Raw genomic sequence first — 60948 nt, forward strand, 5'->3', positions numbered from 1 at the left:
GTTACAGCACGCGCAGGGGTACCCTGAGCATGGATGCCTCGATATCCAGTTCTGGGACCATGCAGTCTGTAAATAGTTGGACACCAAGTTTGGCAATCGATTCATCCATACCAAATTGCAATACTTTAAAAAAAAAGTTATTGTAAATCCAATTAATTTAGTTGCAATCAAGAAAAGAATTGTGCGATCCCCAAAAATGTACAACTTATAAATACAAGTACATAAGTTATACAATGTAGGTGCAGTGTTATAGCAGAGAATAAGAATAGAGGAATCCAGTGTAAAAGATTACATACACACGCAAATAACAGTTGGAAAGTATAGTTGCTTTCTGCATCTTTATTTGTAAAATGACTGAACTAAGTAAATTGAGTGAAGCAGTCACTTTGCAAACTGCCTGACTTATAAAATAGTTATATATGTCAGTCTGAAGTAAGACTGCAGCTTTGAAGATACAGAAAACTGACCTTAAACGTGGTTGTATGCTCTATCACATTGCATACAATGTACTTGATGAACAGTGTGGAATAAATACTGGATGTTCGAGCTACTGTCAGACAACATCACAAACTGCAGTAGTTATACAGCATGTGCACGTAAAACCCTATGACATGACATGACATCATTCCTAAAGCAACAAGGGATCTTTTATATGCACTTTTCCACAGACAAGAGAGCACATACCACAGCCTTTGACCAGTTGTGCTGCACTGTTTGGAATGAGACACTATACAAGACTACGGTATATGTAACACAGACATTAAGTACTCTAAATCCAGGCCTCTGAAAAGTAAGAGAACATTTTTATTATTTTTAGAAAGATTATGTTAGGAGAACTGCTGTTTAAAATTTACCAAAGTTCCTGAAGTGCTATGTTGAATTTCAAAAGATTTCACACCCATACCTACCTAGTACGATCTGGGTTTTTTTTTATTATGTACCCTCAAATTAGTTTCTGTCAAAAAGCCTGCATGGTTGCCCATGTGGAGATACAAGATAATTGATCTTTATTAGTGGGATTAACTGTTAATAACTAAGTAACGAGTTTAACCAATTTTAAGTGAAAAAAAAGGTCCTTTTTGCAAGCTAGATTAGGATCTGCCTTATAAACATAATACTAGTAATATATTCAGATGTAATACAATAACGATTAATTTGTCACATGCTAAATAATATTTGTTTTTTTAGATTAAAAAAGTTTGTTTTATTTAATGACGCCACTAGAGCACATTGATTTTTTATCTTATCATCGGCTATTGGACGTCAAACATATGGTCATTCTGACACTGTTTTTAGAGGAAACCCGCTGTCGACACATAGGCCACTCTTTTACAACAGGCAGCAAGGGATCTTTTATTTGCACTTCCCACAGGTAGGATAGCACAAACCATGGCCTTTGTTGAACCAGTTATGGATCACTGGTCGGTGCAAGTGGTTTATACCTCCCCATTGAGCACTCACTCAGGATTTGGAGTCAGTATCTGGATTAAAAATCCAATGCCACGACTGGGATCAGAACCCAAAAAGATTCTGTCAGTTTGGGTACTGACTTTTTTTAGTTTTATAACTTATACATGTACGCATAGTTATTGCCACTTTAACCCCTATTTTTCATTAAAAAACTTAAATTAAGCACTTAGTTAAAATTTTGATGGATAATGGATTAAGATGGAGAATGCACTCAAATATGTGGATTCATGAAAAAATAATTAGCTTGCCCCTTGGTTATTAATGATACAGATTATGTGTTGTTACATTGTAGTTATCTAAACATGTTACATTGTAGTTATCTAAACATGTTACATTGGAGTTACCTAAACATGTTGTTACATTGTAGTTGTCTAAACATGTTGTTACATTGGAGTTATCTAAATATGTTGTTACATTGTAGTTATCTAAACATGTTGTTACATTGTAGTTATCTAAACATGTTGTTACATTGGAGTTATCTAAACATGTTGTTACATTGTAGTTATCCATTTTATTATCATGGTTTCTATGGGTACTTTACAGGAGATCTTTGTTTGACAGTGCAGTCGACCATGTCTGTGTTACATATACCATAGTCTTGCTATAGTGTCTCGTTCCAACCAGTGCACCACAACTGGTCAAAGGCCATGGTATGTGCTCTCCTGTCAGTAGAAAAGTGCATATGAAAGATCCTTTACTGCTTTAGGAAAAATATAGCAGGTTTCCTCATATGACTATGAGTCAGAATTACAAATGTTTCACATCCAATAGCCGATGATTAATTAATCAATGTGCTTTAGTGATGTCATCAAACAAAACAAACTTTAACTTTTTTTTTTTTTGCTGTAGTATGTTTCTCATTATTCTTCACCACAAACTCAAGCATGGTTACTGTGTTCACTCTGCTAACACAAAATACATGTACGGATCGATCTGATAACAATAGAACAAGGTTGTGTTTCTCATAATTCTGTACATGCAGGTACATGCATGTCATTTGATATTTAGTCCATTCATTCACTGTAGTATTTTGCTGCCAAGTTACAGGTATCTCAGTGTGTAGCCTATATCATTAATATATTATCGGCAAACTACAGAATGTTCAATCTTTATATTCTACTTGTACGTTATTTATAATACAAAGTGAAAGTCATATCTGGGTTTTGTTTTCTGTTTTAAGATTGTTGGACAATAGGAATTACCTGAGTTTATATCATTCTGTTTCATAAATCTCTAACTGTATATACATATATATTATATATATATATATATATATATATATATATATATATATATATATATATATATATATATATATATATATATATATATATATGCATGTGTTAATGTAAGATGTGGCAACTTTCCTAGATATGAAAAGTTGGACTATAATCATCGGTATAAGAACAAGCTTCCAAAAGGTTGAGACCGGCTAAGACACTCTACGGTTAAGACAGATTTGGAATGGGTTCGTTACAATTGTGAGTGATGTCTTATTCAAAGATACAAATATAAACTGACTACAGAACTGTTCACGAGTGACCATGTTAAACATTTGACAGTAGCTTTCAAATCGTTTTTGTCTGAAAGTATTGGAGAGTATGATTACATATACATGCAGACGTCGGCCAATCCGTGACTTGGAAAGTGATGTTTATTTATAACAACACTTCCAGAAGAAGGAAAGGGAAATGTTTTTGCGTGTATTTACCCTGACACATTGTTTATTCACTGGACTCCAAACAAAACTAAACAAAACGGCAAAGGAATATTTAATAACACCCCAGTTCTGATTCGGTGTAAATTAAGATACATTCTTGAAGAAAGGAAATCTTTTTAACATCCACTCTCCATCACATTGTTTTATTCTGTGGCAATTAAGAAATGAAGGAATGTGTGTTGTGTGACAACCCAGCACAGTAGTGGAATAGTGAAAATTGGGACAGAAACAATCAATATTTCTTTAAACATACTGTAGCACATTGTCTAGTTAATGGAAATTAAGGAAATAACTGAATATGCGTTGACATTATAATAAACTATATGTGTTGTGTTTGTAAATTTATTGGGCAGTTTGTGTAATACACTTAAATTTTGCCATTCCATCACATATTATAATACTTTTTAGTAAATCTGATGTCGCTTGTTTTTGAGGTACTGGCATGTTTTTGTTGTTTTTTTCACATAAAATTAATTTTGTATAAACACCACAATAACAAAAAACAGTATTTGCCAAAGTTGATAAGTTAAATAGTTATTTGTAAGTAATATGTAAAATAATGGCACAAAGTTGTAATAGCCAAAAATATTTTCTGTTGCCTGGTAACTAGTGTCTATGGCTGTAAATAAATACTCAATCATGTTATTGTTTAATTAATATTTGATGGTATTTAAATGTTAATGCAGGTACAGGGAATTCTTTGTTGAAGATGTTGAAAATGTTATTACTTAGAAGAAAATATTTACGTAGGTTTGCAGCAATGTCAATTATTTGTATTATGTATTTGTTAGTTTTCCATTGGTTGATACAAAAGACAAGAAATTCCACTGGGCTAAATGAAAAAGACACAGATGTATTTTATCCTACAGTTATAGATTTAAAACATGATACTGTTAGATTTCAATCCCTGGTCTCATCTATAAAACACCATAATTCTGTTCAATCTAACTCTGTGGTTTCATCTTTGGAAAATTATTATTTTGTTAAATTTAATTCTGTGATTTCCTCATCAAGAGACCACAGTTTGGTGAGGGGCTGTAGAGAGCAGACTAATTTTGTTTTTATTAAATGTATGAAATGTGCTACAGAGACTCTCGGAACAGTGCTTCGTCGGTTTGGATACATACGCAAATTGTCATTTGTCACTCCCGTTGGTCGCAACTTTTATCTGGGTTGGCCGTATCAAATGACGAAATATGATTACCAACCGTCAGAAAGACCTTTCAACATTATCATGGAACATTCCATTTATAACAAGACCACGATGGAAGCATTGATGCCAGCCAATACGTTTTACATCACCATTATCCGAGAACCATACAGTCATTTCAAGTCGGTGTTTAACTATTTCAGCCTGAAAAAAATTGCCAATGTAAGCAGCGAAGATCCAGTTACAGAATATTTGCATAATCTGGACAAATATGAACGTGTGTATAAAAGTCACGCTGTTTCTCGTATAAGACCCTGCATTCCTGACAATTTCTCCATCACTAAAAACCTTTTGTCTCACTGCTTAGGAATGCCGTTAGGTTTTCCCCCGGGCTCCAAGAACATTACAACTGACACTGATGCTGTGGATAGATACATTCAGCAAATTGACAATGATTTCTCCCTCGTCATGATCATGGAATACTTCCACGAATCTCTTGTTCTCCTCAAACGGATTATGTGCTGGTCGTTTAAAGACATCGTTTACTGGAAAGTCAACGTTGCAAATTATTTCAGGAAGCTGGACCCGCCCACGGAGGATAATGTTAACATTTATCGGAAATGGAGTGTATTAGATTACAAGCTGTATGATCATTTTAACAAAACGTTCTGGCGGAAGGTTCAGCAGCAGGGTTCTGATTTTTTCCGGGAAGTTAAGTACTTCTCGGTGATTCAGCAGAAAGTACGGAACTTCTGTAGAACTCGCATCTCGAAGAACGTTACGTTCAGTAAAACTCTGTGGAATGAGCAGCTTGAATTCACATCCGATGACTGCAAGCCATTGAGACAGATGCTGATGTTCGCTATTAAAAGACAACGTCAGAAAGATGAAAATAATCCCCAACCTCCCACCAGGACACCAGGCGATCCAAACACTCCTTTGTGTTAATAGAAAATGTGTAACAAAGTCTTTGTGTTGATAATTATAAGATATTAAACAAGCTTCCATTTCGTATCATGTTTATGTCCCGAGTGAAATAATTTTCAGTTGTCATGAGCTTTAGCGAGTGACAATGAAAATTATTTCACGAGGGACATACACATGATATGAAATGGTAGTGAGTTTAATATCCTATTTATTACCCTTAATCGATCTTAATTTATATCACTCATCTCGTTTCGTTGACGTTACTGTAATGACGTCATCGTGTGATGTCAAAAGCGTTACGTCCCACTTGGCATTCTAGTGGGATGTATCACTTTGATATGTACCAAGATATTTGTAACCATATGGGTAATAAAAGTCTGTAAGTTTAAAAACGTGTAATTAATACTATATCTAAATAGTAAATACATGTGGGTAGTTAAAAATAAACAAGTTAAATCTGTGTTGCATCTACATAAAAATACAGGTTAGTGACGGACTTTGACATTGATAAAAATGTGTATTAGGTCTCTTTGTTCATAAAAAATTGTTTTAAAAATCTTGTTTTGATTTTAAAAAATAAAAAAAAGCAATAAAATCTCTGTTGATAGAAATGTGTAATAAAGTTGTGTTGATAGAATCAAAGATATGTCCTATTTTTACTACAAATTGGAAATTCATATCAGCTCTTCACAGGAATAATGCTTGTAACTAGTTAAATGTTTAACTTTTTTTTATTTAACATTGCATTCAACCATGTTACATGTTGAAAGTTTGTTTTGTTTAATGACACCACTAGAGCACATTGATTTATTAGTAATCAGCTATTAGATGTCAAACATTTAGTAATTCTGACATGTAGTTTTAGAGAGGAAACTTACATTTTTTCATTAGGTGCAAGGGATCTTTTATATGTACTTTTCCCACCCACAGACAGGATAGCACGTACCATGGCTTTTGATATACCAGTCGTGGTGGTGGTTGGGGGACGAGAAAAGCAATCAGATGTTGGGTCCATTGAGGTGATCCGATCCTATGCCGCAAACCCTCTACTGATAGACCTCTATTCCTGTCAAGTCTTCTAAATGTAAATGTACGTCTGTATAGCAGTCGTACTAAGGCCAAAAAAAAAAGAGTTGGTCTCTGGTCAGACCAAAGTTCCAGAATTGATGCAGCTGTTTTTTGTGTGTTTTTTTAAATCTTGGATTGCACAGAAAATGAGGATATATTTAGGTTTTTTTTTACGTTTTCTCATCTGCCTTGGTACATCCTCAGTGGCCATGGTGCCCCCTCCTTTGCCGTAGTACCCTAAATAGTTTTCCCAAACACTAGCATGGGGGGTTCTGTACAACTCACAGGTTACTCCTAAAAAAATCGACATTATATATCACAGGAAATAATAATTTAAAAAACCCATGTTGATGCACGAGGTCAAAATCGATGCACGTGCTGACCAGAGACCAGAAATTTATTTGGTTTGGCCTAACATACCATACATCACAATCAGAATTTGATCCATAATTACATGTACCTGACTATTATAATAAAAACATCTCTTTTTTTTTATTCCTTTTTTTTTTTTAAGATTAAAGAAAATGTTTTTATCTTGTCCGTACGTGTCATGTAATGTAAGTCTTTAAACCTATACACTGGTGGCACCTAAGTCTGCGCACCTAAGCATTTGTGTTATATTTTAAAGTTAAAATATTTCTTTAAAAATATTTATTTCACTGCCACAGTACAATGGAACAATAAATGTGTTACAACTAAAGTTATTTTAATTCTAATGTTTTTAAACTCAAGTAATGAGCGCATTTTTAGTGGGATCCCCCTGCATTTACTGGCCTGCATGACGGCACATAAGTCTGCGCAGCAAACATCAAAACAACCACTTCTGTCGCTAATGTTTACATAAAACAACAACAAACAATGGATCCGACTTTTTATAAGTTCTAAATAACAAACACTTCCTGTTATAGTCTGTTTCAGAAACATTTAGATTGTGCAAATGAGATAAATATAAATGGTGTTCCATGCTCCTTAGTTTGGACAACACAAAATGACAATATTAAAAAAAGCCAATGTAAAAATAATGTACCCAGGACAAGGCAGATCTGGGGCAGTGCAGACGGTACAGCCATGGGCTGTACCACTTTTCATAGAGGTATGGCATGGCCATACCACTTTTTTTTGTGCCTTATATTTGTTGTATCTGTCAAAATGTCCATCACAGGTGAATTTGAAACTTCGAGCCGTACCACTATTTTTTACACTGCAGATGTTCTAGGTGTGATAAGATGTGCTTAATACAAGACATGTGACACAGTTAAGACAGCAAGGAATGGGTTGATTACAATTGAGATAAACATTTTGTGTTCATATTCAATGACAAACAAACATAAATCATACTGACAACTGAACTCCTCGACTGCTATCTGAAAACATTAGAGAATAAGACTACAGTTCTACCTGAAACAAACAATGAGCCCAGTGTGCACATTGTTTTGTTTCAGTTAAGAATTGGTAAAGAAAGGACTGTCTGTTTAATGATGCATCGACATGTTGTTGTTGTTTTTTGTTTTTTTTTCAGTGGACATTAAGAAACAAAGGAATGGTTATTTAATGACGTTTCAGCACATACATGTAGTTTATGCAATGGAAATTAAGATCAATATTAATAGAACACCCTGGAAGTTTTTTCTTTTTTATTGGATTCAGTCTAAAGTTCTGAAAAATTACCTTTATTATATTTGAGTATGGTAAAGAGTTCTAAGCCTTTAAATGTTAGGTACCCAGTAATCTTTTATTTGTTAAATAGGTGTAACATGCCTGAATTATATATACCGGTATTAATTTTTGCATTGTACCTATAATTTTGTATTCTTTAGTTTAAATATCATTGTGTATTGTTATAGTACTTACAATATTTATTTGGTATTTAATATTTTGCAACTTACCAGTAGGTGTATTTTTCATATTCCCCATAGGCCGTTAAAAAAGGTCCAAGTGTAAGCATGTTATGTTTTGGATAATTAGTCACTGGCTGGAGACATATATTTGATGTCAGACATTTGGTAATTCTGACATCCATTCTTCACAGACCGAGAGGAAACCAGTGCTACATTTTTCCATTAGTGCCAAGGGATCTTTTTATATTACACTCTTTCCCACAGGCAGGACAGTACATACCATTTCCTTTGATATACCAGTCATGTGGCACTGGTTGAGATGGGGGAAAACCCCAAAGGATTCTCTGACCATGCACCTCAGTGGAGCACTCTACCAACATTCATGTCATACAGGGCATAATATTTCACGAGAACCGTTCTTTTGTTCGCAGGTCGGTTACGCAACTTTAAGATCACAAGAATCGCCAATCGGTTACGTGGTGAACAATTACATTCTAACATTAAAAGTACCATATATCAGTAATAAAAGTGTAAATCAGTTTATATTTTTGAACCACCAATGTAGCACAGAACCACCAATGTAGCACAGAACCACCAATGTAGCACAGAACCACCAATGTAGCATAGAACCATAGTTAAAGTGTTTTAGGACTAGGTAGGCCTAACTCATCTGTTACGAGAACTATATTCACATAACCGAACAATCGTTTACCAAAGTAAAACTCACATGAACTGACTTCCAGTTACTTAAGATTTTGAAATATTGTCCCCTGTCCATACTTCCTATTCAAAACAGATATTAAGTGAGATTTTTCTGTTAGTTTAATTTAATATTTGATTTTTTCATTTTATTTCAGACTGAAACAGTTTCTAACTACGTGTAAAGAGTACTGATTTTTTGGTTTTCTGCAAAGATCCCTGCTGTACATGTAGGCAACAGCCAGTAAGATGACGAGAGGGGAGTTCACTCCGTCGGACCTGGATTCAGTTTTGAATGTGATCGGCTTGTCGCCACCAGATCCACTCGATACATTTGGAGGTGATTACTGTACTTCACGATGAATGAATGGAAGAATTGATTTCATTGATTCTCATTTTATCACAGTGGTTAGGTCAGGTCAGGTCATAGGGCTTTATAACGTTTTATGTGCACATTCAGAGCAAGCTGTTGTAACGCACGCCTGTCCTGGGCACAGTGGTTACATTTTCATCCCTTTAAATCAACACAGTATGGTTAGAGTCCCGCAGCAGAGATACATTGTGTACTGGCCATGTGTACAGGGTTTCCTTTTCAGGGTGCATACCACCAAATCATATCCCATAAACGTGCTTAGTAACATATGTGGCTACAACTTCTACATGCAGCATATCAATTGACATATACATCATCATGGCATGGATATAAATACTACCACCCCTCACCCTTAAAGTAAATTAGAAAAAATAGGTTCAAACATATTCCTGACTACCCGAGTTACGGACAAAAATTGTCATGCTGTGTTTAGTAGGACCTTGCACATGTTTCAAGTACAATGGTAGATCGTACATTGGCACTGGTTCAACTTAAATTACAGGAATTCACTAGTTCAACTTAAATTACAGGAATTCACTAGTTCAACTTAAATTACAGGAATTCACTAGTTCAACTTAAATTACAGGAATTCACTAGTTCAACTTAAATTACAGGAATTCACTAGTTCAACTTAAATTACAGGAATTCACTAGTTCAACTTAAATTACAGGAATTCACTAGTTCAACTTAAATTACAGGAATTCACTAGTTCAACTTAAATTACAGGAATTCACTAGCCAGATGAACCAACAAACACTCTTAACATTTCCCACCAGTGGCAGGAGACTGGTTGCCTCAACTGTGATATGAAAAGTTGGGTGCATCTCAACCTTTGACCCACTCGGATATTTGGTGTATGGCTACCTTCAGGGTTATGGTTAGGGTTTAGGTTAATAACTCTAGCCTGGCTGAGTTGATTTACAACACAGTGAGGTAATCACCAAATTGAATTAAAAATGGTACGTGAATCAATGTATACCAAGCCGTCAGGGTGGATGTAGACAGTGCCTTAATTTATTTATTTATTTATTTTGTTGAATAATATATTTATGTTCTATTTTAAATGTATACATGCAAAATATTTTTTATTTGCCACTTTATACATATACATGTCAGTCAGTTGTCCGTTGTATGTTAAACAGCTAATAACCACTGATTTACCAGTGTGTTGAGGTATTAACCTTCCTTTCTTTTGTTCTTTGTTTGCCTAGAGATGTGGTACCAGGTGTTTCTGTGGGCGTTGTTCTCGTCCATGCTGTTCCATATCATCGCAGCACTCATCGCCTTCTGTCGACTCCGCAAACACACCATCGGACGCTGGATGCCCGTCGCTATATTGGTCATGGGTGTGTTGTCTCCCTTGACAGGGGGAGTGGTCACAAGTAAGTAGAACTGTGTTAGCGAAGTTCAGGCCTCCAGATTTCACAGAAACTATCATTTCTGGAAGTGCGTTTACAAAATCATGTAACCAAAAATCTGTTACCCATTATCATATAACATGGATCATTACCATGGTTACATAATAATAGTTCCTGATTATGGCTTCCCATGATCATAGGGCACGCAATCAAAAAACTGTTTTCCATAAAATTTAAAATCCTGAGGTTGTAAAGATTGCTTTGTAGAAACTAGAATGTGTTTTACATCATAATTTTCTACACTCACTGCTCTAGTGGTGTCATTAAAGAAAACAAACTTTTTTTTTCTTCACTCACTGTATGTCACAAGTTTCTCCATTTTCAGGGTGTATACTACCAAATCAAATCCCATAGATGACAATAGTAACATATTTGGCTAAAACTCCTACCTGCAGCATATCAGTCGACATAAACACCACAGATATAAATACTACCAGAGGGCACGAAGGGTAAAATTATGTACCCTAAAATATTGGAAAATAATTAATACATTTTTATATTTTTTAGAAAGATTATAGTAAGAGAACTGATTTTTAAAATGTGTAAAGGCACATAAAATACAATAAAGTACTTATGATGTTTTGTTTTTATTACATACCGTCAAATTATTTTCTGACAGAAATCCTGATAGAGGGTCTTCTCCATGCAGACAAAAAAAGTACTTCATTTGTATTTTACATACATGTAAGAATAGAACAAGTGTATATTAAGTTTGTAGTTTTTGTACTACTAAAAAGCAGAAATGGATATTTTATATACACTGTCCCTTAGAGTCAAGACAGAGTCAAAAAATCCCTGAGTCCCTCAAGGGTGATTAATACTTGGGTACATCCTTCTACATTCTTCCCCGAATATACTGAAGTAGCTGGGTTAAGGATTTTAATAGAATGTTATGCTTAGCTACTACAATGAAACCCTTCAAACACAGACCCTCTATAAACTGGATTTCCCCCAAAACCAGATGTTTTTCTTGGTCCCTTTTTAAATATTGGGACAGAACAGAACCCCTCTGAACCAGATACCCCTTAAGACATTACTTTTTACTTGATTCTATGGGTGTCCAGTTTAAATGGTTTTACTGTATTAATATTATAGTACAGTCACTCAAGTTTATTTTGTTTTACAGGTGCAGTTATTGCGGGTGTGTTCCGAGCATCAGATTTCGTCATGATGCCGTTTTACGCTCTGGTGTGGGGACTGGGACAAACCATTGTCGTAATGTTTATCTCATTTACAAGAATACTGGCCACCTTGTGACACAACAGTTCCTGTAATGCACTCGAGTGGGGGCAAACCATCGTCGTCACGTTTTTTCTCACTTGTAATAAGAATATTGGCCACCTTATGACACAACAGTCCAAGAAGACAGAGATTGTGTCCATTGAAGTTTCTTTAATGACACCGCCAGCTCATTGTTTACTCAGTGGCTGTTGGATGTTGGACACACGGTCATTGTGACACTTATTCTAAATTTTAAAAAATGTCCGACACCCCAGCACATTGAATAATCAACAGTTATTGGATGCTAGACACAAGGCCATTGTGACACTTGTTCTAAATAAAAAAGAATGTACGACACCCCAGCACATTGAATAATCAACCGTTATTTGACATCCCAGCACATTGGTCTGCAAATGGGTCCACAATGGGAAACACTGAATACATGTCCTGTTACATCTCAGATGGACTCTCGGATTGTATGTGAATGACACTGTGTGACATTGTGTCATTTACAATAGGATAGTGGTGCCATTGTCATTGTGTGCAGTTCGACAAAAGCAGAACATGTACACAGTCTCACAATACCATTGCTAACTGTGTACCTGCTATTCTCCAGTCTTGGAGAGAAAAAAAAGGAATGTCTGACAACACCCCAGCACATTGTTACATCAGTAGCTATTAGACAAAATTATGACACGATCTGGAGAATTAGCCTGTTTGCTGCTGCCACACCCAAGACTGCACTATTCAACGCTTCTCACCTGGACGCAAGATTACTTACGTGCAGGCAGGGCAGTACACATCTGTATCATGATCTGATACACTAGTACTAAGCGTGACTTGTTGTCATTTACCAGCACAGTACATAATTATGTCCTGATACACTAGAACTGAGCATGACTTGTTGTCATTTACCAGCACAGTACATAATTATGTTCTGATACACTAGTACTCAGCATGACTTGTTGTCATTTACCAGCACAGTACATAATTATGTTCTGATACACTAGAACTGAGCATGACTTGTTGTCATTTACCAGCACAGTACATAATTATGTTCTGATACACTAGAACTGAGCATGACTTGTCATTTACCAGCACAGTACATAATTATGTTCTGATACACTAGTACTGAGCATGACTTGTTGTCATTTACCAGCACAGTACATAATTATGTTCTGATACACTAGTACTGAGCATGACTTGTTGTCATTTACCAGCACAGTACATAATTATGTTCTGATACACTAGTACTCAGCATGACTTGTTGTCATTTACCAGCACAGTACATAATTATGTTCTGATACACTAGAACTGAGCATGACTTGTCATTTACCAGCACAGTACATAATTATGTTCTGATACACTAGAACTGAGCATGACTTGTTGTCATTTACCAGCACAGTACATAATTATGTTCTGATACACTAGTACTCAGCATGACTTGTTGTCATTTACCAGCACAGTACATAATTATGTTCTGATACACTAGAACTGAGCATGACTTGTCATTTACCAGCACAGTACATAATTATGTTCTGATACACTAGAACTGAGCATGACTTGTCATTTACCAGCACAGTACATAATTATGTTCTGATACACTAGTACTGAGCATGACTTGTTGTCATTTACCAGCACAGTACATAATTATGTTCTGATACACTAGTACTGAGCATGACTTGTTGTCATTTACCAGCACAGTACATAATTATGTTCTGATACACTAGTACTCAGCATGACTTGTTGTCATTTACCAGCACAGTACATAATTATGTTCTGATACACTAGAACTGAGCATGACTTGTCATTTACCAGCACAGTACATAATTATGTTCTGATACACTAGAACTGAGCATGACTTGTTGTCATTTACCAGCACAGTACATAATTATGTTCTGATACACTAGTACTCAGCATGACTTGTTGTCATTTACCAGCACAGTACATAATTATGTTCTGATACACTAGAACTGAGCATGACTTGTCATTTACCAGCACAGTACATAATTATGTTCTGATACACTAGAACTGAGCATGACTTGTCATTTACCAGCACAGTACATAATTATGTTCTGATACACTAGAACTGAGCATGACTTGTCATTTACCAGCACAGTACATAATTATGTTCTGATACACTAGAACTGAGCATGACTTGTCATTTACCAGCACAGTACATAATTATGTTCTGATACACTAGAACTGAGCATGACTTGTCATTTACCAGCACAGTACATACTTATGTTCTGATACACTAGTACTCAGCATGACTTGTTGTCATTTACCAGCACAGTACATAATTATGTTCTGATACACTAGTACTCAGCATGACTTGTTGTCATTTACCAGCACAGTACATAATTATGTTCTGATACACTAGAACTGAGCATGACTTGTCATTTACCAGCACAGTACATAATTATGTTCTGATACACTAGTACTCAGCATGACTTGTTGTCATTTACCAGCACAGTACATAATTATGTTCTGATACACTAGTACTCAGCATGACTTGTCATTTACCAGCACAGTACATAATTATGTTCTGATACACTAGTACTATGTAGGATCCAGGGCTAGCTCTGCCACTCGCCAAATTTGCCAATTTAAGCTTTTTTTGGCATATAATAATTTTCACAAAATAGACTGGATTTGATCGGAAATGCCATTGTATAAATATTTTAAGTTTTAAAAGATATTTTCAGCTTTTATTTTGAAATAGGTATCAGTTCACTGATTTTAGGAATAATTGGCGAATTTTATTTTAATTTGGCAAAAACATTTAAACTAATAATTGATGTTTGGTTGGAAAATAACTGGGTTTTGCATTTTTTTTTTTTTTAGATAATTTGGTAAAATGTTTTGCTCACCCAGAGCTAGCCGTGGGATCTGTTGTCACATTAGCATGAAAGTGTACACGACAACATTAGGTAAACAAGTACCACCTTTGACGTGTTGTTCTGCATGAAAGTGTACACGACAACATTAGGTAAACAAGTACCACGTTTGACGTGTTGTCACATTAGCATGAAAGTGTACATGACAACATTAGGTAAACAAGTACCACCTTTGACGTGTTGTCACATTAGCATGAAAGTGTACATAACAACATTAGGTAAACAAGTATCACCTTTGACGTGTTGTTCTGTATGAAAGTGTACACGACAACATTAGGTGGTAAACAAGTACCACCTTTGACGTGTTGTTCTGCATGAAAGTGTACACGACAACATTAGGTAAACAAGTACCACCTTTGACGTGTTGTTCTGCATGAAAGTGTACACGACAACATTAGGTAAACAAGTACCACCTTTGACGTGTTGTTCTGCATGAAAGTGTACACGACAACATTAGGTAAACAAGTACCACCTTTGACGTGTTGTTCTGCATGAACGTGTACACGACAACATTAGGTAAACAAGTACCACCTTTGACGTGACGTGTTGTTCTGCATGAACGTGTACACGACAACATTAGGTAAACAAGTACCACCTTTGACGTGTTGTTCTGCATGAACGTGTACACGACAACATTAGGTAAACAAGTACCACCTTTGACGTGTGTTCTGCATGAAAGTGTACACGACAACATTAGGTAAACAAGTACCACCTTTGACGTGTTGTTCTGCATGAAGTGTACACGACAACATTAGGTAAACAAGTACCACCTTTGACGTGTTGTTCTGCATGAACGTGTACACGACAACATTAGGTAAACAAGTACCACCTTTGACGTGTTGTTCTGCATGAACGTGTACACGACAACATTAGGTAAACAAGTACCACCTTTGACGTGTTGTTCTGCATGAAAGTGTACACGACAACATTAGGTAAACAAGTACCACCTTTGACGTGTTGTTCTGCATGAAGGTGTACACGACAACATTAGGTAAACAAGTACCACCTTTGACGTGTTGTTCTGCATGAAGGTGTACACGACAACATTAGGTAAACAAGTACCACCTTTGACGTGTTGTTCTGCATGAACGTGTACACGACAACATTAGGTGGTAAACAAGTACCACCTTTGACGTGTTGTTCTGCATGAAAGTGTACACGACAACATTAGGTGGTAAACAAGTACCACCTTTGACGTGTTGTTCTGCATGAAAGTGTACACGACAACATTAGGTAAACAAGTACCACCTTTGACGTGTTGTTCTGCATGAACGTGTACACGACAACATTAGGTAAACAAGTACCACCTTTGACGTGTTGTTCTGCATGCAGATGGTCTCCGAATAGTCTAAAACCTTCCCCTGTTTGGACATTCATTGAGCTAACCTGGAGTCCATGAGGCAGTAGGCTGAGATTGTGCTTCATGTGTCTGTGATGTAGATTTATATGATTGCTCAAAATGAAACTGCATTGAAATTTTTTACTTGTTCACTGGACAACCACAGAGGTAAATTTTGTTTGTCGGAGCTGATTTTTACTTGTGAGGACAAACGGACAAGTGCTTATTTCGAACGCTGGCCCCACCATCAACACCACCAATATTTCCAACCATGGAAATCAGTCTCGGACCGGAGGTAAAAAAGGGCTTTTCACCACCCCTGCTTCTAATACATGTGTGTTACTTGGCTGATATCAATCTATGAAGCATTGGTTTGCCAGTATGCTCCATATACATGATGTACCAGTATACAGAATGATAAAACTGAATAATTTCATATAGGATAGAAGCGGATTTCATGACTGAATATTGTAATACATAGTGCCCTGCAAAAACATTCCGTGTTGTACAAACATGATTATTTGTACTGTTTTATCAACTTATAGTTTCGGAGAAAGTGATGATGTTGAACAGTTAATTTTGATCAAAGTGCTGTGACATAAAGTGCAATAATATTATTTTAAAAATGCTTTTGTGGAAAGTTGATTGGTAAATGCAGCATTGTATATAGTCTTCTTAAAGTTTTTATTTAACTGTACAGAAATGTCATTTGCCTGTATAATACAAATATCAATGATAATGGCCATTGGACAATTTACAAATCATCTGCACAATGCAGCTGCAATAAATAAATTAAAAATAAAAACATAGATTTTTTATTTTGGGGTACTATAATCAAATTCAAATTCGAAAGTTTGACACCTGGAAAAATCCAATATTTAAACAAAAAGGGAAGTGCAAAAGTGTTCCAACTATCCCTTTGTGTCGGTGTTGATGTTTAAAACATTTCTTTAATAGTTGCACACATTGGCACCAGTTCCTCACAGCATCTCTCATGGTGGATTTGACATGAAATTAAAAAAAACCCGAAAATATTTGAAGAGTTTCTTCGCAAAACGCCATATTAAAAAACATTGTGTGAACACCACTCAGACACTGTTCATACGTAGACCAACACAAGTTCAAATTCAGTTTTTAGCAAAACATGATACATCGCAGATTGTAGAGAAACTGGTGTAGTGTTTATGGTGGTTTGGAATAAATGTTTTTAGGATTGGGTGTTTATCCTGTTTTGCGATGAAACTCTTCATTTCTTTTGACAGTTAATCATAATGGTTTCTGTTGATTAAAGAAAAAGAAAGGAAAGTAATGTTTAACAACACCTCGACACATTTTAAGCTACAGCTATTTTGTGTCCTACATATGGTTATTGTCACATTTGGTTGATAGAAAGAAGAAACCCACTGCCAACACACGGGCTACTCCTAATGTTTTTTTTTTGTTCAACGACACCACTGGAGCACATTGATTGGCTTTTGGATGTCAAATATTTGGTGATTCTGGCACGTAGTCATTAGAGAAAATTCGCTAGTTTTCCTAATGCAGCAAGGGATCTTTTACATGCACCATCCCACAGACAGGATAGCACATACCACAGCCTTTGATATACCAGTCGTGGTGCACTGGCTGGAACAAAAAATAGCCCAATGGGCCCACCAATGACGATCAACCCCAAACTGACTGCACATCAAGCGAGTGCTTTACCACTGGTTTACGTCCCACCCCCGACCGTGCATCAAGCGAGTGCTCTACCACTGGTTTACGTCCCACCCCCGACCGTGCATCAAGCGAGTGCTCTACCACTGGTTTACGTCCCACCCCCGACCGTGCATCAAGCGAGTGCTCTATCACTGGTTTACGTCCCACCCCCAACCGTGCATCAAGTGAGTGCTTTACCACTGGTTTACGTCCCACCCCCGACCGTGCATCAAGCGAGTGCTTTACCACTGGGCTACGTCCCGCCACCTACTAATGACAAAGCAGAAAAGGATCTTTTTATATATACTTTCCCATAGAAAGGACAGTACAAACCATCACCTTTTATTGTTCCAGATGTGTGGCCCTAGATGGAATAAGAGAATCTCCACCCCACCCCCCCACCCCCCACCCCCACTCAAGTCCTTTGATGGTAATTGATCCTGTGACCCATCAAACCGTAGTTGAGTGAGGAAGTGATAGAATTTACATGCTTCTCTGTATTTTAACCACAGTCAATGACCGAGAATATCACCAAACTGTGAACAAATGAGTACATTTTTGCATAAATTCCTGTCCTCGGGATGGGCGTGTTCGAAACCCTAGTGGTATATAAGCACGTTAAACTAGTTACCTACCTTTGGCATAAGACTATAGTAATTTCAGATGTAAAGATACATGTACCAGTATTTGGTTTTTTGACCTCAATAAAATCAATGTTATCATGGCTTTAGATCTTTAAAATTTGGGCATAACTATATACCAGGTGTTTTGTCTTTTGAGCACATCAAGGTCTTTTTTTTTTTAGTGCAGTAATGTTAATAATAGCTGGTAAAGAGTTGTACATATTCAGAAATGCATTTTAAGTTATTTTAATCTAATTAGTTTAATTTAACATTCTGTCGATTTTGAGGGGAAATGTTTTGTACTTAATTGGGGCGTCCTTATTTTTAACACTTTATTTTGGGCACACCCTTTGTCGCCACAGCTCTGGTGCAATCTAAAGCCCTGCGTCTTGTTACTTGTCTTATGAACAATCCTAATGTAGCTGTAGCCATTCAACTGTTTCAGCAGAAATAGTTATAATGCTTTAACCTCTTGTTCTCACTCCAGCCAGTGCACCACAACTGGTATATCAAAGGCTGTGCTATCCTGTCTATGGGATGGTGCATATAAAAGATCCCTTGCTGCTAATCGAAAAAGAGTAGTCCATGAAGTGGTGACAGCAGGTTTTCTCTGTCAATATCTGTGTGGTCTTTAACCACGTCCGATGCCATATAACCGAAAATAAAACGTGTCGAGTGCGTTGATAAGTAAAACATTTCCTTCTTTCACCTCTTGCCATTATGGGGAGTTTTACAGATCTTGACCCCGATACAAGCAAATTTTAATGCAAGACATTTTAACAAATTTAAGGCCAACACCTTGGTCAGCTGTAAAATTCTCTATATCAAGACGTTATGGTGAAAACTTCATATACGTATTCAGCCTGAATGGAAGTTTTTTTTTTTTTAATGACACCACTAGAGCATATTGATTTATTAATCGGTGGTTATTGAATGTCAAACATTTGTTTGTTTTAATATATAATCTTGAAGAGGAAACCCACTACATTTTTCCATTAGTAGCAAGGCATCTTTTTATATGCACCATCCCATAGACAGGATAACACATACCACAGCCTTTGATATACCAGTCGTGGTGCACTGGCTGGAGTGAGAACAAGAGGTTAAAGCATTATAACTATTTCTGCTGAAACAGTTGAATGGCTACAGCTACATTAGGATTGTTCATAAGACAAGTAACAAAGACTGGAATGAGAAATAGCCCAATGGGTCCACCGACGGGGATCGATCCCAGACAGACTGCGCATCATGCAAGCACTTTTTTCCCACTGGGCTACGTCCTACTTTCTGCACGAACGGTTGCAAAACAAAGAGGTGTATATTTTGGAATGATTTATTTAAACATGTGTATACCTGATCACAACATGATAAACAATATTACCATGGCAACAAGATGGCTTGTTCCTCGGCACAATATTACCTTGGCAACAAGATGGCTTGTTCGTCGGCTCCACAATCTGCACTATATCAAACGGGGAGCACAATAAATACATAACAATTTAAATCAGGGATGTGAAACCCATTTAAAAACACAACAGACATTATCTTTAAAATGCAGAAAAAAATACTATACTTAAATAAAGGTTATTTTTCAGACTTGGACTGTCCTCAGTTTGCAGCCATTGTAAGATGTTTCTGACTAATGGAGTGGGGTTTTTTTTAAAAACAATATTTATTAACATTGGGGATTGACCAACAGGTGTTGCCTATTTAAGGCCTCTCCCTACATTTTACAGTTACAAATTTTACATGGCAGAGTGTTTTAGTGACAAAAGTTACATATCCAATACATTGTTTTGTTTAGAATATCTGTGTCTATATATCCAATATGTCTGTGGTCTTGGGCTAATGTTCGTAGCAGTCATTTTTCATTTTACTTCATAATATTTTTTTTTTTTTGTACATAGAAATTTATTGGAAAATAAAAATCCTGTTTTGGCTACCACAAACATTAGGACGACAACAAACACTTTTGTTTATATAGACTGATAAAGTGATATTATAAACAAAAAAATATCTTTAATATGTAATTTTAGACATGAGAAAGGCTCTGGATGTGGTAAACTTGTTACCATGGCAACAAACTCCCTTTAATCCAGTGACATTCTTTTAATATGCAGTAAAACAAGAAACTCTAATCTGATAAAAAGCTGAAAGTTCACATCCCTGAATTTTACATTTCACACACACTGCTTCACAAGGCGTGGACTTAACAATATTTGACTCTGAGCACGTGTGCAGGTGAAAGGTTTTGGTGGGTCGAACCCCCTCTCCCTCAATACTCTAATACATTTTCTTTTTTTTTCAAAACATTTTCCGGGGGTGCGTGACTCGATCCCCCCCCCATACATTTCACTCACCACAGCCTAGACATCACCCCCCTGCTAAATTTCCTGCACATGTGCCTGCTGTACATACAGCTGTCTGTCAAAAAATGGCAACAATCAGTAGATATTGATAGTCAAACATCTTGACAAAATGTTTCCATGTTCACTAAATAAAATAAGGCCATTATCTGGTCCGCAAAGATTTCTATATAATGAAAAGATATTTACATGGCTCAATACAACACAGTCTTGTTCACAAAGCTTTCTTTACAGTATAAATTGATCTGCAAAGCTTTCTGTAAAATGTATACTGGCCCACATAGCCTTCTTTAGAATGTAAACTGGTTCACAAGGCTTTCCTTAAATGTAGACTAGTCCATAATACTTGCATTACCATTTAGACAATTCACAAAGCTTAAATTATCACATGCACAATGTTAAAATGACAAATCACAGATCTACAGAGCTTAGATTACCAATCACAAATTCACAAAGCTTACATTAGCCATCAGTGCTTCACATATCATAGTTTACCAAACATTATTTTAAAAAATAAACACTGGTTCACAAAGCTTAGATTACCAAACACTGGTTCACAAAGCTTAGATTACCAATCACTGATTCACAAAGCTTAGATTACTAATCACTGGTTCACAAAGCTTAGATTACCAATCACTGGTTCACAAAGCTTAGATTACCAATCAAACAGATTTTGAAAGCAGTTCTTATCAATCACAAATTCACAAAGCTAAGATAAGCCATCCTATGATTCACAGAGCTTAAGATTACCAAACACAGAGGTTCATAAAGCTAAGATAGCCAAACACAGAAGTTCATAAAGCTTAGTTTACCAATCATAAATTCACTAAGCTTAGATTACCAAACATAAGGTTTCATAAAACTTAAGATTACCAATCACACATTGGTTCAAAAACCTTATGTAACAAATAAATCGACCTCCACTGAGGGGATTTGAACCTTTGGACTCTCGGTACAAGAGTCCACCACTCCACCAACTGAGATAATAGGGAAATTCCTACTAACTACTGCCAGTAGGAGAACTTTATTACAACACTACTGCAATTACATACTGTACTGATTCACAAAGTTTAGATTACCAATCACACATTGGTTTACAAAGGATAAAGGTATTTTCATGGAGTACATAATATTATGTAGACTGATTCTGGTGGGGTTTTTTTTTTATTAACTTGGATATGTTGAACCATATGGATAATAAGTGACAAATATTGCACAGTAGTGTACACTGACGTAATGCAACTGATGACAATAATATCTGTTTAAATAAAATCATGTACACGAACACCATTCAGTGGTTAGAACCATGTTACAGGTGAGGTACATGTATATTGCACATTAGAATACACTGAGGTAATGTAACTGATAACTAAAGAAACCTCCACAATTATTGACATCTTCACAGGCGTACATAGTGCACATGCTACACCCATCCCTTCTTCTAAAAGCGGGGCGGGACGTTGCACAGTGGTAAAGCGTTCACTTGATGCGCAATCGGTCTAGGATCAATCCCCATTGATGGACCCATTGGGCTATTTCTCGTTCCAGCCAGTGCTCCACCACTGGTGTAACAAAGGCCATGGTATGTACCATCCTGTCTGTGGGATGGTGCATATAAAAGATCCCTTGCTGCTAATCGGAAAGAGTAGCCCATGAAGTGGCTACAGCAGGTTTCCTCTCTCAATATCTGTGTGGTCCTTAACAATATGTCCGACGCCATATCACTGTAAATAAAATGTGTTGAGTGCATCATTAAATAAAACATTTCCTTCCTTCTTCTAAAAGCAAACATAAACAATGTTCATTTCACAAGGAATATTTCATTATTGTTTCAGTTAAAAAGTGTATGCTGGTTATCAACTAATCCCCACCCAGGCATATGGTTTGTACACTCACGAAAATGTTGATAACAGTGAATGGCCAGTAAATAAAGTAACAACCTATTAAAAAGTGTATGCTGGTTATTAACCAATCCCAACCTAGGCATATGGTTTGTACACTCATAAAAATGTCAATAACAGTGAATGACCACTAAATAAAGTAACAACCTATATAAACATAAATTATGCTATTTCGCATACAAGAGTACAGGTTATATAAATTAGTTCCAAGACAAAATGTAAAACAAAATATATAAGTGTATATGCATGTTCATATATGAGAAAAAAACCAAACATTAAAAATAGAAGGAAATGGTGAAAAAACCTCCTGAGACATTCCTGCTTTTGTGGATGCTGACACACAAAGTTAAAAGTCGACACAGCAACAGTAAAATATTTAATTTGTATATTATATTAGTGAAGTTCTCAAATTCCAAACCCAGGTTAGTGTCCCGCGATGCAAGTGGCTTAGAGCTACCCTCAAGATTTCCAAAATCACAGGGTGATCCAACCACGCTTGCAAAATCTCGTCTGTGCAGTCAGATCTAAAAAATTTCTCTCATACATTACAAAGCTAGCTCTGGGTCAGCAGAAAATTTCGCCAAATTATCTATATAACTTCAAAAACTGCAGAAACCCAGTTATTTTCTAACAAAATATCAATTATTTTATGAAATTACTTCGCCAAATTAAAATAAAATTTGCCAATTGTTTTTGAAATTTGCAAAATGCGAATTTGGCAAGTGACAGAGCTAGCCCTGCATTACATCCAATATAAACACCAGAAACTGCATCTATAGGTATGTAATTTAAAAAATATATATCCAGGGAATACCGCACAAAATCACCCTTGATGTGGACTATGTGTCTGCAGTGTTTAAATGTCCCCATGTTCAGCTATTGTGCTAACTTGGTTTGAGAAAATTCTGAGAATACCAATTTGTATCCATCTATATCAATATTAATAGAATATTAGATTGTATAATCAATACAATTCAGTTAAGTTGAATTATATGTAAATACATTTTTAAAAATAAAAACTTAATATTAAAAATTATACCCTGTGTATAATACAGGCCATTTTTATCAATCAGAAATATACTGACCTTGTTAAAGATGAAGGTCATAAAGTCAAACCAAAAACTGAAAATCTAGAAGTTACATTTGTAACACATTACCATAAAAGTTGTTTTACAACTTACATAATTATACATTTATTAAAATATTGTTTTCTAGATGATGTGATATTGATGACTGTGGCAAAAACCAATAAATGAATAAAACTACATTAGATGTAGTTGACTGTCATGACAACAGTCACATTTGTTCCCTGGCTAACTTGCTATATCATAAAGTTGCTGCTATAAAAACCTCCAAATGTATTCTCCTTTATACTTGAATTGATAGGGTTTTTTTTAAATGGCTTTACTGCTTTTTGTTTTTTAAAGGGACATACTCTAGTTTTTTCAACACAAGGCACATTTTTTACTATTAAAAAGCCGTTTTTGATAACTGAAATCATACTTTACTTAGATTTTATTGTTTAGATTATTCATTTCCGTACATTCGAAGTGTTTTTAATATCACAAAATTCATTTCTGATATTTTTAAAAACGTACGTGCGTCTCAGAAATAACAGTTATGGCGTCAAGTTTTAGTCTATTTTTAGAGGGTATTTCACCATTTCAAAGTCACAGACTCATGTTTCACTCAATTGTAACTTTATCCAAATGTGTTACAGGTTAACTAAACGTAGTGTTAATTTTCACAGGTTGAAACTAGGGTCTGTCCCTTTAAACTAGTAGACTAAAATCCAAATCCATGGTGTTAAATATGTTTCAAATGTAGTGGCTATGTTAAGGTTTTTCCTAAATTACGAAATTTATTTATAATGTTATCTGTAAAATGTACAGATGATGAAATTTGCTGGTGACCATTTACTGATCAAATTTAGAAAACCAAACATTTAGTTTATGTGCATGATTTTTCAAGCTGTAAACACTGTTTTGAGCTAAGTGCAGATCAGAATGACAATAAATGCCTTATTCTTGTAAAAACACTTTACAAAGAAAAACATAAAACATATTCCTTAAATCATGTGCACAATGGACAACTAGAAGAACACTAAAATATAATTTTGTCATTCTGAAATGGTTAATAGCAATACTTTACCTAAATCTGATGTACATTATGGAGAGACATTTTGTATAAAAAAGGCAACCAAATCTAACAATATCATTCTGCATTCTTTTCATAAAGGGTGGGACGTAGCCCAGTGATACAGCGCTCGCTCCATGTGCGGTCGGTCTGGGATCGATCCCCATCGATGGACCCATTGGGCGATTTCTCATTCCAGTCAGTGCACCACGACTGGTATATCAAAGGCCATGGTATGTACTACCCTGTCTGTGGGATGGTGCATATAAAAGATCCCTTGCTGCTAATCGAAAAGAGTAGGCCATGAAGTGGCGACAGTGGGTTTCCTCTCGTTATCTGTGTGGTCTATAACCATATGTTTGACGCTATATAACCGTAAATAAAATGTGTTGAATGCGTCGTTAAATAAAACATTTCTATTTCTATTTTCTTTCCATAAATATAGTACAATTTACACACAGTATATATTTGACAGATTGAATGTAAATTAATTGTGATTGTGTGTTTGTGTGTGTGTGTGTGTGTGGGGGGGGTGTTTGTGAGGTATAATATAAAATATAATTTTTTTTAAGTAATTAATTCTGTTGCCATGGTATACCCATCAATGGGTAAACCTAAACAAAAATCTGATCTGTGAAAGTAAATTATAGTAATTTTAGAAATTCGTATTTGTTTGTCCACTCATTGACAGTATAATATACATATATGAATCGTGTATTTCACAGAATAGCCAGCTATAATATTAGCTGAGGTATGTCTACTAATAAACTGATTTTTTTTTAATTGAAAGCACAAACGGTAAATTGAGCAAAAGTTTTAAATAGACTGAGTAATTAATGTAGCAATAACTTAACAGACTGAGTCAATACAATTTCCACACAAAAAAACAATGCTGAGAAGGAAAAAAACAGCACATGATAATACTGTCATTTTACAAGTTCCACAAAGTCTCACAGATGAAGAAACAAACTGACAACATTTAATATCATCGTTACATATATATAGAGTGGCAATGTTCACATGTGAACAAAACATAACAAATTATCATACTGTATTAACCAATTTTGGTGTCCAAACTAAAAACTAAATACTGGTATGGATAATTTAGTAAGGGAACCAGAATTGATTAAATTTCATAAACAGACAGATATGATACTCCCACCCCCCAAAAAAACCCAACAATCTTGCAAGATAAAAAACAGCATACATTAATTAACATCAAAATCCAAAATCATAATACTTACTGTTATTTCTACCTTTCTGGATTAACTAAAGTAACAGAAATAGTTCGGCATATCATGATTTGTTTAATACAATAATCAAAACTGTCTAGTATGAAGTATTCTTTTTAGAACAAAGATGTTCTGAACAAATTACATGTATTTCTTCATTAAGAATAAATAATAAGCACATTAAATATCTTTTTTTTTTCATCTTTGGTTTTTAATATATCTGAATTTAAAGACTTCAGCATGAAGGCACCCAATAATAACATAGAACGTTTAACTAAGTACATGTCAGTTATTTTCTATTATTTATACAGGGTCTTAAGTTCTGAATTCCGTGACTTTTTAAGGCATTTTCCATTACCTTTTTTTGGAATTTCAAAGGGTTTTTTTCTGCATTACCAACACAAGTTTACAATGTTTTGATGACAACTGTCACTCTTCCTGAGTTATTACTTTTCATGACCCAAATCAAAATTCAATGACTTTTTTGTTTGCTGAAAAATGACATATACAAATTCCATCACTTTCCATTACCCAAATGAACCCTAGGCCATGTTCAGGAGTTCAAGTGCTTGCAAGCGCTCACTAGACTGGTGCGTCTAATGTTAAATGAATGATTTGATAAAACATGATGGTATCAGTCAAAGTGTTCACGAGCATCTGCTCTCCTGAACACACCCCTGCTATTGCACATCGCCCAGTAATTATACATCTCACAAAGAACGTTCTAGCTAACCAGCATGTATAAGCTAAACAAAGACTCGTTTTTTATATATTTACATTTCGTTGATTACGTGATTATATTGAAAATCAACAATGCCATACATACCAGTATATTGTGTTGTGAATTGGATGAATTTTGTTTGATTGATTATCAGTAAGAATCAATCATTCAATGAGTGATGAATAACACAAATGATTTATAATTCAGTGTGTGATGTCTGCAAGGATATCTCACATGTTGTATACAAGACTTAGGGACCGTAACAAAAGTATTTTGAAGTCAAAAGAGACGAAATTTTTCATCTAAGGGGGAGGGGATCAAAGAATCCACTAGGGTAATTTTGTCTTTTTTTTTTTAAAAAGGCTTCACCCTCTCAAAATGAAAAAAGCTGAAAAACTATCTGTGTAGTTTCAAATTTTGCGACATTTTTCACTGCAGACGATACCAAATCGGAAACAGAAGCCATGTGCAGTGCATGGTTTTACCATGCATCTTGAAGTTGAACACAGCCGAAATAGGACAGTGTGGCCAATCTGCAGAGGCATTAGATATATTAAGGTTTTTTTCACCATGTTTCCTTCGAACATTTTTAAGATTACCTCGAAAGAGTGCTGTTACGCTGAACGCACTCGAGATTTATCAAAACTCTTTGCAGGTATTAGTAACGTAGCCTGTGTGCTGTTTACGGAAACCCTGTTGGTTATGACGTAGATTGGCCACACTGTATGACGTACATCGAGGAAATGTTTATAAGATATTAAACAAGCTTTCATTTCATATCATGTTTATGTACCGAGTGAAAGTGAAATAATTTTGAACTGTCACGAGCTTTAGCGAGTGACAATGAAAATTATTTCACGAGGGACATAAACATGATACGAAATGGTAGCGAGTTTAATTACCCATAATCGATCTTAATTTATATCACTAATCTCGTTTCGATGACGTTCCTGTAAGGTTGTAATGCGCTAATTGATGACATAAAAAGTGTTATGTCCCACTTGGCATTCTAGTGGGACGTATCACTTTGATATGTATCAAGATATTTGTAACCATATGGGTAATAATTCTGCATTCGTTCCGAGAATAAAAAACGTCAAAATGCCTGCTAGACAGGTGAACCTGTTCGGCAATATCAAAACTTTAATTTTAAGATCCTGATTAGTTGGCTTTATCAAAACTTTCATTTTTTATTAAAGAGAATTAAAAAAACAGAACATTCTTTTTATTTATATCTAGATATCTAGATAAAGCTCTCCCTGTCTCTTACAAAAAAAACCCACTGGTTCACATAGCACCAATGTGAAGACAAAGTTGCTCTTATTTTAGTCTCTTGGGGGGAGGGGGAAGGGGAGGGGTCTGCAGATCTCTTTTGGCTTCATATACTTTTGCTACGGTCCCATAATCAGATGTGTGATATCAATCATATTGGATAGATACCAAGAAAATTGTTTTATTTATATACCGGTACAGGGAACATTTTTATTAATATTATGCTGAGATTCACTATGCAAGTTTCAGAGGTTGCTACACTATTCTAAAATGCTAAAGAGTAGTTGCAAATCAATTTTAAAAACAGATCTGTGTTCCTCGATTTATAAAACTTTGTTCATTTATCTTGAACAGGGGTAAAAAAAAAGAAAAAAAAGAAAAGAAGTTTTAAACAGTTGTGTAACTAGCACATGAATTGTATAATCATTTACATGACACTTCACATCCTGTTTTAAAATCTGGAGGTTGAAGGATAATAAATATGACAATAAAAAACAAGGGACACTACTCAAAACATTTCTTCAACACTTGAGGCTTCAACGGTTTGTAGTTGCGACAGCACTAGAGACTCATTCTTCTATGACTATTTTTTTTTCATTTGGAATCAGATTGTCTCCTCTTTGATCAGATGTCTATTTCATCTTCCTCTAGCAGTTGTCGGCGATGGTAGAGTCGATAGCGCAGACGCCAGTGTCTGTAATTCACTAGTGCCGTGCTTCCATATATGACCATGCATATGTAACCAAGCACCTACAATAAACAGTCACAGGTACAGACATGGATCTAGGAAAAGGGCACAATACCTACCTTAACTTCAAACTGGCCTTAATATCCAGCATTTAATGTATGAATATATCCTTGAATAGAAGCCTGCCTTGATTAGAGGCTGGATCTTAGAGCATCATGAAAAAACATAGAGGTCTGCCTTGAAATAAGACCTGTTATACTCGTCACTTCATTTGCCTGACATCAAAACCTTATTTATAAAAGCACGTTTTTACATTTCTTTAACTTCTATAATTTCTTAGGGGTACCAGGGGACAATATTTCAAAATCTTACATAACCAGAATTAGGTTCAGTTGATTTATACCTGGGTAACCCATTATATTTGCATAACCTAATTGTCTCAAAATTGCTTTCAAATTACAATGTACGTATCTTCAAAAGTTTGCAATATTTAATTTCAAAATATTTAATGGTTCACTGCTTTACTGACTGGCAGTTCATATAAATTTAAAGATACATAACCTACACTTAAACAGAAATGTTATACCCTGGGGGTTTTCAAAATATATTCTACTTACGACACAGATGACTAGTTGCTGGATGGTTTGAGCTGTGACGTCGCTCTTCATCTTGTTGTAAAAGTCAAATGCACTGGCCACCAGCGACGTCCCCACAAGGTAGAGGAATGCAAACACAGAATACACCACCAAATTCTGAAACACAGACACAATTAATACATGGGTTCATAGATAAAAAAAATAGAATTTTGTTTTATTTAACGACATCACTGGAGCACATTAATTAATTAATCATCGGCTTTTGGATGGGGTTGATAGATGAATACATTTGTATGTCCTGAAATAGGCCAGATGGTTGATTATATATATAAACCATGAAACCCCTCAAAACGAAACATTATGTAAACTGGAATTCCCTCAAAACCAGACATTTTTCATAGATGGATGGTAAAAAGGGATGCATGAATGGGATGGGATGGTTAACGACACCACTAGAGCACATTGATTTATTAATCATTGGCTATTGGATGTCAAACATTTGGTCATTTTGACATATAGTCTTAGAAGGAAACCCACTACATTTTTTTCATTAGTAACGAGAGATCTTTTATATGCATCTTCCCACTGACAGGATAGTACATACCACGGCCTTTGATATACCAGTCGTGATGCACTGGCTGGAATGAGAAATAACCCAATGAGCCCATTGACGGGAAACGATTGTACAGATGGATGGATGAACAAATGGATGGATGGATGATTCAATGAATGGATGGATGGACGGATGAATGATGGGATGAATGGATGGATGGATGGATGGACAAACAATTCAATAGATGGATGATGGGTAGGTGTATGGATGGATGGATGATAGGATGGATGATGGGATGGATAGATGGACAAATGAAGGGATGGATGGATGGATGATTGGATGGAAGGATGGACAGAGTGATGAATGGATGTATGGATGAATAGATGGCTAGGGGTGGATGAACAGACAGATGTACAGCCAGACTCGCAATGAAACTCTCATTCTAACTCTGCTCTCAAAACACTGACTACACAATCATGAACTTACTATGAAGGTCCATTCAAATGGGAACATGTAGACAAGGCTGGTAATGTTTCCGACAACAGACACTGTGCTGTATAGGATAGTTAGAACGAGCACAAACATCATGATACGGAAGTGCCAGGTTAATGGTAAGTTCAGCAAACCACTTTCCTCTCTTCCAGATGTCACCAGACATATCAACGTAGCAAGGGAAAATACCTGAAAAACAAACACACAAAAATAGCTTTCAGTCTATTTTCAGTGATGTGATACCTATTTCAAAATAAAAGCTGAAAATATCTTTTAAAAGTTGAAATATCTATACAATATCTAAATAAAGGTAATTTTTTAGCACTTCCGATCAAATCCAGTCTATTTTGTGAAAATTATTTTATGCCAAAAAAAAGTAGAAAAATCACATCCCTGTATTTTAAGTGGGTTTTTTTTCAATAATTCAGGTTTGGCATCATGTAACAAAAATGTTCTCTTTTTTATGTGCAATTTGTAAAAACATTGGTCAAGATATAAATTAAACTGCAACACTCACACATACATGCAATGAAGAATGTTATCAACTTTTCTTATCATAGGCCTACATACGTGTATACAAAATGGATATCCAACTAGTAGACAAATTAACAAATAATTAATCAAATACAGAGTTAAGTTGGATAAAATAAATTTACATTATTTCCAAAGCACTTTCCCTTTTCTTTTTGTGTCAAACCAAACTAAAATACCTGTAAAAATTTTAACAAAAAGCAAGAGGCTTTAAAAAATGTTTTTAGACAAACTAAAGAGACAGACAGAGACAGAGACAGAGAGAGAGAGAGAGAGAGAGAGAGAGAGAGAGAGAGAGAGAGAGAGAGAGAGAGAGAGAGAGAGAGAGAGAATTAAAGTTTGTTATTATGGTGTCCTGTCTACATATTGGAACACATTTGGTGTTTAAACATTAGATTTATTCATGTTGAATAAAAACGTAAACACGGAGGCAACACTACTTGGGCGGATGTTTGTTTTTGTTTTCCTTTACGCATGCGTATCTCATAGGAATACCGGGACAGACCACAAAGTTCACTATAAGTTCCAAGACACTATATTCCTCCCCAACTTGAACAGAAAATTGCCTGGCGATAGATCTGATACTTGTGTGTGTCATTTAGCATCAGCATAGTCAGTCATTTTGCACTTGCTGATATGGTCATTTTCAGTAATGCGGCTCTGGACAGATCTGTGTGTCTGACTTGTGATAGGAGGCTTGGGCAGACCAATTTTCATCTTGTGGCCAGTCAGTGCTTCGAAAGGAGATACTTTGGTGGAGGTGTGCGGTGTATGTCTATAATGACGTAGGAAAGTGAGAAGCTGTGACTTCCAAGCAATGTTGTCGGCAACTGATGCACGGATTGTCTTGTTCAGTGTAGCCATGAAACGTTCAGCCTCTCCATTCGCTTCTGGCCAGAGGGGCGTAATCTTCCTGTGATGGATCCCGAAACTGGACATAATGCTTGTAAATTCATCACCGTTGAACGGAGGCCCATTATCTGTTTTGACTGTTGTTGGGATTCTTTGGTGCAAGAAGATCGCTTCCAACTTTGATAGTACTGCTTTGGCAGAGGTGGATGGGACGATTTCAACCTCAGGAAATCGTCTATACTCATCTATGACAACAAGCAAGTAATTGCCTGATGGGAACGGACCAGCAAAGTCAATGGCAGTGAACTCCATGGTTCAGATGGCAAGGGAGTGGGTTGAAGAGGTTCACATTGGACAGGCCCTGGACGTGATGCTTGGCAGGGAATGCAGGATTTGACAGCGTCTTCCACAAACTTGTCATTTCCATGGAACCAAACCATCTCTTTGATGCATTGCTTGGTCTTAACAATTCCTTGTGTGCTTGATGTGCTATTGCAACAACTTTCTGTTGCAAAGTTGCTGGGATAACAAGACAATTTCCTCAGAGAACCAAACCATCATGGACGGATAGTTCTTCTCTCCGTATAGCTCTGTTACGTTCTTTCATGTCAATGCAGATTCTTACACCACCAGCTTTCTTAGGGACGACTGCAATTGGGCTTGTCCATGGCATAGGGCCTTCTACCTTTTCAATGACATCCATCTTCTCGAGTTGATCAAGTTCCTTCTCAACATCTTTGCGGACGTGAAACAGAATGCATCTATGTCTCTGCGATACTTGTGGTACAGATGTGTCAATATGTAACTTGATTTTGATGTCCTTGATCTGACCCATAGTTCCATCAAATAAGGCGGGAAACTCATCAGGGATGGTTTTTGGACCAGTTTGAAGGGAGAAATGGATCATCTGCATCCTCTTGACTGTTTCACTACTCAGAAGGTTGTTGGAGGTGTTTGATTCTAATACATAGAACTTTGCCAGAGTTTTGTTCGACTCATAGCTTATTTCTGAATCAAAGAAACCTTGTACAGGAAGAGGATTTTTAGAGCCAAATGCATATAACTTTGGCACTGGAGATTGAAGCCTGGGTTTGTTGGCGAGTGCATCGTATGTAGAATGACCTATGATATTAACAGAAGCACCAGTATCAATCACAAAGTCAATGGGACAGTTCATGATGCATGCTGTGATCTTTGGCAAGTTGACAATCTTGTCAGTGATGGAGAATACATGCTCTTCATCATCAGATACAGATGATGAAAAATCGACACATCTTACCATGGGTGTAGACATGCAGACACGTGCATAGTGTCCTATTTTTCCACAGCTCAAGCAAGTCTTGCCTCTGGCTGGGCAGTCATTCTTGGAGTGAGGCTGAGATCCACAGTAATGACAGGAATTACTTGTTAAGTGCTCACCGGAAACACGATTGTGATGACCATGGCGGCTGGAACCACCTTGACGATAAGTGTTGCTTCGATGACTGGGACCACGGGTAGTCGGTTCTATTTGCACACATGTACTACGTTGGTGTCCATTGTGAAGAGAGCGACCACCGGAATGATTGGAACCACCCGAGTGATATTGTTGTCCACGACGACCACGATGACAGTGTAGGCAATGGCATCACTGGAGATAGCATTAGCAGCAGCAGCATTCTCAATGATAGCAGCTCTGCTTTCAGAAAGTTCCATACTGCGAGCTTCATCTAGCACTTGCCTGAGAGTTAAATTGTCCTTCAGAGCTTTCCTGCGCACTCTGGTAGATTTGCAGCCTTGTATAATTTGTCCAAGAATCTCTTTGTCGACATCATGAAAATCACACAGGACTGTCATGCCTCGCTGACGGGTGTTCAAAGCATCAATGCTCTCACCTTCCTTCTGGTGTGTTTGCCTAAACTTAAATGTTTCGTAAGAAATGTTCTTTTTAGGAGTGAAATATTCATGCAGGGACTTCTTTAGCATGGTATATTCCCTAGGTATAGGATTGTCTCCATCAGTCATTGCTCCAATCCCTTTCTGTTCATCGGTCATTGCGTCAAATATTTCAAAAACATCTTCGCCTGCATAGTGGAGTAGCAAGGCTTTTTTCCTGGATTCATTTGCAATGTCAAGAGCACACAGTAGATTTTCAATTTTTTTTTACCCATTTACGCCATCTGGTGCCGGCTGTTGTTTCTTCACCATACACAACAAATTTCTTAAAAAAAGGTAGCGATGCCATCATGACGTCAGTGAAAACACATTCACAAATTAGCATGGCTGTACTTTTAGAACGAAAACAAAAACAGTTTGTTTGCTAGTTTGTAGCGTAGATACTGTATTTACGTACCAATTATGTAAAGTTCATCCTCGTCACCAGATATGGTGTCCTGTCTACATATTGGAACACATTTGGTGTTTAAACATCAGATTTATTCATGTTGAATAAAAACGTAAACATGGAGGCAACACTACTTGGGCGGATGTTTGTTTTTGTTTTCCTCTACGCGTGCGTATCTCATAGGAATACCGGGACAGACCACAAAGTTCACTATAAGTACCAAGACACTACAGTTATTTTAACAACACCACCAGAGCACATTGACTAATTAATCATTTGATGTAAAATATTTTGTAATTCTAACATGATTCATGTAGTCATCAGAAGAAACCCTCTACAGTTTTCTTAATGCGGCAAGTGATCTTTTATATGCACTTTCCCACAGACAGGAAAATTGTGGTGCACTGTTTGGAATTTTGGAATGAGGAGAAAAAAAAATCAGTTGAATGGATCCACCGAGGTGATTCGATCCTGCAACATAAGCACCTCAAGCAAGCACTCAATTGACTGAGCTAAATCCCGCCACTGAGAGAAGGTTGGGGGCAGGGAGAGGGCAGATGTGCGAGCAAGATTATGAGTGAGAGACAGAAACAGTGTGAGCGTGTTGGGGGGTGAGGTGGGGGTATATTCTAAGCATTACTTACAATCTGAAGAATACTTAAAATGCCTCCACAAGTAGCTAAATAGCCAACATCAAATGCAATTACTACAACTTCGGTACATGGGTTTCTTGACTGTTTTTCATTCGTCTGCACTTTAAATCGGGTTGTCCGGTGTTTAATTTCTACACCGGGAACAGCCAGAGAACGCTGGGGTAATTCTTGGGGACCATCATAATTAGGATTTTCGATGCTTGTTCGAGAGCAACTGGATGATTTTCGATCAACATGACATGCCTCTGAAAGTTCACTCATGTCAGGAGCCCTGACTCTTTCGTCCATTTCGACAAAGCCATCAAAACATTTCTAGGTTCAAAACAAGTTAATCAACCCGGAAGTAATGTTAATGTGTGAGCTTTAACTGGTATTTATAATTTTCTTACGCAAAATGTACATGTATTTTGTCTATAGTTGTAGTGGAACATAGTACCAATGGAAACATTGGGCCACTTGTGTTACTAATGATTACATAAAAGTAAGAGTTACTGAAGGAACATATCTAAAATTAAAGAAGAAGTTACTAATGACAAATTAGATTATTTCAGAATTCTTGCAGCTAAGATGTATCCATTGCCATAATTTTATATATGTCATTTTGGCGACTAATTTATTATCACGTGATACTCAAAATGGCCACCATCAGTGTGACAGCAATATCCAGCTGATATTATATTCAAGTAAAATGAGCGAGAAAGATTATGCACCACTGAGTGCATCATGTATTCGAGCACTCAATGATAAACTGTATGAAAAACGCAAAGTTGCAGCATTGGAGATTGAAAAGTATGTACACAAAAAGGTCTTATATCGGTGCAAATAATTAAAGCATAATTATCATAGTGTAGCAGTATCAGATTTCTCAAACACAGAAAGGAAAACAGCTACGGGTGGGTCCAGACAATTTATTCGATGTCACACAAAATGAAGACAAGGAAAAACACCCTACAAGAACAATAAAACAACAATAAATATCACATCATAGAATACATGTAGAATCAAAGTATAAAATAATTTACGTATACATATAACATTTATATCACAATTTAAGCAAATGTATATCTTTTAATCATATTCATCTCATCATAAAACTAATGTAAATTGAATTATCCTGCTTTAAATCCTAAGTATTTAATGCCAAACTAAAAAAACATTTGATAACATAAAGCAAATACATATAATAAGTACTCTTGATGAACATGACAAATACAACTGGTCATATACCATAATTATACATGAAAAACTGATATTTGACAAACATAATACATAAAAAAACACCTCATACCAGGTAGATGACACCTGGGTGTAAGATAAACTGGATTCTCCAGCACACAGAAAGAACAGGACAATCTACAATTCAAATACAAGACATATAAAAGAAAATATTGACAATCACATATCGTTAAACACGATGAACTAAAACACATACACATACAAATACACATACACAATTAACATGACATTCAGATTGTAGGTTTTCTTTAAGCCAGCTATCTTGAACAAATATTAATTCAATGTAATTTAATGTATATACCAAATATAAATACTCATTACTTTATACATTCATAAAGTAATTAAACAATAACTAGCCACAGTACTTTCTAAGGGTGTTAACTAACAATGCATGTATACAAAACATACATATATTAAATAAAACAAAATACAGACTAACCTTTCAGATAATATCCACTTTCAAATAATACTTAAAGTTCCACCTTTAAAAATGAAATCTGGCCTGACAATATAATCTTAGCAGGAGAAATAAACCTGAACACTAGAGACAAGTTGTTTTATTCCCTGATGGGCTTGGGAGAGGAGTTTGAGAACAATAGTTAACATGCAAGGCAAGTAACGTGCGTTAGTACAGTGTAAGCTGAAAGAAACGATTACCACAATTACAAGGTACCAGCCTATTGTTTGACATAACCTGGCTAAGGATAAAATAAAACATTAGTTACACAATAAGCTGACAGCAGGCAAGCTGTAAATAAAAACATACATTAATTACAAAAGCTGATAGCAGGCAATATCTGCAAAGTAAACATTAAATACAAATCCTAACTAAAACAAATACCACATACTTCCACAATAGTTTGGTTACTTGTAATTAACAATAACATATTTATTGTCAGTCATCTTGGAAAGAGTTCGATCCGTACCCATCTATATCAAAGGCTCTAAAAACTAACCCTATCCCTATAACTACCCAAACCACTGAAAGAGGGGTATGGGTCGATCTCATGCCGTCATGTAGCCCAAGTACTCTGACTGTAAGAGAGCTAGATGGACATTTGGACATAAATACACTCTCATTACAGTCAGAGACCAAGCTATGTATTTTTTTGGCAATTCCCAACAACCAAAAAGTTGGCAAAGATTTCCGCTCTAATATCACAACAATCCTACTTTTACATCGATCATTTTCGAGTTAATTGATTAAAAAAAATCCACATATTGATCACTAATACACACACTACAGAAATAAACTCGACAGCACCCACATTCAGCTATGCTTCGGAAAACTCCAGACAGCAGAATTCTAAGTTCGCTGACCTATATCATGACATTGCGTCACATGATCACCCACTCAGCCATTCCGTCTACTAGGCGGAATCGCCCAGTGGGCGATCACGTGATCTATGTCATGAAATAGATGGCAGAGCTTTGTAATTCTTGCGACGGAGTGTCACGAAGCGTAGTTGAATTTGGGTGCTGTTGACTTTCTTTCTGTAGTGTGTGTATTAGTGATTAATATGTGGATTTTTTTTTAATCAGTTGACTCGAAAATGATCGATGTAAAGGTATTTGACGTCAAACATAGGATTGTTGTGGTATTAGAGCGGAAATCTTTGCCAACTTTTTAGTTGTTGGGAATTGCCAAAAAAATACATAGCTTGGTCTCTGACTGTAATGAGAGCATATTTATGTCCAAATGTCCATCTAGCTCTCTTACAGTCAGAATACTCGGGCTAGCCTTCATGTTGTCATGTGTATACACTACTATAAATTGTTTATGTATATATTCCTCATATAACAGTGTTCAAAGGCCTGAGTGTTAAATTTAATACATTCTTCTCTTCTTGAAAAGTAATATTGACACTCATTTACAAGCACAGCAAATATTTACCCAAACTACTTGTACTTTGCCATTCTAGAGGTAGACGGACATTTGGATGGTTATGATCGCTCTTTCAACTAGAAATAATTATAGCGCAAACAACTCTAATGCAAAAACATCTCTATGTTTGACACTAAATACCATTACATTGAAATTTTTTAATTCAGCCGATAATAAATATTTCACATATTAACCACTAATACACACACTGCAGGAAGAAACCTGATGGCACCCCCTTTTAATAATGTTTCAATTAAATATGTAGGTGCTCACAATGTTTCTAGCTGAAATGAAGTATTTGTTGAGCCTCGTAAATGTTGTCCCAGTCATCCTCACTGTAATCCTAAATATTGAAAGAAGATCCACTAGAAAATTAGCTTGATAATAATATTCCCTTTCCCTGTCCATCCCACTTTCATTTGAACTCTTAAGACATCTTGATAGTTCATTGTGTAGTGAGTTCCTTGCAGCAAGTCACTGCTATTTATAGGATTTTTTTTTTTTTTTTTGGTCCATTACAATTCCACTAAATGCCCTTGGTAGACCCATTCTGTGATTGTTTTTGTTTTCCACATACCAATCAGTACTACACAACTATTAAAGGATAGAGAAGATGCATATGCCTTTGCTGCTAATGTTAAAATGTAGCAGGCTTCCTCTGAAGGCTGTGTCGAAATTATCAATTGTTTGATATCCAGTAGCAGTCCTCTATGATTAATCAATGTGCTCTATTGGAGTTGTTAAACACAACAAATGTCAAACCGTACAGTAGAAAGGTGGGTGTGTAACTGCAAGATGCATGTTGCCATCCTCAGTAGTGTGGTTGTGAAGCTCCCTGGCTAGCTCTGCTACTTGGCAAATTCACCAAAATATTTTTATGTAATGATTGCTATTTTGTTACAAAATAATATACCCGGTAGAGTTTTAATGGTTATATAGTTGGCAAAATTTTCTTCTCAAACAAAGCTAGCCCTGTAAAGTCATCAAATTATGCTAGATCTAGGCACTATGCTAACAAGCCACTGTATTTCAAATTTTATGCGACATTCTTTTTTGCTTCCATGCCCCATGATCATCAATACCAATGTGAAACAATTTTTTCGCTAATCACAGTAATTATTGCTTATGTTATATGATAATGGATAACTGATTTTCATTTCCATAATTTTGCCAATACACTACCAACTCACAACCAGAACTGATAGTGTCTGTGAAGTCCAGTGGTGTGGCTTGAATCCTGGTACTGTTCCTACCCAGAATGAGCTATTGATTTATTTCAACATGACATTCATTATGTAAGTTGATCATGTCTTTTTTTAATTTTCAGAATGGTGAAAGACTTTGCAACTGCTAATCAAATAGATCAAATAAAGAAACTGTTAAAAGTGCTCGGTGATGACTTTGTGTACTCTCAGAATCCTAATACCAGGAAGGGAGGTCTGATTGGATTAGCTGCGACCTCAATTGCTTTAGGAAGGGTGAGTACTGTCAGAATTGCTGTCCGCAGTGATGTAGTGGTTAAGCTATCATACCTAACTTAAGGCTGAAAGGTATTGGGTTCACACCTTGATACTGGCTCTTACCCAGAACAGGTTTTAATGAGTCAGTGGTTAGGTAGATGTCAGGCCACTTCACCAACTCTCTCTCTCTCTTCTCTCACTAACCATCAACCGCCGTCCTGGACAGACAACCCAGATTGCTGAGATATGTGCCCAGGACAGTGTGTTTGAACCTTAATTGGATATAACCACCAAAAATACAGTCTTCACCAGGAAAGGTGAGTGATCACTCCCTCCCCTCCCACCCCACCCCACTCACCTGGAAAGTTTTAGGAAAGAAGCAAATTGATAGTCTTGCAAAGAGTTTTTAAAAATTAATTTAATAGATTTCATTTGAAACTTCATCTGATTGCTCATCTAGCACCATTTTAGGAGAGTGATCTTCAGCTTGCCTTGATTTTGCTCATGGTGAAGACTGAACATACGATAATATGGTTGAATGATGAGTAATATATAATTCAGTATGTTTTATGTGTTTCTAGGACTCTTGCAGCTACATCAATGAGCTGGTGAAACCGGTGATTTCGTGTTTCCATGATTCCGACAGTCGAGTGCGCTACTACGCATGCGAGGCTCTCTACAACATCGTAAAGGTGTCACGAGGATCTGTCCTGCCTTTCTTCAATGAGATATTTGACGGACTCAGTAAGGTGAGCTTGTTGTTTAGTTTCCAGTATTTGCTTTTGGATGACACAGCAAACAACATACACGTACATTTGAAGCAATACATGGATCTTTCTTTCTCATTGTTATAGGTCAGGGCTCGACATTGCCGTAGCTGGGATATGGTTTGCCATAGGTCAGGGTTTTTTCCTATGCCAGGTGTTTTTTTACCGTTGGATAAAAATTATTGTCTGTGAAACGGATACGATGCCATGTACTTTTTGGTTTTTAATTTTTCTGTTTATTTGTTGTAAAACTTACTGGTTTAAAACTGCAGTAGGTGGTCTCAATATTTCCACAGGTAACAAATTCTTTGGTTAAGAAGGTTAAAGATTTTGAACATAAAGTACCTAGAGATATTTCATGTTTTTTGTCAAATATGATTTTTATCTCATCGAGTGAAATTTGCAATCATATCTCATGAGTCACGCTTGTGCAACGAGTGTGATATGATTGCAAACTTCACGAGATGAGATATAAATCATATTTGACAAAAAACATGAACTTTCCTATTTATTATATAACTTGGCAATTTACCTTTATTTTTAAAATGCCAGCAGCAAAATAGTTCATGCTTTCTTACATTGAAGATAACACTTTCTACAGTGACGATAACACATTTCAGAGTGAAATAGTGAAATTTGCACTCTAAAATGTGTTATCGTCACTGAGTAACTGATAACACTTTTATTTCTCTGATATTTTAAGAGATTTCACTAAATGTTGTATAATAAAATGTAAATATATTGTATACAAATTAATATAATCCGCCAAATTTGTGAAGCCTGTCTTTCTCAAATGCAAGGGTTTAAGTACTGTAGATATATAGTTACATGTGTGCAAGACAAATATGGTCCTAAATGTTTTATATTACAGTTGTGTTTTTCACTTACAACTGTGTTGATGTGTTTTTGAACAGCAATTATATACACAATTTGTCACATGTTATCAACAAACATTGCCATTTAATAGCAAAATTTTTATAAATTAACACATTGTGTGTCAAATTTCCTTGTGTAAATATGAAATTAAATTATTGAAAATTTTTAATGTTAAAAAAATGTCTTTCTTTCAGTTGTCAGCTGACCCAGATCAGAATGTGAAAAATGGAGCTGAACTTTTAGACCGGTTAATAAAGGTATGTAAAAATATTGAGTTATTCTTAGCAGTTACAACTGTCCATCATGAATACCTCATTTCTATCTGCTGTCTTATTAATTAATTCATATTTGTCCGTCTTGCATTGTTCATTAAGTCCCATTAGGCTATTTCTCGCTCTAGCCACAACTGGTATATCAGTTAAAGGCTATCCTGTCTGTGGGATGGTTCATATAAAAGATCCCTTGCTACTAATGGAAAAATAAAGCAGGTTGCCTCTCTAAGACTATAACTCAAAACTACCAAATGTTTGACATCCAATAGCCGATGATTAATAAATAAATGTGTTCTAGTTGTGTCGTTAAAGAAAACAAACTTCTTTTTTGTACATTAAGTATATTTTATATATTGTGTTCTCGGTAGTACATGCTTTTGACACCAATCCATCATTCTATTCAGGGCTAGCTCTGGGTGATCAGAAAATTTCACCAAATTATCTAAAAAATGCAAAATCTATAGCTATTTTCTAACAAAATATCAATTATTACACAAATTATTTTCACCAAATTAAAATAAAATTTGCCAATTGTTTCTAAAATTCGCAATTGGCGAATTTGACGAGTGGCAGAGCTAGCCCTGCTATTGCTATGGTAATGTTTAGTTTATGAGCTGGTAAAATGCAATCAGTGTTTGTGTTATAATGCTGTGTCTGTTTTACACTGTAGGACATTGTAACAGAGAGCTCCTCTTTCAACTTGGTGGCGTTCGTCCCACTTCTGAGAGAAAGAATCTACACGAGAAATCCAAGTGCCCGCCAGTTTGTTGTTTCATGGGTAATCATTTGTCTTTTTATTATTAAAAACTAGATAGTTATCAATTTGTTTTTGTAATTAGGATGCAGAGTTTGACTTTCATGGGAATTGATTTAAGGGCCATAACTCTGCCAAACATGGAATTTATCCATGTTAGATATAGTTATGACCCTTACACTTAGGCAATTTGTGGGCCATGTATTGCTTTTAGGAGTACTCTCATAATGCTTGTTTTAAAAGAGCTAGTTTAATTCTTGAGCTGTGTTTGTGTTACAGATTCAGGTCCTGGATGCTGTTCCCGACATCAACATGCTCGTCTTACTGCCGGAGATCCTAGACGGTCTCTTTCAGATCCTCGGGGACACCAGTCACGAAATAAGGAAGATGTAAGAGGATTCTGTTATTGTTACCGCTTGCTCTTTATTTCAAAGTGAAAACTATTTGTTTATTATGGCAATAAACACATTGTGAAATAGACGAACTTTAAGACTCCGTCATAATTCTAGATAAACTATTTATTTGACTTCTTGCTTGTTAGTGCAGAACTGTATTGCATTTATTTCATTTCATTTTAACTTATTTTCATGCTTATATCCAGTTATGGTTCAAGCACGCTGTCCTGGGCACACACCTCAGCTATCTGGGTTGTCTGTCCAGTACAGTGGGTTAGTTGGTTATTGGTTAGTAAGAGAGAAGAGGGTGGAGTGGCCGTACACCTACCCATTGAGCCCTTAAGAGCTCGCTCTGGGTTGGAGCCAGTACCGGTGGGTTGGAGCCGGTACCGGGCTTCGATCCCTGTATCCCGAGGCCTGTACTTTATTGCAACAAAGGCTAAATAGAAGCAAGGGAGATAATTAAGTTTGGTATTTAGTAAGATTGTTTTTATTTTAAAGTTAAAGGTAATGGACAAATGGTTAAAAATGAAAACTTATAAGTCATAATTCTGAATAAGATCTGAGAAAACAGTTACAGTGATGTATTTTAGTGTATTTGAGTGTTTCATTATCTTACATGAATGAAAACGTTTAGTCACTTTATATATGTATATTTATTAATAATTATATAATTTTTTATTTTTAATGTAAATAAATACAGTAGAATCTTGTTGGGTTAAACTCGGAAGGGTCGATTATACCGCAATGCGTGAAACAAAAAACGAAGTCCCAAGTTACACTTACACATTGTTGACCAAATGGTTAGGTCGAACTACCCATTAGGTCAAACACTTTCTCAAGCACCGACAGGGTTCGAGCCAATGGGATTCAACTGTATATTCATATGATTGGCTTTCTTTGAAACCCAGTAGCCGATGTTTATTTTGGTTCTGGATTGTCATTAAACATTTATTCATTCATTCATTCATTCATTCATTCATTCATTCCTTTATACATATATAGCTAAATAAAATCACTGCACGTTTCTATCTGGTTCAGGTGTCTGGGTGTCCTTTGTTTGACACCCATTAGCCGATGTGTATTTTGGTGCTGGGTTGTATGTAAATAAAAGCACTGCACGTTTTTATCTGGTCCAGGTGTCTGGGTGTACTGGATGAGTTCCTTGCAGGCATTCACAGATCTAAGAATGGAGTCAACTTCACCGGAATGGCAAACATTCTTATTATACACAGTCAGAATGCGGGTAAGGGCTGGTTCATAATTCATCATATGGGGGATGTGGGAGGTATGGGGGAGGCAAGAGGTATGGGCAAGGTGGGAGGTATGGGGAGGTGCGACAGTTACTGTAAATATTATTTTATGCCTTGTGAGTCAGCTGCATATTTGGTCTAATTTGGTTAATCATGAATACTGTAAAGAGGAAGGAAATGTTTTATTTAACGATGCACTCAACACATTTTATTTATGGTTTTATGGCATCAGATGTCGCCACTTCATGGGCTACTCTTTTTGATTAGCAGCAAGGGATCTTTTATATGCACCATCACATAGACAGGATAGTACATACCACAGCCTTTGTTACACCAGTTGTGGAGCACTGGCTGGAATGAGAAATAGCCCAATGGGTCCACCGACGGTGATCAATCCTAGACTGACCACGCATCAAGCAAACGCTTAACCACTGGGCTACGTCCCGCCCACTGTAACCGGGATTACTATTGCAACTGTTACACTATTGTTTTGGGTCAAATATGAACTGTAAGGTAAATATCACGAACCACCAGTATCACTTTAAACACACTCTGACCTGAAAAATAATCTAAACATTTTGTTATTTGAGGTTTGGCACAAACGATGAGAAATTTATACTTACATTTTCCCCCCACATTTTAAAATTTTAAAAATGTGTTACCACTCAGCCTATGTGATCATTTCTGGAAGTAGCAGCAGATTGTATCGCTAAAGATGACCCTAATGATCAATTTCTAAGAAAGACACTAACAAAAATATTTATAATGTAATGCACCATTTTTTAAGTGATTTACCTGTTAGCTTAGAGAAATAGTAACATCGTTGTATAACTATATAACTAACTTTTATAGAAAAAAAGAGTGTGTTCATTTTAAAATAAGACTGATACCACAAATTATGAATACAATACATGTCAGTTGTACCTTCTCAACAATTGAACCCCATTACAAAAATGTAATATTTTCACCTCATTCACCCATTTATACATAATAAGTATTATTAATAATGTTTCTTGTTCCAGATGACCTGATACAGTATACAGCAATCACATGGTTACGAGAGTTCATTGCCCTTGCGGGGAGAACAATGTTACCCCACCTGTCTGGGATCCTCAATGCTACCCTACCGTGTCTTTCATACAGCGACAACACCAGAAAAAAGTAAAAACTATAATATAATATGATACGATGTGATATGATATGATACGATACGATACGATACGATACGATACGATACGATACGATACGATACGATATATGATATCATATGATACAGATATAGAGCAAACACTTGAGAAAGATCGTGAAGATTTTTCACAAGTTCTCATTATATAGTGAACTTCAAGGAAAATGCACCACTCAATTTTCAATTTTTATTGCTACAAAACACTCAATAACCTGAAGCTGTAAATATACAAATTGTGAGTTATTTATTGCCTACCAGAATACATCCAGCTATACAAAATCAGTTAAATGTATTATATTTCTTTTCATATCCTTTATTCAATGACAAGTCTGATTGGTGCCTTTGCATATATTTAGCAAAAACATTAAAAACTGGTAATGACATCACTAAACTCGAACATTATTTTTTTATATTATTTTTTTTAAATATTAATGATATAAACAACATGTGTGGGTGAGTGTACGAATTAAGTATATCACTCAGATGCTGATTGTTAATTTTAGTATTATTTTTGCCGTGTTCAACAGTTTAAAATGGTTCAACTTTGATGATACAGTTTTAGTTGTTTATTTCTGCTGCTCATTTTCCACGATATTTCCTCACAGAGTGCGTGATGCAGCAGAAGCCCTGAGTGTGAGTCTTCACAAACTGATAGAAATCCAGGACGACCAACCGACGCCGATCATGGAGTCGACAGGGGAGGCCACTCTTGGAGCAGGCGATGATGTAAAGAAGTTACCCGAGAATTCAGCAGATGCTGACCCACAGGAACCAGGGTAGGATGGATAGAATATTTGCTGACAGATAATAAGTAGTTTTGAAGTGTTTTGCTGAAGTAGCTTAGTAGGTAACATAGTTTCTTGAGTTGTATAAAGTCTTGGAATCAATGCTTCCCCCCTCCCTCCCCCTTTACCCCTGAATACCTACAATGGATTATCTTTCTTCTAAGTACTTTTGGGTACACTCGTTTAGCAATTCTACAAATTTGAATAATCAGAATCCCAAATAAGTGACACAGAATTTAATTCTAACTTGCTTTTGCCAACTTCAAAATTTGGAAATTGGCATATATTACATTTTGGAAAGGAACTCTTTATATGTACATACACACATGTATGAGGAATTATGGTGTTCAAGTATTCAAGCTAAGTAAAATGGGATGTTTATGAACAAATTAATTAACCTTACAAGTTAATTCGAGTTGAGAAAACAATATGTATAGTTGCTGAGTCATCATGGTTGGACTATTTCTCTTCAGTGCAATCCAGATGGATATCCTATCTGTTCTGGACGTCCTACAGAAGATGCTAGGACATGAAGCAGTCCAGACCAGAGTTGCTGCCCTTCGCTGGTTCAGCCTACTCTTTTCGAAAACTCCAAACAAGGTACGTATAATATTTTTGGTAAGTTTCATATTTTGTTTTATTGTCCTCTATGTGTTCACAAAAGTGACTTTATATTTTAAATTATTTATTAGTAATTAAAATAGATCATGTCATTGTCTGAAAATAACATTTAAAATTTTTCATTTTTGTATTATGTATTTTTATATGAAGATTCAATTGGTCTGATATAGGATACAGCAAACTGAAATTGTGTCATTTAATTATTTGATGTTTTAAGTGTCATTATTTTCAAGGAAAGGAAGGAAATATTTTATTTAACGATGCACTCAACACATTTTATTTACGGTTACATGGCATCAGAAAGACATTCCATTGATTACTCTATAAATTTATTTCTCTTTGTTTCAAATAAAAAGTTAGTCGTACATTGAATATTGAGATTTGCCAGGATAAATGTTTTGAGATCAAATTCTTGTAAAATATATTCTCGTGAATTTTAATGTTTAGTTTTAACTTTTAATGGTTATAATTTTACCTTCAGGCATTCAAGCATATCGGAGAATTCTTTCCCCTGTTGTTGGATACATTATCCGATCCTTCAGATGATGTAAGTTGTCTTAGTTTACCAGCCTCAGTGGTTTCATGGTGAGGCCATCAGACATAAGGCTGGTAGGTACAGGGTTCACAGCCCGGTATCTGCTCCCAGAACAAGTTTTAACGACTCAATGGGTAGGTGTAAAACCACTACACCCTCTTCTCTCTTACTAAACACTAACAACTAACCCACTATCCTGGACAGAGAAACTCAGATAGCTGAGGTGTGTGTCCAGGACAGCATGCTTGAACTTTAATAAGCACGAACATAATTTGAAGATAGAAAGAAAGTCTTAGTTTATTTTAAAACATTTGTAAATAACGAGGTAGGTTTTTTTTCCAGGTTTCCTCTAACTTTTAATCCTTTGACTAGAGCACATTGATTTATTAATCATTGACTGTTGGATGTCTAACATTTGATTAATTATAAATAAATGCAGTCTAAAGAGGAAACCTGCCACATTTTTTCCAATAGCAGCAATGGATCTTTTATATGTACTTTTTCACAGACAGAACATTGCATGCTTTGCCATGGTGCAATGGTTGTTATGGGAACCCAATGTGCCTGTCAAGAAAGTTTGATCCTATATATATCAAGCACCTGAGGCCAGCACTCTACCACCTGGACTAAATCCTGATCCTTTAATAATTTTAAACAAAACCAGATTTAATAACTGTATAGCACTTAACTGAGATTTATACTTTTAAAATATCATATTCAGTATATTGATATTTCCTATAAAATTGTTCTGTAATGTTTTGTTTTTCCAGGTTGTATTGCTGGATCTAGAAGTGCTGGCCGAGATATCAGCACACCCGGCTGGTAACAACGTCAGCGACGACACGCTGGGCGTGACGGTGCCGGGACCGCTCAAACAGTTTGTGGATGTGACGCACGGTCTCAACCAGTGTTTTATCAAGTTCATCGTCCAGCTCCTGGAGATCTTCAAAAAGGACAGACAACTCCTGGAGGACAGGGGAGCTTTTGTTATACGGTCTGTTTCATTTGGTAACCCTGACATCAGCTCTTGGGACATTAAAAAAAAATAGAGTTTGGTTTCATAAAACAAGTTTAATTTCGTAAAACATTTCTTTAATTTTATTTTAAAACTCCTTTTCACATGTATTGCTGTTACATATATTTAAGAGACAGACACTGTCAATTTGTTTTTTTTTATATAAAAAACGCCACAAACATTTAACACAGAGACAAAGACATTTTTAGTATTTTTGAACATTACAAACATGGATGATGATGAGATGAATGGTGAAGCCGCAGTATTTTTATTTCGGTATGGGACTACTTGACAGGTCCGTGCTCCACGCATGCTGTCAGTTGAGCTATCTCAGTATCACCCGAGCCCGAGGTACACGGAACCTGTGGTGCATGCCGGGTAATCATCCCCCATGTGGGGTCATACACTCGTGAGACACACCCATAATCGCACCCATGAAGTGGGTGAAACTCTGTGTATGTGGCCTTACACCTACCCATTGAGCTTAGCGGTGCACTCACTCTGGGTGGGAGCCGGTACTGGCATGAAAAATCCCCCATTGCTTCAGGTGGGATACGAACCCAGTACCTACCAGCCAGAAGTCCGATGGCATAACCACTACACCACCGAGGCCAGTGTCAATTTGGATTTATTTGAAATACACACATGTACACAGACACACAAATGCATTCATGGGCACACTCAACATATATGTACATATATAATGGGCATTACATTTCCTTTCTGCCTATACACTTTATGGTCAGTCTGTTTGAATGCTGCTAATTTTGTTATAATCATATACTTTTCACACCCTGTTAAGGATCGATCTCCATTGGGCTATTTCTCGTTCTAGCCAGTGCCCCATGACTGGTATGTGCGATCCTGTCTGTGGGATGGTGCTTATACAAGATTCCTTGCTACTAATGAAAAAACAGGTTTCCTCTCTAAGACTATATGTGAAAATCACCAAATGTTTGACATCGGCTGATGATTAATAAATTAATGTGGTCTAGAGGTGTCATTAAACAAAACAAACTTTAACTTTCCTTAGGTATGTAGGATAGAGCTATCCCATTAAAGAAATGTAGGACAGAGCTATCCCATTAAAGAAATGTAGGACAGAGCTATCCCATTAAAGAAATTTATGAAAGATATTTCTGTCTTTCATATACTATAACATCATTGCGTTTAACAAGGGGAGTATTACGTCATTGTAATACATGACGTCATGATACCCGGTAATGTGAATTGGTGTTCTGAGTGTTCCCTTATTTGCTTCTCTGATGAACCAAAAATATTTAGGTTTATTTCAACCCCATTTAAATGATGTGGTTTTATTAAACAATCTTCAGCTCTCCTGTGATAAATATCATGGCAAACAGAATAAAGATGTTACTACTTGTGATTGAAAACCATATTACACCGTGGTACATGTGTTTAAAAGTATCATGTTAATGTTGTGTTCTGTGTCCAGACAGCTGTCTCTGTACCTGAGCGCGGAGGCATTATTCCGAAGTCTGGCCGAGATCATCTTGGTAGAGGAGGATATGAACTTCACATCGACCATGGTGCAGACACTAAACACAATCCTCTTAACATCGTCCGAGTTCTTTGACCTGCGCACAAATCTCAAGGATCTCAGTACAAAGGTGGGTGGGCAAACCTGTAACATATGATAATGTTGGGTTGTTTGTTTTTTTCATTTTTATTTTTACTGTAAAAATCCTTCATGATTTAAAATACCAGACGAGTAATAAATCACTCGCCTCATAAGCTCCTGGTGAGTGATTAGCATTTCACAGGAAACATGTTGAGTATAGCATGCTTATTGATGAAAGACATTTTGAATAGCACAAACATAAACCATAAATGAAAATGATTCTGACTTACAGTAACAATAATAATAACAACTCATCAGTGATTTTGCCATGGCAGTATGGAATTGAATGCAACCACAGTCAACAGATGGTATGAGGGGCCTCCCAAAGAAAGGAAATGGGTTAAGTTTAGGGATAGGGTTATGAAAATCACATACATGTACTTGTCAACTTTCACGCATTTGGCGTGAGTCTCACGCATTTGTAACAAACATCACGCTCTCACGCAACATTACTATAATCTCACACTTTTTCTCAAAATAAAAATATTTTATAATCGTGGTTTATATTTTAGAGCTGAATGGAATTATATGCTGATTATGCAGGTCTCTGAAATCGTTACTTATTAATAATAATACATCATATGGAACTTGTCCTCGGTTCAATACCAACGTATTAATTAGTGAAAGTTGCACTCACTCGATTTTTTTTTTAGAGATTTCCATTTTGGACTTAAACAAACAAAAACTTCACTCGGGATTCGACCAAGAGCTTGCAGTCCTTGGACACTGATTTTTAATTTTCTCATGCCTAAGAATTGCCACAGGTTGACAGCTCTGAAATCATACAGTAATGTTAAGAGTAATTCATTTTGTTAAAAGGTGAACTAAAAAAATAAAATCTGCAAAAAAATTTGGGTGTGGTACCATACCTGTTTTACCCTCTGGCAGAAACCATGCTCATGGTTGCATCAACTACTGGGGCTGGTTAGGGTTAAATCAGATTCTATTTAAATAACCAGTGGAAAGAGCTTTGTTACCATATTTTAGGTGGATGATAAATAAGGCTTCTGATGTGCTGAGAAAAGCTGTTTTCTGTTTTACTGTCTGTACAAGTGCTGAGGAGGCATGTTTAGCAGGGACTGTGTTTTTGCGCATAATGTCAGATGAATGTGATATGATAGAAGACGATGGTACCAGTCAAATAGTTCTTGAGCGCTCGGTTTCCTGAACATGTCACAGTCACATGGTTACTGATATTTTCTTGTTTTCTTCAACAGGAGATCGAGTTGATCTCAATGTTTTTTTGTCTGTACAAATTCTGGTGTTACAGTCACTGTTTCCACAGTTACTGGGTTTTTTTTTTTTTTAACAGGAGAGCTCTTTTCTGTTTCATCTACATTGAGGGGGCGGGACATAGCCCAGTGGTAAAGCACTCGCTTGATGCGCGGTCAGTTTAGGATCGATCCCCATCAGTGGCCTCATTGGGCTATTTCTCGTTCCAGCCAGTGCTCCACAACTGGTGTAACAAAGGCCGTATTATGTACTATCCTGTCTGTGGGATGCATATAAAAGATCCCTTGCTGCTAATCAAAAAAGAATAGCCCATGATGTGGCGACAGCGGGTTTCCTCCCTATATCTGTGTAGTCCTTAACCATATGTCTGATGCCATATAACTGTAAATACAATGTGTTGAGTGCGTCGTTAAATTAAACATTTCCTTCCTTCATCTATATCAAGTGAAGCTGACATTTGCAAACTATTTGACAGGTGTCCAGTGCGTTCAGTTGGTTTTACATAAAGCAGACTAGCAAATGTTTTTCTGCTGGGTTTGGTTGAATGTTGCCCTCATGTCACAGTCACTGTTTCCGTGGTTACTGATGTCTTGTTGTTTTTCTTTAACAGGAGAGCTATCCTCGGTTTTGCTGTCTGTACAAGTGCTGGTGTCACAGTCACTGTTTCCATGGTTACTGATGTCTTGTTGTTTTTCTTTAACAGGAGAGCTGTTCTCTGTTCTGCTGTCTGTACAAGTGCTGGTGTCACGGTCACTGTTTCCATGGTTACTGATGTCATGTTGTTGTTTTTTTAACAGGAGAGCTGGACTGTTGCTTATGAAGCTTATAGAGTCTAGACTCAACTCTAATAGAGTCCGAGAGATTAATGTTATGACAACACCATACAAATTGTATACGTGTGATGTCATTAAAGATTGAGTCTGGACTCTTTAGTACGGGCCTTCCTCTTTATTTTGCTGTCTGTACAAGTGCTGGTGTCACAGTTACTGTTTCCATGGTTACATAAGTTTTGTTGTTTTTCTTTAACAGGAGAGCTGCTCACTGTTCTGCAGTCTGTACAAATGCTGGTCTAGCTCTATTTCTCTGTTTCCATGGTTACATATGTTTTGTGGTTTTTCTTTAACAGGAGAGCTGTTCTCTGTTCTGCTGTCTGTACAAGTGCTGGTGTCACAGCCCGGTTGCGGTCGTGTCTCTCTGTTACCTCACACAGAACTACAAACATGCCTGTCAGCTGCTCCAGTCATTGTATCCTTCCTTACTCCGTGATGTACCCAGTGGGCTATGGGGAGTACACTTTATTTAAATATTCATTAAACACCACCTGAATTGAATTGCAGACAAAAATACGCCTAGAAGTACATTTAGTTGTCCATGCTGGCAGAGTTGTAGGTAGTACTCAACCAAATAACTTCCAGCTGGGTCAAAGTTTGAGGTGCACCGAACTTCATGAAAAACCATGAACTCTATAAACTGGTTTATTTACATTTGACTTGTTTTTAAGGAATCTGCATACCATTGAACCCTGACATCAAAATACTTGTGTTGAATTAAGAAAACCTTCCCAAAAACAAAGTGCAAAAATGAGGAAAAGACAAGTAGATATCAAAATATTTTTTATACATAGGGAAATGTATACACAATCTTCATTTTGCACTGTGCACACTATATTAAATGGCGTGTGATATTAAACAAACCTAAATAAACAACAGTTTCACACCTCTGTCATTGTCAAAGTCTTGTCTGCTTCGCCGATTCATTGCATAAGAGTTTCGGTGGCATCATGTGACATGCGTCACTCTTGAAACAATAGCCCGGTTTATGGGAGTAGCTAAAGAATGTCAACATTAGACTACGTCATGCATTTAATCTCTTCTCAACAGAAATTGGCATGGATATTAATATTTGTTGGTTGATTTTGACAATAAAGTGAACAAGGTAAAACATTATTTCATCAAACCGATCCTACATTACAATGCACATGTGCAGAAGCCATTTCCCGTCAGTAGGCCGGTTCATGGTTTGTCGAGGGGGATACATGTATATTGGGACTAGATGATTAATCCCTTCTTCAGTTTAGAGAGGTCTCCAATTTAGAGGAGTAAACTTTGCTGGTAAAAGATGGGGAAAATCATGGGATTGTCAAATTTTTACGGCAATTCCAGTTTACTAAGGTTCTGGTTTTGAGGCCCCGGTTTCATTGTATTTCAAAATATACTGATAATATGGTTTCATTGTAATCTGAATGACCTTGACCTGTACCAGTGGCGATATCGAGGTGACAGTGGATTTTCTCAAAGAGATCGACAAGCTTGTTCAGCTCATCGAATCTCCAATATTTGCCTGTAAGTAAACATGGTGAAAACCATACAAGTTTTATAAAATTATCTTCTGTAAAGAGTGTTTTAAGTCACACATACTATAGTTCATCCCAGCTTCCAAGAACATTGTTTTTTGTGAATAATTTCAGTTTGATTTGATGTAAGAAGTAAAACTGTTTTAGAAATAACACAAAAAAAAACTTTTTTTATGTGCAATTTAGAAAACAGTCTGCTCAGAAATAAGTAACTTGTAGCACATATTATACTAAGAAAATGACTTTCCCTGGTGGGAAGAACTATAGACTCGTACATACTAGAAGGACACAATTCATAACTTTCTTGTTTACAGATTTACAGTAAAGACATTAGTCTTGTCTTAACAAAGTTTATTTTGTTTACGGACTTACAGTAAAGTCATTAGTTTTTTGTCTCAACAAAGTTTGTTGTGTTTACAGACTTATGACTCCACCTGCTGGACATGGACCACAACCAGTATCTGATAAAGAGTCTGTACGGTCTCCTCATGTTGTTATACAGTAAAGACATTAGTCTTGTCTTAACAAAGTTTGTTGTGTTTACAGACTTATGACTCCACCTGCTGGACATGGACCACAACCAGTATCTGATAAAGAGTCTGTATGGTATTCTCATGTTGTTATACAGTAAAGACATTAGTCTTGTCTTAACAAAGTTTGTTGTGTTTACAGACTTACGTCTCCACCTACTAGACATGGACCACAACCAGTATCTGATAAAGAGTCTGTACGGTCTCCTCATGTTGCTTCCACAGTCTGAGGCATTCAAGCTGCTCCGGTATCGACTTGAGTGCATTCCACATTTCCACTTCCAGCTAGAACAAGGGTAATTATAGGTCTAATATTTGTTTATACTGTCTCGAGTGCAATCCACATTTCCACTTCCGGCTAGAACAAGGGTAATTATAGGTCTAAATTATAGTGGGCTCAAAGGTATTATATATTTGTTTATACTGTCTCAAGTGCAATCCACATTTCCACTTCCGGCTAGAACAAGGGTAATTATAGGTCTAATATTTGTTTATACTGTCTCAAGTGCAATCCACATTTCCACTTCCGGCTAGAACAAAGGTAATTATAGGTCTAATATTTGTTTATACTGTCTCAAGTGCAATCCACATTTCCACTGCCAGCTAGAACAAAGGTAATTATAGGTCTAATATTTGTTTATATTGTCTCAAGTGCAATCCACATTTCCACTTCCGGCTAGAACAAAGGTAATTATAGGTCTAATATTTGTTTATACTGTCTCAAGTGCAATCCACATTTCCACTTCCGGCTAGAACAAGGGTAATTATAGGTCTAATATTTGTTTATACTGTCTCAAGTGCAATCCACATTTCCACTTCCGGCTAGAACAAAGGTAATTATAGGTCTAATATTTGTTTATACTGTCTCAAGTGCAATCCACATTTCCACTTCCGGCTAGAACAAAGGTAATTATAGGTCTAATATTTGTTTATACTGTCTCAAGTGCAATCCACATTTCCACTTCCGGCTAGAACAAAGGTAATTATAGGTCTAATATTTGTTTATACTGTCTCAAGTGCAATCCACATTTCCACTTCCGGCTAGAACAAAGGTAATTATAGGTCTAATATTTGTTTATACTGTCTCAAGTGCAATCCACATTTCCACTGCCAGCTAGAACAAAGGTAATTATAGGTCTAATATTTGTTTATACTGTCTCAAGTGCAATCCACATTTCCACTGCCAGCTAGAACAAGGGTAATTATAGGTCTAATATTTGTTTATACTGTCTCAAGTGCAATCCACATTTCCACTTCCGGCTAGAACAAGGGTAATTATAGGTGTAATATTTGTTTATACTGTCTCAAGTGCAATCCACATTTCCACTTCCGGCTAGAACAAGGGTAATTATAGGTGTAATATTTCTTTATATTGTCTCAAGTGCAATCCACATTTCCACTTCCGGCTAGAACAAAGGTAATTATAGATGTAATATTTCTTTATATTGTCTCAAGTGCAATCCACATTTCCACTTCCGGCTAGAACAAAGGTAATTATAGATGTAATATTTCTTTATATTGTCTCAAGTGCAATCCACATTTCCACTTCCGGCTAGAACAAAGGTAATTATAGATGTAATATTTCTTTATATTGTCTCAAGTGCAATCCACATTTCCACTTCCGGCTAGAACAAAGGTAATTATAGATGTAATATTTCTTTATATTGTCTCAAGTGCAATCCACATTTCCACTTCCTGCTAGAACAAAGGTAATTATAGATGTAATATTTCTTTATATTGTCTCAAGTGCAATCCACATTTCCACTTCCGGCTAGAACAAAGGTAATTATAGATGTAATATTTCTTTATATTGTCTCAAGTGCAATCCACATTTCCACTTCCGGCTAGAACAAGGGTAATTATAGGTGTAATATTTCTTTATATTGTCTCAAGTGCAATCCACATTTCCACTTCCGGCTAGAACAAGGGTAATTATAGGTGTAATATTTCTTTATATTGTCTCAAGTGCAATCCACATTTCCACTTCCGGCTAGAACAAGGGTAATTATAGGTGTAATATTTCTTTATATTGTCTCAAGTGCAATCCACATTTCCACTTCCGGCTAGAACAAGGGTAATTATAGGTGTAATATTTCTTTATATTGTCTCAAGTGCAATCCACATTTCCACTTCCGGCTAGAACAAGGGTAATTATAGGTGTAATATTTCTTTATATTGTCTCAAGTGCAATCCACATTTCCACTTCCGGCTAGAACAAAGGTAATTATAGATGTAATATTTCTCTTTATATTGTCTCAAGTGCAATCCACATTTCCACTTCCGGCTAGAACAAGGGTAATTATAGGTGTAATATTTGTTTATACTGACTCGAGGGTATTCCACATTTCCACTTCCAGCTAGAACAAAGGTAAAATTACACATCAAAGTTAAAGTTACTACATGCATTTACAAGTGGTATGCATGGTTATTTGCACACTTTTGATGTTTTGATTGACAGTCGATAGACCACTGTGACAGCACAAGGGTGTATTGGCTGTCAATCAAAACATCAAAAGTATGTAAATAACCATGCTCACCACCAGTAAGTTTGTGCAGTGACTGATTTGCGTCAAACCCATAGGTGATGATGTATACCAGCCTCGGTGGTGTCGTGATTAAGCCATCGGACTACAGGCTGGTAGGTACAGGGTTCGCGGACCGGTACCGGCTCCAACCCAGAGCGAGTTCTTAAGGGCTCAATGGGTAGGTGTAAGGCCACTACACCCTCTTCTCTCTCGCTAACCACTAACCAACTAACAACTAACCCACTGTTCTGGACAGGCAGCCCAGATAGCTGAGGTGTGTGCCCAGGGAAGTGTGCTTGAACCTTAATTGGATATAAGCATGGAAATAAGTTGAAATAAAATGATGATGTATAACGTGATAAAGAAGTTTGGTTCAGTGAGAGGTGGGGATTAAAACGTTTGCAGTTATATAAGATTTATTACATACCTATTCAATCTTACTGTTATAGTGATAAAGACATTTTCAAACCGTGTGATAAATTTATCTTGTATCACACATATGTGCAATCTGGACGGGAACTTGTAAATGGAGAATTCCCTTTTTATTTTTACTGGGGTTAGCACCTTTTTATTACCGACGTCATATCTTTTACAAATTATGTATTATACAAATACATAATTACAAATTATCGTATTTGAAACATTACACAAGATTGCTGCAGAGTATGATTCTTAATGTTAAGTAAATCCATGAAAGGAGGATTGATTAATAGATTTAAGAAAGTGTAGTCATGACATTAAATTAAAAAAACTTTTGTTAAAAATAAGGTACATAATAAATACAAAACTTCACATATGTTGTTTTCGCTTCCTTTTTATTACATTTATTTATTTTGCGCAAGAACATACCACTCAACAGCTACACGGTCTCATGGTGTATCTTATTTTCCTTTCCTTTCAGGTCAAAAGCCAGCTGTAAGGGTGAAGACCGGCCACTGGTTACTCAGATCGACTTTGACAAACTTCTGACACACTTCAACAAGGTCCAGGCTCAGCACCGAGAAGCCAAGATGGCGTTCAAACTGTCCGCAGTGAGGAACATCAAATTGTGATGTCCATTACAGCCTTTAGCTCCATTTTCATGTTACAGCTGAAATGTTTCTGGATTCCAAAATGATGGAAAATTATAGAATCTTGAAAATATGTAGTTCGAACATTGACAGAATTGTACCTAGTGGAAGACAAAAAGGGGGCAAGTTGCATCCCCAGAAAAACATGGAAAAGTGCTCTTTTTTAATTGAAAAGTGCTATTTTTGTCTGCCTGGGGAAGACTATCTATTACTGTTCCACGATTGTTTTTGCATTGCCACTCCACTTATTTTAGGCTAAGTAAGGCCCTGATGAAACCTGTGGGGTTTGTGTTAAAGGGACACACCCTAGTTACAGTTATTTGTTAACCATTACGGCGTTGTTTTTCGCTATTAAACCCCATTTTTCACAAATAAAATTGCACTTTACTTACATTTTATTATTTATAATACACATTTCCATTCACCTGAAGTGCTCTTTGGTAATCCTGATGTTTGTAAAACCACGAAATGCATTTTTTGCATTTTTTCACAAGATGTGCTATCGAGAAAAAAACGTTAAGCAAGCGAGGTCCAATCTATTTTTAGAGGGAATCTTCCTGTGTAGACGTCACAGATGTTGGTATACCACGTGACCGTTATCATTTTGGTTCGGTTTGTTTTCTCGTGCACGGTTCGCGCAATCAATATCCGATTTATTGTTCATTTGTGAGATTTTTCTTCACAGTTCGTGAACATTTTCAGTAACAATAAAGTTCAGACAAGTAAGTGTCTCAATACAAAATGTTACAAACCCTTAAAACCAATAATTTTGCTACGTCTTACGATATCTGGAGAGGGATAACAACCAGGACAGAACAGTTGGAACATGTCCAGGAGAGGTGAAAGTAACGCACCCCAAGTCTGTGCGCACTCTGTGAAATTTGTCGTGACGTAGGCATTGTTGTGCTTCGAGCGACATCTACCGGTGACATCAGAATACTAACTTTCAAAATTATTTCAAGCAATTTGGGACATAGGGATTCCCATGGTATTTATCGATATAAAACCTGCGTTATTCACTCCATTTGATAAAAACGTGATCTAAGTGTGTTACAGGTTTGTAGATTAACCAAATTATAATTTATTTTTGCTGGATGGAACTAGGGTGTGCGGTTTTAAGGTGATGCAACCAATACGATATGAGTGCCTCATACAAGAATAGCCGATTGCATAGAGCTCTACCATTGAAATTGTAATGTTGTTTTGTCACAGTCTGCTATTCTCTTGGCTTTTTTCATACGAGGCACTCGTATTGTGTGGTGTCACCTTTAGTCCTACAGGTTAAGACTTGGGAGTAATTCACACTTCCATTTATACTTAACACAAAGGCAGTTACACACATGATTATTCATGTTTAGTCTTGCATATCAAGACTAGCTATAGTTTTTACAAAGAAAGTGACACTGATGACGATATAATTGACATTATTGGAATGAATGAATTAATCAAAGAATGAATTATTTAATTAATGGATGTATGGATGAATAAATGTATGAGTCGGTGAAAACAAACTGGCCAGTGATTTTCGAAACTATCTTCATGCCAGGAAATAGTAAATCCATCATAGGCTACGATAGCTTCTAAAATATCGGCCCTGTGAAAAATGCCCCCCCACTCCTACCTGGTACTCCCATATATATATATATTCAACTGTTGATAAAAAGTGTTGTGCAATACTGCATCTGCTTTTGTTTTTGTGGTGTTTTTTTCATTATACATAATATCTAGTTATCAGGTGTCATCAATGACTGAATGTTAAAATGATTACTTTCATTCTAGAATGTCATCTAAATTAGTTTCTTTGATTGTTAAAGATCATGGTATGTGCTATCATGTCATCGAGAAAAGCTGCTAAGAAAGTGCATATAAGAGAACCCTGTGGGAAATTATATATTAAAAAAACCCTTGCTGTTGTTTACAAACGGTAGCGAGTGCGGTTGTAGCAAATATCTTCTCATAATTCACTTTCGACAATAGTTGCTGATTAAACAAGTCACTGTTTGCAAGGTGGGAGTCTTTGTATCTGAACCATATATTAAAAAATAACACTAAGAACATGGCTACCAGGGCCATAGCTAGGATTAATAGTCTAAAACTCCTTAAACGGCTAACAAGATAATTTTCTTTAAGTTTCTATAATTACTTTCGGGGGTGGGGGAGAACTGCCCCCCCCCCCCCCCCCCCCCCTTGTCCCCCTGCTAGCTACGGCTCTGATACTGAACACAAAAAGAAACCCAAACATCATTTTTAGCTGCAACATTGCTCTTTTATTATTTCACAGAATCGAGCATCTGTAATCAAGTAAACCTATAACTGTTCTGCATTTCTTTTGCTGTTTAAGTTTTTCTTCCATTGATGAATGATGTTATAACATAGTGAGGGTAGATTGCAGCTTTAAATAAGTGCATAGCCCAGTGGTTAGAGATGACATTCTAGTTCCAAGAAGACTGGGGCTGGATGTAGTTCAGTGGTAGAGTGCTCGCCTGAGATGTGAATGGTCAGAGGATCAAACACTGTCAGTGGACTAGAGTTTTTACTCATCTCAACCAGTGACCCATGACTGGTACATCAAAGGCTGTGGGATGTACTGTCCTGTCTACAGGAAAGTGCATGTAAAAGATCCCTTTCTGCGGTCATAAGGAGAAGCTTATGTGATGGCAGCATGCTGGACACAAAATACATGTAGTTGTAGTTCAAACATGTGCTGAGGTGTCGTTAAACAAATATTGCATTCCATTCCCAATCTTGCTCCAGCCAGTGCACCATGACTGGTATATCAAAGGCTGTGGTATGTGCTATCCTGTCTATGGGGTAGTGCATATAAAAGATCTCTTGCTGCCAATCGAAAAGAATAGCTCATGAAGTGGTGACAGCGGGTTTTCTTCCTCAATATCTGTGTGGATCTTAACCATATGTCCGACGCCATATAACCGTAAATAAAATGTGTTGAATGCTTCGTTAAATAAAACATTTCCTTCCTTCCATTCCCAATAGCTGTAGTTTAAAATGTGCTGAGGTGTTGTTAAACAAATATTATTTTTCTTCCCAAGAAGACAGGATTCAAACTGTGGCCAAACAACATGAAATATCTGTTAAGATATTTTCCTGCACATAACGTTGTTAATGTCATGATAGGTTGGTACTTACTGTCTGAATCGGATATGTTGGAATAATAAATTCAGAGAAAATTAGGGTGGACTTTTATAGTCATGACTAGTTCCTGCTTTTGTATTCTCGGTCTTCACAACTCTCTATCACACTATCCAATTCTAATTTTTTGTAACACACATGTACATAGTTGGGGTTTTTTTTATTTAAGGTGTCTAATAAAATTATACAACAGGTACAGACATGGATAGGAGAGGGGAGTGGGTTGATGGGGTTTGGCATAGACTGCTGATACACAGTTTCCATTTAAGTAGTTGTGTGTAGACCCCGAGCTCCTGCAAACAATTCTGGATCCATGCCTGCTTTCTTAACCTCTCAAAATTTAGGCATGACCAATCTGTGTGGTCCTTAACCATATGTCTGACACCATATAACCGTAAATAAAATGTGTTGAGTGCATCGTTAAATAAAACACTTTTCTTTTTCTTAGGCATGACCAAATCATGCTCTAATGTTCTACTCACTACTGCTAACAACTTAGCGATTTGGGCCAAGTTTCTGTGGGGAAAAAAAGTACCATTTCACTGGCTAAAAATTATCTACATGTACTAATGATATCAGTATTTACTGATTGCATGTTATTTGTATTAACTATGTCATGTTGTAGTACTATTAAGAGTTTAATGT

The 60948-nt window shown here is 36.4% G+C and overlaps 4 protein-coding genes and 1 long non-coding RNA gene across 6 annotated transcripts in view; 4 read left to right on the top strand and 1 right to left on the bottom strand.

The window, feature by feature from the left end:
- Positions 1–15319, top strand: part of LOC121388850 (transmembrane protein 170A-like) — a 22815-nt gene extending 7496 nt beyond the window's left edge. For both annotated transcript variants that reach the window (XM_041520367.1, XM_041520366.1), the window contains exons 2-4: positions 9031–9212; positions 10457–10627; positions 11790–15319. In XM_041520367.1, coding sequence (XP_041376301.1) covers positions 9122–9212; positions 10457–10627; positions 11790–11920 — 393 coding nt within the window. In that variant the 5' untranslated portion in view covers positions 9031–9121 and the 3' untranslated portion in view covers positions 11921–15319. The remainder of the gene's footprint in view (positions 1–9030; positions 9213–10456; positions 10628–11789) is intronic.
- LOC121388849 (galactosylceramide sulfotransferase-like) lies at positions 2861–5410 on the top strand. The gene has a single exon (XM_041520365.1). It carries the CDS (start codon positions 3900–3902, stop codon positions 5286–5288), a length of 1389 nt encoding a protein of 462 aa, XP_041376299.1. The 5' UTR covers positions 2861–3899; the 3' UTR covers positions 5289–5410.
- A 185-nt stretch (positions 15320–15504) lies between the features above and the next one.
- On the top strand, positions 15505–16928 carry LOC121388438. The gene is made up of 2 exons (XR_005959975.1): positions 15505–15893; positions 16077–16928. It is a non-coding gene; the product is annotated as an uncharacterized LOC121388438 (long non-coding RNA).
- A 10743-nt stretch (positions 16929–27671) lies between these two features.
- On the bottom strand, positions 27672–35077 carry LOC121387953. The gene is made up of 4 exons (XM_041519137.1): positions 34752–35077; positions 30396–30590; positions 29378–29512; positions 27672–28822 (listed from the first exon to the last, which is right to left on the bottom strand). The coding sequence occupies exons 1-4, from the start codon at positions 35046–35048 to the stop codon at positions 28697–28699; spliced, it is 753 nt and encodes a 250-aa protein (XP_041375071.1). The 5' UTR covers positions 35049–35077; the 3' UTR covers positions 27672–28696.
- A 343-nt stretch (positions 35078–35420) lies between these two features.
- Positions 35421–57564, top strand: LOC121388673 (protein VAC14 homolog). The gene is made up of 17 exons (XM_041520119.1): positions 35421–35549; positions 39209–39359; positions 39923–40090; positions 41179–41241; positions 41927–42034; positions 42290–42399; positions 43545–43651; positions 44681–44819; positions 45450–45620; positions 46103–46229; positions 46732–46797; positions 47556–47779; positions 49257–49431; positions 51802–51920; positions 52938–53017; positions 53701–53854; positions 56985–57564. Exons 1-17 carry the CDS (start codon positions 35449–35451, stop codon positions 57133–57135), a joined length of 2214 nt encoding a protein of 737 aa, XP_041376053.1. The 5' UTR covers positions 35421–35448; the 3' UTR covers positions 57136–57564.
- Positions 57565–60948: the final 3384 nt, after the last annotated feature.

This window comes from Gigantopelta aegis, chromosome 14, assembly GCF_016097555.1.
Source record: "Gigantopelta aegis isolate Gae_Host chromosome 14, Gae_host_genome, whole genome shotgun sequence".
In the NCBI taxonomy this organism is placed as follows: Eukaryota; Metazoa; Mollusca; class Gastropoda; order Neomphalida; family Peltospiridae; genus Gigantopelta; species Gigantopelta aegis.

Coding starts and splice junctions, on each gene's coding strand:
- LOC121387953 (XM_041519137.1), bottom strand. CDS start 35,048: ATGGACGAAAGAGTCAGGGCTCCTGACATGAGTGAACTTTCAGAGGCA. Junction 29,513..30,395: donor CATTTGAATGGACCTTCATA/GTAAGTTCATGA, acceptor TCTGTGTTTCAG/AATTTGGTGGTGTATTCTGT. Junction 28,823..29,377: donor AGCAACTAGTCATCTGTGTC/GTAAGTAGAATA, acceptor TGTTTATTGTAG/GTGCTTGGTTACATATGCAT.
- LOC121388849 (XM_041520365.1), top strand. CDS start 3,900: ATGTTGAAAATGTTATTACTTAGAAGAAAATATTTACGTAGGTTTGCA.
- LOC121388673 (XM_041520119.1), top strand. CDS start 35,449: ATGAGCGAGAAAGATTATGCACCACTGAGTGCATCATGTATTCGAGCA. Junction 40,091..41,178: donor TATTTGACGGACTCAGTAAG/GTGAGCTTGTTG, acceptor TCTTTCTTTCAG/TTGTCAGCTGACCCAGATCA. Junction 42,035..42,289: donor GCCAGTTTGTTGTTTCATGG/GTAATCATTTGT, acceptor TTTGTGTTACAG/ATTCAGGTCCTGGATGCTGT.